General features: G+C 42.0%; 1 protein-coding gene and 1 long non-coding RNA gene across 2 annotated transcripts; one reads left to right on the plus strand and one right to left on the minus strand.

Annotated features, from left to right (window-relative positions):
• The first annotated feature begins 5,692 nt into the window (after positions 1-5,692).
• LOC109414782 (uncharacterized) lies at positions 5,693-9,548 on the plus strand. Its single transcript, XM_019688608.3, has 2 exons — positions 5,693-8,576; positions 8,642-9,548. Exons 1-2 carry the CDS (start codon positions 7,551-7,553, stop codon positions 8,879-8,881), a joined length of 1,266 nt encoding a protein of 421 aa, XP_019544153.2. The 5' UTR covers positions 5,693-7,550; the 3' UTR covers positions 8,882-9,548.
• An 18,609-nt stretch (positions 9,549-28,157) lies between these two features.
• Positions 28,158-29,280, minus strand: LOC134284026 (uncharacterized). The gene is made up of 2 exons (XR_009995579.1): positions 28,730-29,280; positions 28,158-28,672 (listed from the first exon to the last, which is right to left on the minus strand). It is a non-coding gene; the product is annotated as an uncharacterized LOC134284026 (long non-coding RNA).
• Between the last annotated feature and the right edge of the window lie 42,809 nt (positions 29,281-72,089).

Here is a 72,089-nt window from a genome sequence, read left to right on the forward strand (position 1 = left end):
CGAAGGGTCCGCAGATCGTCCTCCACTTGCTCGACCCACCTAGCTCGCTGCGCACCACGTCTTCTTGTACCCGTCGGATGACTCTCGAGAACCATTTCAGTCGGGTTGCTATCCGGCATCCTGATGACGTGATCCACTCACCGTAGCCTCCCAGTTTTCGCGGTGTGGATGATGGTTGGTTCTCTCAGCAGCTGTTGCAGTTCGTGGTTCATTCGCCTTCTCCAAGTCCCGTCTTCCATCTGCACTCCGTTGTAGATGGTACGCTGGTACGCAGCACCCTCCGTTCAAAAACTCCAAGGTCCTCTGCATGCTTTGTGCCCATAGAGGACTACCGATCTAATCAGCGTTTTGTAGATTGTTAACTTCGTGTGACGGGGAGCTTTGTTCGATCGTAGAGTTCTGCTGAGTCCAAAGTAAGCTCAATTTCCTGAAGTCCTGAAGTCCTGAAGTCACCAGAGAGTCCAAGTACACGAATTCTACAAACGCCTCGATTTAATCACCATCCATAGAAATTTGGGGTGGTGGGCGCGGTGATTCTTCCCTGGGGCCATTTGCCATCATGTACTTTGTCACACATTAACCGTTATGTGTCCGACAAACTTTTTGCTTTTTTCTACACCGTGTATTTTAAATTGGTGCAGAATACCCGGGTACCCTGTCGGCCACATAAGGGTTAATGACTAATCCGATTCGCCTGAAGTCGGATGTACGTTTCTGCTATTGTCTCAAATTTGCGAGCAATCAATATCATCAGCGAAATTAAGTAGCTGAACGGACTTCGCGCAAATCGTTTTATCGTGTTTATCCCCGCTCTCCTTTTTACACCCTCTAAAGCAATGTTGAACAGCAAGCACAAAAGACCGTCACCTTGCCGTAACCCTCTGCGAGATTCGAAGGGACTCGAGAGTGTCCCTGATACTTGAACTATGCACATCACTCGATCCATAGCCGCCTTGATCAATCGTATCAGTTTATCCGAGAATCCGTATTCGTGCATAATCATCCATAGCTGTTCTCGATCGATTATATCATACGCCGATTTAAATTCGATGAACAAGTGATATGTGGGCACATTGTATTCGCGGCATTTCTGCAACACCTGGAGGATGGTGAACATCTGCTCCGTTGTAGTGCGTTCATCCAGCCTGATATTTCCCCACGAACTCTCTTGCAATCGGTTATAGACGATGGCATAAAATTTGAGAGAGTATCATGTAGGCAGCGCTCAGTAGTGTGATCGCGCGGTAGCTCCCGCAATCCAACTTGTCACCCTTTTTGTAGATGCGACACACGATCTTTCCGTCCACTCCTCCGGTAAAACTTCTTCCTCCCAAATCTTGGTAATGACCCAGTGTAGTGCTCTCACCAGTGCTTCTCCGCCGTATTTTAGAAGCTCGTTTGGTAGTTGGTCTGCTCCAGCAACTTCGCTGTTTCTCAACCAACTAACTTCCTCCTCAATCTCTTGGAGGTTAGGGGCTGGAAATCTTTCGTCCTGTGCACGCACTCCTAGATCTGTTACGATGCCACCTTCTGTACTTGCAACGTCGCCATTGAGGTGCTAATCGCAATGCTGTCACCATCTCTCAACCGCCACCTCCAACATTCTACTAGTGCTTAAATATACCCCATCTATAGGCGGGGTTTGGTGTTAGAGTTAGAGGGTTAAGTGATTAATTAACATGAATGTCGAAGAATTTCAACACGAATAATAAAATTTCGTTGAAACCGTTAAACATCCTTCAATTTTCCCAGTTGAAAGATTGTAGCTTCCCCTAGCGTTGGAATTGGGTCAATTTCGTTATCGGCTTTGCAGAATTAATTGTTTCATTCGTTGCCTCTCGTACTCATGTTTACCGCTTCGGTTAAGTGCTCGTCGAAGTGCTGCTTACATCTTTCAAACACATCAAGGGTCAAGAGATGGGATTACTCTATTTCGTCCCTGCATACTTCGGCTTCAGGAGAGCGTTGATGTTCTGGTAGAACCGCAGAGCTTACTGATTTTTTAACAACGTTATAATGTTTTTCTCCTGAATTATTGAGGTCTGATGTATCTGCTTTATTTTCAATTCAAATTTTTCCACTGGACAACTTTGTATGCACATACAGTTACCATTTTAAATGAAATGCAACATCCCTCAATGAGGATAGGTATTGTACCATTTGGGCAGGTGTACTTATATTGGGCACTTGCCGCTAAATCTAAGTCAGTTTCATATCAATTGCGTTGAATTTTTATGTAGGGTTAGATACTGTACGTATCTCACCGTCAGCCAACAATTAAGTTATTAGGTCTGAAATTGACTTAGATATAGTGGCAAGTGCCTAAAATAGGTACACCAGTGCTGTAATGGTAAAATCAGAGCTGGTTACATCTCTATTTAGGTAACAAAACAAGTCGGGACTGCCTAAATAGATTTTTTACCTTAATGGATTCAGTTCACTAAGTAAATGGATTTTAAAGTCGCAAAGAAGTTTGAGAAGGGCAAGTGGCTTGCAGATGCAAAGGAGAGGGAGTCAAGGCTTTCAGATGTAAATGGAGGATGGTCAGAGAGATTTCAAGGTAGTTTTCAAGGAGGGGGTTTGAGGCGTTTCTAGACGTTTCAGGACGTTTCAGGAGGATTCAGAGAGCTTTTAGGGGGCTGAACATGCTTTCAGGTGTACTTCACGGGAGTTGCAGAGGTGTTCCAAAACGTTTCTAGGCGTTTCAGGGCGTTTCAGGAGGTTTCAGAGGTCTTTTAGGGGGCTTCAGAGGCTTTCAGGCGTGTTTCACATGGATTACATTTGTGTTAAGAGCTGTTGCAAGGCATTTCAGAGGTTTTGTGGGGCATCTGAAACTCTCAGGTGAGTATCATGGGGGTTTCACGGGGGTATGGGGGTTTCAAAGGCGTTTCAAAGCGTTTCAAGGTATTTCAATGCGTTTCAGGGAGTTTCATGGCCTTTCAGGAAGTTTAAGGGTGTCTTCAGTGGGTCACAGAAGAATTTGACGCAGATTTGATAGGAGTTTAAGAGGCGTTTCAAAGGGTTTGAAGCGTTTCAAGGCGGTAGTTTCAAGACATGGTGTTTTAATGCGTTTCAGAATGTTTAGGGGGCTTCAGCGGCTTGCAGGTGAATTTCATGATGGTTTCATAAGGATTTTAGAGGCGTTTCAAAGCATTTCAGGGCGTTTCAGGTATATCAGAAGGTTTCCGATGAATTTAAGGAGGCTTTAGGACAAGGTATTTGGAGTACATAGCTCTAACTTTCTCGAGCATAAATCTAGAGAACCGTTAAACGTATCTTGTTGAAAATATAACTTGACCCTTGCTTCCGCACACTAAATATTGAGATACATTTTCAGCCTGATCCGCTTGACGGTTCTCTAGATTTGTTCTCGAGACAATTTGAGCTTTGTACTCCAAATACCTTGTCCTTAAGAGGCTCGTAGGTGAATTTCACGGAAGTTTCATGAAGGTTTCAGAGGCGTTTCAAAGCGAGGTTTCAAATGGATTTTAGAGGCATTTCAAAGCATTTCAAGGCGTTTTAGAGTGTTTTAATGCGTTTCAGGGCGTTTAAGGAAGTTAAGGAGGCCTTCAGAGATTAAAAGTTTCTCAAAAAACCTCCAAAAAAATCATCTTGAAACTAGTTCATGAGTTTATTGAGACATTCGCTCAAAAATTTCTCCTGGGATTGCTTTAGCGGTTATATAGAAAATACCTAAAAGGATTGCTACGAAAGTTTATTTCTTCACACATCGCACAGTGGAAAAAAATATGCATAAAACGCGAATAAATTCAATATCTCTGCTCGGAGTGTATGGATTCAAATGAATTTTTGACACAAACTGCAAAAATCTCTACAGTTTCAGATAAAGAGCGTGTCATTCACCGCACGATGCTGGAAATCAGTGAATTTAGCTCGTTTTACCCCACACTCTCTATCATACACCTTTTTGAGAAAATCCTCACCAGTCGGGAATAGGCGCGCAAAATAAATATTTAACTCGTATTTGTGTAAAAATTTCCATAGTATCGGCAATTTAACATAGGTTTGGTCCTGCTCTTATCGATTGCGTTCCACTCCGGGCGGAGATACATGTGAAATTTCAAAGAAATAGGGGATATCGGGGTTATTTGAAGATATTTCAATTTTTAAAGCCGTGCGGTGAATCAAATCAGCTCCATTCGATACTACGAAAGTTTTTGCACAATCACGACTTAAAAAAAAACATTTATTTTGCACTTCAGAAATTTTTGAAAAAGGTGAAAAAGAGAGAGAGTGGGGTAAAACGATTTAAATACATTGACTTCCAGCATCGTGCGGCGAATGACACGTTCCTTATCTGAAACTATAGAAAATTTTACAGTTTGTGTCAAAAATGTATTCAAATCCATTCACTCGGAGCAGAGATATTAAATTTATTCGCGTTTTATACCTATTTTTCCCATTGTGCATCGCTGAGGGAATTTCTCCCTAGGAATATTATCAGCATTTTTCTATGATTTTCTCTGAGGGTTTGTGAAGGCGTTTTCTAAAAGATATCTTCAAAAGACGCAATTACAGGAAAAAAAATTGGCAGAGATTCTAAGATTATTTTAGAGATTCATTCGAAAATTCCTCTAGGAGGGGTTTAGAGTTTATTCAGACATTACTTCATGGTTTCTTTCATAGTGTTTTCCAGTGAAACTTCAGAAATTACTCCAAAAATTCTCTTAGCAATTTATGCATTAACTACTTCAGAATTTATAGCTTAGCATTTTTCAACGAATTAATCAAGAAATTCTTCTATGAATACCAGCAGAGACTTCTTTTGTTTTTGCAAGTACTCATTCAAAGATTCTTCCAAAAAAATCATTTTTTTCAGAAATTTGTTCATAAAATTTTCTACAAAATGTTTCTAGGGTGTTCTTTTTGTTTCGGTAGTATTTTCTCCTTCAGGATATTTTTTCAGGGATTTTTATGTAGCCATCCCTGATGAATGTTCGTAAGAAATTATTCTATGAATTCCTTCAAATATATCTCCAGGAGTTCTTCTAGGGATTTCAGGATTTCAGAAATTTATGAAGAATTTATACAAAAATTCAATAAATACCTTTGTTTGCAGTTTCTGCAGAAATTTTGGCAAACAGTTTTGAGAGATACCTCCAGAAATATCTCTACGGATATCTGCAGAAATCCTTCCTGAAAAATCTCAAGAAATTTTTCCCTTGAAACTATTTCAGAGTTCCTCAAGAAGTTTCTCCAGATTTTTCATAGGAATAAAGAGTAATCATAAGAAGTTTCATCTTCATCAAGTACTTTTGTTCAGAAATTGCTCCAAAAATTCAAGAATATCTTCTTGGAATCTCCAACGTTAAAACAAGGAGTTTTTTTTTCAGAAGAAATTCCTTCGGACAATCGGAGATTTCTTCAGAATTTCCTCCAGAGATTCTTTCAATAATTTTGCCAGGCTTTTTTGTACAATTTCTGGAAAAAATCTGAAAAAAATCCTTTGAATATCTGAAGCAATTCCTGCATGAATTTTTGAAGGAACCCCGGGAGATATTTCTGACGGAGTCACTGGATCAACTAACAATAATGGGTAGAAATTGCTGCAGATATCCCAGAACGAATTTCCCCTGGAAATTTTGGTGGAACCCTTAGTTGAATTTTCCAAAGAATCTCTGTAAGACATTCTTAAAGCAATTTTACGATGAATTTCTGTAAATTTCCATAAAAAATCTGTTGAAGGAACCCCACACTAAAATTCTTGAAGAGATCCCTTCAGTTCCCTGATTGAAGAAGTCTCTGCAGATATTTTTGAAAGAATCTTTGACGGAATATCAGAAAAAAATCTGAACGGGAACTTCTGAAAGAATCTCTGAAGGTTTTTTTTACGAAATCTCCAGTAAAATTTCTGTAAACATGTAGACAGGAAGTACTTTCGAATGAAACTCTGGAGGAATATCTAAAAAAAACTCTAGGAAATTTCTAGATGAATCCCAGCAGGAAGTTTTGAAAAACTTAAAAGAGAAATACTTAGAGAAAATCTTTGGAACAGCCTTGGGCAGAATTCCTGGAAAAAAAATCCTAGCAATCTTGACCTTCCGTAACTCGCGCCGTTGGTTCAACCACCAAAACCACGCTAATTCTGAAAACAAATAGCAAGATTTTTCAACGTGTTGTATAAAGAACACTCGAGAGTTAAAGAAAATACCTGAAGAAATGCTTTAATAAAATCCCTAAAATATTATGTGGGAGGTTTTCTAAAGATATCCGGGAAGACATTTCTGAAGAAATTCTGATCGTTTGGTTTTCTGAAGGATTCGCTGATAGTATTTCTGAAAATACTGTTAAGATCCCTTTATACGAAAAAAACTTTTGAATTTCTGTAAAAATTCTTAGGCAACATCTGAATGAATCCGCAGGGAAATTCTTAGAGTTATCCTTAAAAGAAATGCTGGAGAAACTTCTGGGGAAAGACATGGAGAAATATCTTAAGCAAATCCTTAAGGAATCTCTGCTGGGAATTTTCAATGAAATTCCTGAACACATTTCTGCTGGACTGCTGAAGAAGAAATATGTGTATGAATTTCTAAACAAACCACTGGAAGATTTTTTGAAGAAACCACTAGATGAGTTTTTACCAGCAAAGAAAAAAAACTACTAGATGAGTTTATGAAAGAATCTTTAGAATAATTTTTGACTTCCTGTAGCAATTTGTGAAGCAATCCGAGGTGAAATATTTTTTTCTCAAACGAATCCCTAAGAGAATTTCTGAAGTAATCCCTGGCGGAACTTCAGGAGAAGATATCCCAGGCGGAGTTTCCTTTAAAAACTCCTGAAAAGTCTGCGGAAGATTTTCTAAAGAAATCCATGGACCAATTGCGAAAGGAATCCATGGAAGGTTTATAAAGTATTTTTAAAATTAATTTATGGTGTAGTATCTAAAAACTTTGGAGTAAATTCTAAAGTAAGAAGTATCTGAAGATATCCATTATCCATTGTTTTTCAAATGCAAGTCTTGATAAATGTATTCTCAAAGATTTTTTGAAGGAAACACTAAAATTTTTCTGAAGGAAATCATTGAACAATTTCTGAAACAATCCCTGTAAGACTTATATAACCTTTAGTGAAACTTTGGAGAAATCCCTGTAATAATTTCTGAAAATTTTCAAAGAAAATTTTCGTTTGAAGTTTTTATAGGTCTTTTAAAGATCCGGTGGAGTTATTTCCAGGAATTTTTTGGGTATTTTTTTATTTCAAGAGCTGGTTACTCATCGAGTAACTTGGAGTAACCTCGATGACACCACTGAAGTACACCTGCCCAAACAGAAAAAGACCTTATTACAATATTCTATAAAATCGCAGAAAGTTCCAGCACAAGTATGAATTAAAATATTCCTTTGCCATATGCAAACAAAATCAAAATCGTGAGAACTTGCAGGAGCGATTGACAACTACTAATTTGCCCTAACTAGTAATTAATTCCCTTTGGCTCATCAAAGGATTCCTTTGGCAATCATTCAGAAGAAAAATCGAATTTCATCAGTCCACGTTCGACGTTGGAATTCTCAAGACTTTCCTCGAACACCATGGAGAGAATTCGTTTGCTGGTGAACCGATTTCAGACCTCGGTAGAGGACGATGAAAGTGACTATTTTCGCCCGATGGACTATTTTTTAATCCTGGGAGGCATCCGGCTGTTGTCGAAAAATCCCATCCACCGGGTGCTGTTTCTCTGCTATCGAACGCTGATGGCAGCCCAGTTCTCCGTCTGGTTCGACCGCGTCTATGTGGCTTACTCCGAGTGGAATTCCACGAGTGAGCTGATCGGTGTAATCAGCTTCTTGATGGGATTGATAATGATCGTGCTAAGAGCGATTATAATTTGGGCATACCTGGAGGACATTCAAACAGCGAGAAAATACCTGGGTGCTCAACTGAATAAATTGAAGCAGTCCGAAAGCCGAGTTCGATCGTATCGTTTGTTGAGACGCATCGGTCTGGTACTGGAGTACACTTTCTTCGCCGATCAGATCTTGTTCTACGCTTTCGGGATCTATCAGGACAAGCAGTACACCGTCCCGGATAACCTAATTCGAATTGGTTGGCAAATGAAAATGCTTTTCAACGTGATCATTTCCACAAACCACTTTGTGTTTTCGTCGGTTTATGCGACTATTTTGACGGTTCAGAACACATTGCTGATGGGCATTGGGTCCGAACTGGAGGGCATTCTGGCACAGTGTGATGGAATCATGGAACGGGTGAACGTCCAGGTAAAGGATGCCATAGATCGTGGTGAAGGTGAAAAACTGATGATTAATTTGCAAGGAAGTGGCGCGGAGTATTTGTTCTGGAAAATTCTGAAGAAGGAGCTGAACACAACAGTTGCTCGTCATGCAAGGTTGCTGGAACAAATTGACATCCTGGGTGGCTTCTTCAAGATGACTTTCCTGGTGATGTTCTATATGGCGATCTTGATCGTCGGCTGTGCCTCATTCTACGTTAATCTTTTGGGTTTGACAGTGAATACTGTGATCATCCTCAGTTACGTAGGAGCGATCCTACTGGAGTGCTATTGGTTTTGCAAAATTGCTGACAATCTGAACGATATGGTGCGGATTTCTCTGCGGCTGTTGAACACTCATACACTTATCCAAGTATAATGTCTATGTTTCAGAATAACCAGATCGGAGCATCCTTGTACAATTTAGGTTGGTTCGAGCGGCTGCCGGATGTGCCTGAAGCGCGAAAAGACTACCATGAAGTCCGGGAGACGCTGTTGATTGTAATGACCAAAGTGCAGCAAGAGCTGGGAATAAACTGCGGAGGAATGTTCGGTCTGTCCATGCAGGCATTCCACGAACTGCTCAAGATGATTTATTCGTTTTTAACGTTTCTACTGAACACAACAACATAAACATATGTGACTTATGAAACAAGATCATTTTAAAAATTCTGCAGAAACCTTGAGGTGAAGGTACTTATATATCTATAAAAATATATTGTCATTATCAAACATTTATAACTGTCAACAGTTGAGATATATCAAACATATGTAGCACTAATTGAATTGAAATGCTTATAAAAATTATGGATTTTATGTTAAACTGTTTAAGTCATCCAATATATTCTAGCCGGTGGCGATGAAGGCGTTCTTGATGGGGCTCCATTGATCTTCTACGCTTCCACCTTCTGAAATATTCGCAGCACGGTTCTCCAGATCCCCGACGAAGAACCTGTTCACCGCAGTGTCTTCTAGTCAGCGTGTGTTGAACCGGCGCCCGTTTTTCTCCTCCTGTCGATGGATCCCAGCAATGCGCAGCCAGATCTCACCGAATAGGTGATAATGATCAGACCCAATTGCGGCGCAACGTTTGTTCCACACATTAAGAAGGCTCCGTCTCCATTTTCGGCTGATGCAGACGTGGTCGATTTGATATTCCGTGATGCCATCACGAGAAACCCATGTAACTTTGTGCACTGGTCGATGAGGAAATAGCGATCCCCCAATCGCCGTGTCATTGTTACCACAAAACTCTGCAAACAGCTCTCCGTTTTCGCTCATTTCTCCGAGGCCATGGCGTCCCATCCATGACGTGCTCATAGTCCGAGTTGTCGGAACCAACCTTCGCGGTTGAGAATCTGAAATATGAGATAATATTAACATAGACGTCGAATAAGCAACATATTAGTGATACGTTCGCCACAGTTACAATATTATGGGTATCATACAATACATTTACCTGAAACCTGCTGAAATAAAATGTTGATTAGCAGCAAAATTAAAACAAAAATATTGCATAAGCCTCAAAAAAGTACATCAAACTTTGATCTTGGAGTATTTGGAAACTACTGCCTAGTTACTTCAGGCAGGAAAATATTAAGATCAAAATTTGATTTGGTAGATCTTACGCCGCAACGCACCATTCTAAAGTGATCTACCCAGGTTACGGGGCGCCGCACACTCGGCTTCGAGACAGCACAACAAACCAGAAGGAGACGGGTACGTGCAATCGGTTGTGTGTTGCTCGCTTACTTTGCCGCACCCTTAAATGAAACAACACAGCACACGACCGAAAAGACAAAAGAATTTTCACGCAGATTTGTGTAACACCGGATCAGCACATTTTTTGTGTTGATCCAGTGTTACACAAATCTGCGTGAAAATTCTTTTGTCTTTTCGGTCGCTGCGTGAAAGTTACTCGTTGCGCTGTGTACATCGAGTTCTGCGTGCGCGCGCTGGAGGTCTCCTGTCTCTCACGCTTTGTCGTATGCACTCTCTCGGTGCTTGTCTCTGTGCTTTGCACTTAGCTTGATACTACGCATGATTGAGAAAATTTCGTATCAAACGAACCATCACTTGTCAACCCTTGACAAGCTTAACAATTTTGCCGAAAACACAAACTCTTCAATGAATTTATTAAGTGATTTTTTATGTTTGGTGACAAGCACAGTCCCAAGCACCGTGCATTACTCTCTGCGTCGTAGAGCTAGTGCTGCGATTTATCTCTCGTACAATTACGAAAGCTCTCACTCATACGTCTCTGGCTCTCGGCAAAACAGGAGACAAGCACTGGAGATAATGTGAAGCACACGCTTTTTTCTCACCGCACGGTGCATGCCGCCAATCCCTTTTTTTTTCCTTCTAAACCATAGGGGGATAATCTGCTCAACAGACACCCTAACAGAAGGTTAGGGTAGTGTAGGTCTGAGGCCGTCTTCTACAACACTAGTAAAAGCCAGGACTACTCTCTCTCCTCGTACCCACTAAACCATTCCTATGGTCGCCAAACCCTACGTCTCTCCGGAACCACCAAGAAGGTATTGCTTCAGAGAGGGGCTAGTGCACATCGCACCCTCAAGGTTAGCTGCGTAGCCTAGCAGCAACGAACATCGATGACTCGCTCTGGAGAGTCCATCACGGTAACATGCTGGCGCTTAGCCAGTTTCCCGAGTGGTCCTCGCTACTCCCTTTGTCCTCGGAAGGCGGGCAAGGTCAACTCCGCCCGCGCCCAACTGCTTTGCAGACATCAAGAACTGATGCCCACGTGCAACCCGATGCGATCTGACCTGCTGAAGGCAAGGGTATCACTACCCTTCAGGCCCTATCAGCTGCACCAGAAGGTTGCTGACAGCAGGGTCTCCACCTGCCCCGACCCTTGCCGGGAGCCCCTTTACAACCGCGGGCTCGGATCCAACCCAGTAGACCGACGCCACGACAGCACCGCTACCGGGACTTTCTCTCCGCGGCCACTTAATCGCTGTAAGGGTCGATCTCGACCGCAGGGCACCGGTATGACCTACGAAGCCGACTCCGAACCCCTGGACCACCTCTTGTACTGCATCTGAATCTGCCTCTAGCCATTCTCCGAGTCCACGTTCCACCTTCTCTGTAGTTCCCAGACGATATGGGTGATAGCCGTTGAAACGGCGTTCCAGCCAAACTCATCCCTACACATCCTCTGGACCAAGTTGTCCGGGTTCGTGTCCTCCCCGCATGTGGCAAGCATGCGGTCACGCATTGTGCGAAAACGCGGGCACACGAACAAAACGTGTTCCGCCGTTTCCTCTAAACCATTGCACACTGGGCATTCGGGAGAATCCGCATGCCCGAAACGGTGTAGATACTGTCGGAAGCAACCATGACCTGTAAGGACCTGTGTCAGGTGAAATGTAACTTCCCCATGGCGTCTATTAATCCAACTATCTACCCTCGGTATCAACCTATGGGTCCACCTTCCTTTGGTGGAACTGTCCCACGCGCGCTGCCATTTGACCATAGAGGCCATCCTGGCAGTCCTGCGTATGCCTCTTGTGCCGCTCATTTCGAAGCACTCCATGTCCTCACTGATAAGAATGCTGATAGGCACCATACCAGTAATGACGCAGAGAGCGTCGTGTGACACGGTACGGTACGCGCTCGCAACCCTCCGGCACATAAGCCTGTAAGTACTTTCCAGCTTCCGTCGGTAGCATTTAGTACTTAGCGCGGTGCCCCACGCCGGGCCGCCATACCTAAGTATGGACGTAGCAACACTAGCCAGAAGCTTGCGCTTACTGGCGTACACCGCAAAGAGCTATTGGACATCATCCGGGATAGTGCCGCAATAGCTGTGGAGGCTCTTTTACAGGCATAATCGACGTGGCTACCGAAGGTAAGCTTATCGTCGATCATCACGCCCAAGTGTTTGACGGAGCGCTTTGACAGGATAGTACACTCTCCTACACTAATCTCCGTGTGCTGCTCCGACTTCAGGTTGTTAACAACCGTCACCTCTGTCTTGTGGTGAGCTAGCTCCAGTTTCCTGGACCGCATCCACGTCTCCACAACCTTGATCGAGGTGTTGGTAGTCAACTTTACCTCCTCGATCGTTTCACCGTAGACTTCGAGCGTAATGTCGTCGGCAAATCCGACAATCACCACTCCCACTGGGTACTCTAACCTCAACACCTCGTCGTACATGACATTCCATAATACCGGACCCAGGATGGAACCTTGCGGGACTCCTGAGGTTATGTGAAAGCACTTCCGACCCACCTCCGTGTCGTAGACTAGTACACGATTCTGAAAGTAGCTTCCGAGAATCTTGTACAGGTACTCCGGTATCCCCAGACGCAAGAGCGCATCGGCAATAGCAGCCCATCTGGCGCTATTAAACGCATTCCTTACATCCAGAGTCACTACCGCACAAAAGCGAATTCCCCTCCTCTTAGGCTCGAGTGCTTTCTCGGCGGTTTTTGTAACCGACAAGATAGCGTCCACGGTGGACCTCCCCTTCCGGAAGCCATACTGATTACTCGAAAGACCATTTTCGCCCTCGGTGAACCTCAACATTCTATTGAGGATGATCTTTTCGAGCACCTTCCCCGCCGTGTCAAGCAAGCATATTGGTCAATATGCCGACGGGTCTCCGGGTGGTTTCCCCGCCTTTGGCAACAGTACTAGGCTCTGCCTCTTCCAAGCTTCTGGGAAAACTCCCTCGTCTAGGCATTTCTGCATAGCAGACCTGAACATCTCGGGAGCCTCTGCAATATCTACTTTCCGGAACTCCGTCCGGACCTGGGGCCTTACCTACGCTAAGGGACTTAGCTATCCCCGCAAGTTCCACATCGGTGACCCTCTCCTCATCGCCAGCCCCAGTCCCCGCCTGTTCTACGAAAGGAGGCCAAGGATTAGGATCATGACGCGGAAAAAGTCCTCCAATGATCCCCTCCAACATCTCTGGAGATTGCTCTGTAGGAGCCATCACACCTCTCGTCTTGGCCATAACGATCCTGTAGGCGTCACCCCACGGGTTCGTATTGGCACTCTGACAGAGACCCTCGAAGCAGGTCTTTTTGCTTGCTCTTATGTCGGTCTTGAGCGCGGCTTTTGCAACGGCGAACACAACCCGCCGTTCGTTTCGCTCTTCCTCTGATCGTGCTCGCTGCATCCGCCGCCTAGCCCGCAGGCAGGCGCGGCTCAGGTCCGCAATCGCGTCGGTCCACCAGTAAGCCGGTGGCCTCCCATTTCTAGGGTGGACTCGCCTAGGCATGGTCGCATCACACGCACGTTCCCGCCAATCCCTGCTGTCATGTATGCTGCTTAGCATTGCGATAGAGAGTATATTGGGGGAGAGCCAATTGCATCAGCCGGACTACGAATTACAACCGAACCTTCCATTTTTTTTTTGTTTCGCTAACGATATGCATATCAATGGCAGAACAACTAAATACCTAAATTGCCTGAAATGAATTTTGAATTAAGTTAATAGACATCCGAGAATGAATTCATCCTTGGTCGAAAATAGAATGGGAAACCTGACGAGGCCGTAATTTTCCCTGAATAACACTGTCATCACTCTCGCAATTCCGACGTGGATAAATATTGTTGTTTTTCTCTGCAAAAGTTCCGCAATTAAACGACGACAGTAAGGTTATGGCTCACTAGCTGCTCAGCAACAAACATCACCAATCATCATGCTCGTTCATAGCTCACCTACTTATAGGCAGAAGGCAAATATGTCGGGAAGAAGAAGTTTCTAAAGTGGCACTCCATAAACCACCTTTCCGCATTCCACACACACTTCCCCATGAAGTTCAACGAATTTACTAGAACTTGGCCAGACTACTTCACGAGCTATAGACGTATGTCGCTCGACGAAAGCTCTACACCGACGATTGTTTGCGAACTAGCTGTATGTGTAGCTGCCGTGCTGCTCCTGGTAGTGGTGCTGGTGTGCAAAGAAGTATGCGCAAAAAAAAAGTGAGTGCACCAAGGATCTCAGAGAAACAATTCAATTAAAACTAAATTATGGGAAAAGTTGGACCAGTTTCGTTTGCCGGTGGCACGGCGATGGCAGCTCAGTGCACAAGCCTTCCTCCGATATTACAAACCTCTCTCAAGCAGCATTGAGCAGGAGGGCCTGTGGCTTCTACAGCAGCCGTGGTGGTCGGATGTGGAGTAAGAGGAGCCCACTTGGAGCCGAGATGAATGGGTATTTTTCGGAGCGACCAAATGTGTGTGCATTTGACTTTCGGTGCTGTAATTCTATTATGGAACTGTTAACTCTCGTTATGGTGAACATGACGTGTCAGAAGTTTCCGATTGTTTACAATGGCAATCCGTATAAAGTTGGGCGTCGACGGCGAGATGTGTTTTCTCATTTTGAGAAAACAGTATTTTAGCACTCATTGGAATGTTTTCGTCTTCAGTTTTAGATGTATGGTTTGCTAACTGATTAAGACATTTTGTATCAAATAACATTTTGAATGGGTTAAACAAAGAGAGCATAAATAAAATCAGTGTCACTCATGGTGAATATCAATCGGCCTTTTTCGAAGGTAGTCCGTGACATTCACCTTAGGTATTCGAAAATTAGCATTTTTTTTCGTGAGTTTCTTGTAGAACTCGTCTAGCCCGACAAGTTTTTCATAAACAGGTCGGACTCAATTATCCGGAGACTCGATTATCCGGGGTTCGATTATCCGGAGTTTTAGACTCGATTATCCGGAGTATCTTTTATTGAGATTTTTTTTAATATTTTAATGCAGAAATTCGAAATTGTTTAATATTACAATACTTTGCTGACCCGGTTTTGGGAGGCCTCGATTGCGTTTTCTCCAGATACACACAATGGTCGGAAAAAGATAAAGTTCGGCCAAAACTCTTTAATCGAAGTTGTAGGTTACCTAGATATGTTATATAGTATTCTAAGTGTTTAAAAAGGGGTATTCAAAAATTACGTAATTTCGATAATTTCAAAAACGGTGAAAATCAGTAAACCCCATATTTTTTGCGTTTTTTGTTAAAAAATCAATTCGAATTTAAATAAATGATCATCTTTCGATCAAATCCAATCAAGTTTGTTCAAAACGTGTGAAAAATGTGGAAAGATAAATTTTATTTTAGTAAAAAATGGAAAAATAACGTAAAATATATGAAAAAACATGACTTTTTTAAATAGCTCTAATTTGAAAAACTGCAAATTTCTGCAAAATATTTAAACGTTTTTAGGCAGCTCTAAGCATGATGTTTAAGATGTACTATTCGAAATTGCGGCGGCACGTGACGACACGAACCGTTTTTTAACTTAAAAATTACCAAAATTTCTAAGGTACAATATATGAAAATTTGAAAAGTTTTGTGACACATTAATTTTGCACCATACGTGCATTCAAACAGTCTAATAATAAGCTTTCATATGCTGGATAACTTAAAACATATATTCCATTCTCAAAATATTATTATTGTACTTTTTTCGAATAATTCATTTTTCAATTTTATGACTTAGGCCACTTTGGCAGTGAAAATGTTATTGAAATACAAAAGCTGGTATGCTTTTTATTAAGAATCATAAAAGTACAATACATTAACTTTGTTATAAGGTGAAATAAAGTTTAAAAATATCAATTTCGATTTTTGAGAGTTTTGGCCGCCCCTTTGTATGGAGCCCGACCAATGTGCAGTGTATCAAATAATTCCGTACAGCAATTTTTACGTCAAAACAATTTTGCATTCAAATGTTCATAATTTTTTCATAAGTCAATCAAAAACGCTGAAATTAAGACAAACCATAAACCACATATTGAAGCTCCATTGGTAAAATTTTGAGCGTGATTGAATAAGTTTTCCGAAGGTTATTGAACTTTTAATAATGCTTGATGGTTTATTAAACAAAATTTCAATGTTCTATATCTCAATGAATATTGAATGGAATATTTTCAAATTTTTTCGAGGGAACACTAACACATGAACATTTAATACGCAGTCTTGTTAGGGTTAATTTGTTCACTACAAAAATATGAAAAATTTGCTTATGTAGTTGACGATGTTTATAAATTTCCATATAATTTGCCAAACGTTTTCCACTAATAAAAGTGAATTAATTGGACGAAAGATGCATAGGACCTACTCTGCATATGTAGTTTAGTAAAAATATTACATTCAGAAATTTGCAAGAAGTTTAAAACACTTGGCACTTTTATTGATCAAAATACGTTGAATTTTCAAATAATACTCTGAACATATACAGATTTTCTATATTTTTTTGTAGTTAATATAAAACCTCAAACAAAGCAGCATATGTAAGATTTATATATAAGCTGTAACTTAACAAAAAATGAAAAAGTTTCATAAAGTACATATTAGGATATAAAGTTTTAAAAAATTGTTCAAAAATCTATTAAGTTTTATAACTTTCAGAAAACTCGCTTAAAATTCTACTAATGGAGCTTCAATATAGTGTTTATGATTGTTTGAAACTTTAGCATTTTTGATCGACCTATAAAAAAGTTATGAACATTTGAATGAAAAATTATTTTGACGAAAAAATTGCTGTATGGACAATTGTTTGATACACTGTATTGTCAGTTTTCTGACCTGATTTTGTTAGCTTTTTTATAACAAAAAAGAATGTTTTACATTCTGCATAATATTTTACAATCAATCTTAATATCAGTTGACATATTTAGGAATCATACACAAATTACGTAACAAACGAATCTAAAAGGGCCAAACAATTTAAAATTTCGTTTCAGCGAAAAAAATGCTAAATTTGCGTCTGTTTTCAAAATATAATTTACGGTATCCTTTAAAAACAGACGCTAATCCAGGAATTTCTCAAACAATGCCTGCAGAGATTCCTTCGGATATTCCTCTCGAATTTCCAAGGAAAAATCCTCCAGAGATTTTTCAATGATGAATTCCCGGTACAGACTTCGAGCAGTTGTATGCATCCAAAAAAGATGAATTACTCTTGGTATCAATTGGTATTTCTTCAAGAATTACGTATGGAATGCTTCAGTCCGCCTGGGATTTCTTCAGGAATTTACCTACAATACCACCAGGGTTTCCTCTATAAATTTCCCAAGAATCATTCTTGCGATTTTTGGAAAGATTTCTGGATTTCTCTAAACTTTCCTCAAGAATTTAATGTTGGTGGAGCAAAAGAAGTCCTTCAGGGAAGAAGTCCCTAAAGTACTGCTGGAATTTCACCAAGGATTATATCAGAAGCTCCATTTCCTTGAATTTCTGCAGAAACTGCTTGGATTTCTTCAGAGTTTCTTCTAGATATTCCTCAGGATATTTTTAGGGATTTCTCCAGGAACTCCCAGATACCCGAGCAGGAGAGAATAGGTGTAGAATATTAAACTGAGGTATGCAAAATCTTAAACAATAACACTAGTTTACAGCATTTTTGAACTCGGTAAGCTGATGATCATTTTTGGTGTAGAATCATGCCCTCAGTTCGAAAACGCGAAGGAAAAAAATTACAGTAGAGCGGAAAATTCTTCGACTTTCTATACAAGGTTGATGATTTGAAATCGATTTTTGTTCTATTTTTAAGCAACGTCGCTCACTTCACACACCTCATTCTCCGTAATCAATGCTCCGATTGAGCTGAATTTTTTACTGTAACTCGCCTACATATAATATGTCAAATAAACGTCGAGAAAGAATTTTTAAGTTGGTTTTTTCTTATTGAAAAAAATACATTTCTTCAAAAAAAATAGGGAATTTTGCTAAAATTTAAGAAGATCGTCCCTAAAACTCGCCAATATCTTGAATTTCATCAATCTGACGCAAAACCTGTATTCAGATGACCGAATGGTATTGTATTCAGCTTTTAATTTATGGAAAAAGATTTAAAATTGGTTGAACAAAACGCAATATATTTGAATTTTAGTAAATTACATATTTTGAAAAGTTGCAAAACTCGATATTGAGCTAAATCTTAAAAACTGTTCTACTTTAAATTTTTTGAAGGTCGGTTTCGAAATCAGCACTAAATTGTGCTTCAAAAATTTTGGTCGTTGACAGAAGTTCACGACTTTCGTTTTATTTTGTAAACTTGTGTAAATGGTGCGTGTTCTATAATTCAATGATACCTCTGGCAGTCCTCAATACCAAACCAATAACTTATTGAGGTATCTTTGTCGATGATTCAATACCTTGTCTTGGTATGATATCTAATTCGTTCCTGCTCGAGTATAGACCTTCAGGATGTTGTCTATGGATTCCTCTGGGAATTTTTGAAGAAATTTTTACAGAAATCTTCTTTGAATTACAGTAATTTCCGGAGTGATTCAGAAACTTCTTTCAAACTTTTCCAGGGATTCCTCCAGTATTTTTTTCCAGGGACAAATCAAGGAATTCCTTTAGAGATTTCTACAAGGATTCCTCTAGCGAGATTGTAATCGTTTTCGTATTATGTGTGTTTTTGCGGAATTGACATTGCCGCTCTCAGTTTACGTGTGTATCATAGACTTAGCGCAGAAGCTCTTTCTGGGTTAGAATACTTTGTAATATAACCCGGCAGGCCCGTGCACAGAAGTAGCGCCAAAGGAGGGGTTTTTCCCAATTTCGGCAAAAAGCTCCTAGAAGACTGTGTTGCAGTAGGCATATCATGCCAACAAAAATTAGAAGATAAAATTGTTTCACTATAAAAATCAAAAGTACATTTCTAATACTACAGCCCTATTCATTACATTTTTTTTCTCGTTCATCAAAACTGACAAAAAATAACATAAACCATACACATTCACCATCCTTCTTTAACTGTATTGTTTCCTTTAACATAATCAGAACCTTTTTATGGAGTTCAAAATTCACAAAAAAAAACTATGTCGATTTTGTCAGCCTAAAATACAATCAAGGTCCCACTGTTTACAATATTCTAAAGGAAAGCCTATAACTTACGTCACGCTTCACGAGGAGAGGGGGAATTCAACATAGTGCGATGACCAATACAAAAACTTCAAGGGTCTTATTACAATAGTATGACTATTTATTTATTTGTCTAATCAACAGGCTATATGTAAGCCCCAATGATGTTACTTAATTCTAAGATTTAAAGTACAAAACTTATAGTCACATATAAAACTTACATGCTAACAATGGATAGTCAATTAATACAATACAAATTATAATCGAAACTACACATACAAAAACAAAAAGCAGCATACAGAATAAACACTAAGTAGACCTTGAAAAAAACAGACTGAATCTCCGACGAAGTATTTGACGAGACACGTTAAAATCAAACAGTGAAGAAACTCTGTTGAAATTACGCTGCAGCCCATTGACACTCCCGAACATGCTGTAGTTCGCCCGGTTCAAAGGCAGCCGCAGCATGTAGTTGTTGCGAAGAGCACGAGGTTGGACATTGATGTCTATTTGACCTAGGAGAGCGGGACATTCGATGCGTCCCTGCAGAATATCTGTTACCAGTAAAGCCCTGGCAGTATCTCTACGGGTCGACAGCGGTTCCAAGTGGATTAGCTGACAGCGGCTTTCGTAACTTGGTAAACGATATGGATTGTTCCAAGGCAAACGTCGAAGAGCGTACCTCAAAAACCGTCGTTGAACGGACTCGATCCTTCCGACCCCATTATTGTAGAACGGGTTCCAAACAACCGAGCAGTACTCTAGTATGGATCGAGATAGGGCACAGTACAAGGATTTAAGGCAATAGACGTCCGTGAACTCTTTAGCTGTTCTGAATATGAATCCCAGTACACTCGAAGCTTTCCCGACGACATAGCTGATATGCTTTTTAAAGGAGAGCTGTTCGTCCAATACTACACCAAGGTCTTTGATATGACTAACACGTTCAATTTGGGTACCTGATAAATTATAATTGAACAGTACAGGCCGTTTTTTGTTCGAGAACGAGATCGCCGAGCACTTAGATGGGTTGACTTCCATTCGATTTAAGGTACACCATTCAGCAAATGCATCCACCTGTCGTTGAAGGAAATAACAGTCTTCAATTGAGCGAACACGAAGGTACAGTTTTAGATCATCCGCAAAGGATAATCGCGGTCCTTCGATCACCATGTTTACATCGTTGAAATAGATCAAAAAGATCAGCGGTCCTAAGTGGCTGCCTTGTGGGATACCAGATGTTGCGGCAAACGAAGAGGACTGACAATCACCTATAACGACAGACAGGCGCCGACCAGTGAGGTAAGATTGAAACCATTGCAGCAGGGGGCCATGGATTCCCAACCGATCTAGTTTAGCTACAGCAATACGATGGTGCAATTTGTCAAATGCTGCAGTCAGGTCGGTGTAAATAGCGTCTGTTTGAACGCGCTTCGACATGCTCTCGATGATATGGGAGGTAAGGCACAGCAGATTGGTGGCCGTAGAGCGACCCGGCATGAATCCATGTTGGTCGGAGCTAATATACGGTTTGCAGTGAGCGAATAGCGGGTCCATGATGACGATTTCAAACAGTTTGGCGATGGCACAGAGCGAAGTAATGCCGCGATAATTGCCAACCTCTTGTCTGCTCCCCTTTTTGTGGACTGGAAACATGTGTGCAAACTTCCAGAACGTTGGAAATAGGCCAGTGGTTGCAGAGAGTCGGAAAACGTGAAGCAATGGTGACAGAAGGTTGTTGATTTGCATCTTAAGGAACGCCGACGGAATACCATCGGGACCCGGATTGTACGACGTTTTGAGTTTTAAGGCAGCTCTGGCAATCATATTCTCGTCAATGTCAACGCTGCTCAACGATTGCCCAAACTGTGGAACTGTGCTAGCGGCACGTGCGACGTGATTATCATCCAGCTCCTCGTCGACGAAAACACTAGCGAATTTGTCGGCGAAAAGGTTACATATATCTTGCGGAGAGGAAGCAACTTTGTCATTGAGTGCCATAGAAGCTGGCAAACCAGATTCGCGACGCTGTTCATTCACGAATTTCCAAAACTGTTTTGGATGGGATTTGAGCTTTCTCTGAATGCCGCGTTGGTAACGTAGGAAGCATCGCTTCGCAACTCGTTTATACTCGTAATTGATCCTCACATAGTAGTTCCGGAGTAACAGTGTGCGGTGTCTGGTAAATTTCCTCAGGGCGGCCCTCTTACCAGATTTCAACGAACGGAGCTCACTTGTTTCCCATGGAGGACGCGATGTATGACGGTGTAGCTTCTTAGGAACGTGTCTGTCAATAACGTACGTCAGCACATTGGACAGAGTGCGAGCAGCAGCTTCGATGTCCTCGGTATCTAAGATATCGCCCCAATTAAGACCAGCGATGATCAGCCTTGCGAAAATCGTAGGAAACGGCAATCGGAGAAACAACGAATTCAATTGGCAACTTTGAATTGATGGCTAACAGCAAAGGAGGATGGTGGCGTGTTAATTTCACTAGAGGAGTCGGAGCTTCGCATATGAGTGGGGCGATGTCCTGTGCACTAACGGAGCAGAGATCCAAGCTGCGGTTGTTTTGGTTGAAAACGTGGTTGATTTGAGAGAGCGCTGCAGCACTGTAGTTGTCCAAAAGGCAAGACGCGGAAGAGTGAATGACGGAGCGGTCTACGTCAGGATAGAGAAAGCCATTGCATGTTCTGCTCCACGTGATTTCAGAGAGATTGAAATCACCCATCACAACAATTTCATCCCTGGGTCTAGCGTTTTCCAGAATAGAGAAAAATGACTGGCAATGTGATTCCATAAGTGATACTTCACGTTTGCGATCAGGTGGAATATACAGCGCACAGAGAAACAAGGTGCGATCACCCAGCTTGATCGATGCCCACACTTGCTCTAAACCAATCCAAGAGGGGTTATCAACTCTTCTCGCTTTGAGCCTACAATTAACAGCTATTAAGACACCCCCGCCTGTTAGTTTTTTGCTGTTCTCAATGCTCCTATCACACCGGAAAACCTCGTATTCGTCACCAAAAATTTGGTGGGAAAGCGTTCGTGCATCCAACCAAGTCTCGGTGAGAACGATGATGTCGTAGCAACCACCGGAGATAGCAACACGGAAATCCGTGACACTACTGTTCATACCGCCAACGTTCTGATAGTAAACGGTTGTCTCTTGATATCTGCTGGGCGAGGGAGCTCTAGATGACGACGGAGTTGATGCGACGGTTGGACCATCAGTTGGACAACTGGAAACAACACGTATTTCAGTGCATGAGTTGCTCAAAGGGACGTTGTACTTGCCTGCACAAGAGTTTCGGAAGACCTCTTCACCGACACCACACACAGGACCGGGACGGCTGCAGGTCGCTGGCGGAAGGGGCTCGACTGTGGTGGGCGGATTCAAGGCTTCCAAGGTACTGGGGGCAGGCGTGCGTCCCGGTGGCTGGAGCGAGAAGAGATGACGGACGTTGCGCGATGCGGGTGGGTTGGAAACATCATACACTTGAGAGCACGAATAGTTCGTTATAGCGTTGTACTTGCCTGCGTATGAATTTCGGAAGACCTCATCGCCGACACCACACACAGGACCGGGACGGCTGTAGGTCGCTGGCGGGAGGGGCTCGACTGTGGCGGGCGGGTCTGAGGCTTCCAAAAGGCTGAGGGCAGGCATGCGTCCCGGTGTCTGGATCAAGGAGATGCTGATGGAATCACGTTTTGCGGATGGTCTGGAAGCTACAGAGATTTCAGGGCACGAGTGGTTGTTCAAGTAAGCGTAGTACTTGCCTGCATATAGATTTCGGAAGACCTCATCGCCGACTAGGAGGAAAGGAAATAAAAAAAAAATGTGTTACATAATTTATGGACGTCCCCCAATTCAAATTTCTGGCTACGTCACTGCTTCATGCACATAAAATAACAAAAACATTACTTTTCCATAGGTTTTTAAATGCCAAATTAATTTTTTTTTTTCGTGATTCGACCTGTACCATATACTCAGGTTTGGCTTCTAAAATGAGCTGTAGGTGGTTGAATTTGGATACATATGTCGAAATGACATGATGCAGACATTTTATAGGCATTATTTACATATGGGACCGGACCTGGTGAAATGGTTGAAGCCCGCGACTATCACGCCGAGGACCTGGGATCCAATCCCACTCCCGGCATACGCACAAAATGCGAGTTCTTCCTTCGGAAGGGAAGTAAAGTCGTGCGGGTCCCGAGATGAACTTAGCTCTATGTTAAAATCTCGTTGATACAGATAAAAATAAATATAACGCTGCATATGTGATGACCTTCTCGGTTCACCCTTGTGAGTAGGAATAGTATGAGTGTTCGAGGTCGTAGCCTAGTACATGGAAATTTCTGTTCTTTCAGTAAACGCAGTTATTGCTATGTACCTAAAATCTCTACTGCAAAAATACGCTCAGTCATGTAAGATGTTGACAGCAGAGATTGTTCAGACAGCTTCAATTGTGGTTTAAAATAGCAGATTAGACAACTCATATTGTAGCCTGTAGCGAAACTGGACCTCTTCCTTGTATTTCAATGTTATTCTTCATTCTGTTCAAACCACTAGAATAACATGCAATTTTCTCACATGTTAACCACAAATCACAATCCACTCAACAAACATAGATCTAGCCCAACATCTCCATCATGTAAACAAGCGATGACTTTACGAGTTGCATTCCAATCATGGTCCCAAATTCCTCATGCTGGCCAAGTCCCCTGCCTAAACAACAGTTGAACAACTGTCCAACGAGGAGAGATACACAATTTCTAAGAGGCCCTGCGGGTTCGTCTAAATTGCCCTTTTATCAGAAACCTCGTTCACAATGCTCTCAAATTTTCACCCTGCTCTACTTCAGCCCAATGCTGCTGCTGCCTTGGATCGTCGTTGGATCCCGGTGGCGGCGGAAATTTGTCACCCTGGGGCCATTTTTCGAAACGAGACTTTCGCTCTTCTGCCCTTGTGCAAGGAGCCATCCCTTCGGCGGTGTCATCTTCGCTGTCGTCGTCGTCGTCGTCGCCGCCGTCATCATCGTCATGATAATTTGAAATTTGGAGTATGAAGGAAAAACGACAGAAGCCACACCACAGCCTCAGCCAATTTAAATTTAATCTTGTTGGAAATTTGTCGAAAATTAAATTCCGTTCGTCCTCCTTTCACTACTACTGGCGAGATGTGGGACAACCAACCGCAGAAGCAAACAAGAACAACGGGACCAACTGTGGATCTGGCTGGGCTGGATGAGCCGAGCATGCATTTTGGGTTGCGGGTTGTGGGTGTGTGCGGCAAGGGAAGGATTGTGGTTGATGTTGAAAAGTGTCCTAGTTACAAGGGGTTACAAGCACATGTCCCACACGGGGATTGCAAGATCAGCGTAAGGAAACGTGTTTTTTTCGGTTTCATAAATCGTGTAATGAAATCAGGAGCTAATAGACGGTATTTGTCGAATCCTGTCGTGTTGGATCCTAGACGAACCCTGTCGTGCATGTTTTTGACGCATTTACCACCAGTCCAACCTTTACTTCTTCGCGTTTCAAACGAGTGTACAGTTATTTCATCATTCCAAATACGCTAATTTTTTTTCACACGGTTTTATTTTACACGATTGTTTTACACGATTTTCTCGAACTTACGCGATGTGCTTTTTGAAAGCTTCCCCTCTTCTGGTCGCTTTTTTTTCCGAATGGGCTCAAATTTCTACCAGATACCTAGATTTTATCCTTGATATCCTGTCAAAATCTGAAGCCGATCCAATAAAAAGCTTTGAAAACTCTTTTACACGATTTTCACGCGTAAAAAACAATACGGACCACCTGTTCCTGTGGTAAAGGGTAAACAGGTGGCCCGTAGTTCATGGTGTAATGCGGCTTTTGGCTTACCGTGCCAAGTAATGAATGGTTAGGGGGGTCTAATAGAAACCTAACCACAAATGGAGCCTGTGGGAGTTAGCGCTAACCGGAACAATGGTGCAGTGGACCTTGCGTTTCTCCGAGATATTCAGTTGCCCTTCTTAATTCTCAAATTTGAGGCTAAATAAAGGCGGGATTATTCAAATGTTGTTAATTAGCTTACATTACCACCTATATGGTTTTGCTTGACGCGTTTTCGTCATTGGCGTTTTTCAATTGACACCGATTGGATTTGTCGTTAATGTTTCCTTTCTGGGCTGTGATTGTGAAGATATTATCCCGTTGGGTTTGGGTAGTGGCTGGCTACGGCAAGGAAACCTCAGATCAATTTTCAGCGTAAAGAACGTGTGCAGCAGAAGCGGCCTTACTTCAAAAAGGCGTTTTCATAGGGTAACATCAGTATAGGTTACCTTGTGGACCCAGTTTTGCTTCTTTCATTATAAATGAAGTGTCGTGCTTCGAGCATTCTATATTTTAGAATAACGCCAGCCGTATATCCAACTTTTCCTTATGGATGCGTTCAAGCGAGCTGTTGTTTTCAGCATTTTTCGCTGTTATTTATTAGGCAGTGTTGCTACGATAATTACATCATGTGGATTGCTTTAATATCTCGCTTCCAGTGGCACTCCAAGAAAGTTTCATTATGGTTTTGTTACTACAACGCCCTCCATTGTGGTATACCATAACTATTTAAAAGAAGCTTGCCCTCTGCAGTCTATGTGGACCGCAAGGAATATTCCTGAATGGAACTCTGATCGGTTCAAGTTCAAAGTATCTTTGCAGCTACAGCTCTCCGGCGTCGGTCACGCCCAACGCTCGCCAGATCACGCTCCACCTGGTCCGCCCATCGCGCTCTCTGCGCTCCACGCCTTCTTGTACCAACCGGATGGTTATCTAACACCAACTTTGCAGGGTTCTTGTCCGGCATTCTTGCAACATGCCCTGTCCACCGTATCTGTCCAGCTTTAGCCACATTCAGGATGTTGGGTTCACCGTAGAGTGCAGTGAGCTCGTGGTTCAGCCTTCTCCGTCCCACACCGTTCTCCTGCACGCCGCCGAAGATCGTCCTTAGTACGCGTCGCTCGAAAACTCCGAGTGCTTGAAGATCCTCCTCGAGCATCGTCCGTGTCTCGTGTCTGTAGAGAAGCACCGGTCTTATTAGCGCCTTGTACATGGTACATTTGGTGCATTTGGTGAATCTTTTTTGACCACAGTTTCTTCTAGAGCCCATAGTAGGCACGACTTCCACTGATGATGCACCTTCGTATTTCACGGCTCACGTTATTGCCAGCCGTTTGCAATGAACCGAGGTAGACGAATTCTTCTACCACCTCGAAGGTATCCCCGTCTATCGTAACATTGCTGCCAAGGTTTGTCCTGTCTCGCTCAGTCCCACCTACCAGCATGTACTTTGTCTTAGCCGCATTCACACCAGTCCACAGTGGTACCGCCATAGGCCAAAAATCGAAAAATTGATTGTCTAATTTATGAGTTTGTATAATTTTTATAAATCAATAATGTTCCCAAGAATGCAGAAAATCCATTTTTATGTAAGTTTCTGTTGCATATTTTGCATGAGAGCGTGGGTACTGTTATGCAATTTTACATTCTTTAAATTTGTCGAAAAATCACATGACTTTTGAGTTGTACTCCGCGTCTTCGTAAAACAAAAGCAAGTAGATTTTCAATCGGTTTTCAACGCAGAGAATCAGAATAGATGATTATCATTACAATTCGAAGCGCTAAAAACCGGATCTGGATGTTTTTGGACCAATGGGGATGTGAGTTATAGGTACATAATTTTACTAATAGAATATATACATAATAAAAATTCATGTTACATTTCAAACATGTTCTTAACCACATTTAATCAATCGTCCGCCAGCAAATGAACAGATTTGAGTAGGAGAATCAATCTGTGAAGGTTGTAGCTGCAAATATCTGCATACAAGCTTGCAGGATGTATTGGAAGTTACCCGTTATTTTTATAAAAAATATGTATTAAAATAACTACAAAATTATATATATACTAGATTTTCTGGAATTGTCTTAAATGCGTACCAAAATGACTGAAATTTTTACAGGAGATATTTCAAAGCTTTTTACAATAATTGAGGGTTATTTTATTTGAAAACAATCTTTGGAAATGTTTTTTTTATTATGAACAAAAAATACACTTCTGGAGGTATTGAGGTATTCATACCTCAATAGTTGCATAACAAACATTCGTATTTGGCCTCGTCAAAACTTACCTCTGTAATTGTGGAATTTGATAAGAAGTTTTGCATTTGCTGCCAACATTTGAAAAATTTCCTCAAAATCCATTCAGTACCTAATACTGTAGTGCTGGGAGAAGAAGGAGTAAATACACTCTTTTAGTAATACTTACTAAAAGAGCGTATTTACTCCTCATATTCCCTTCCCAAATCGGAATATTTGATAAATTCATTAACGTTAAATCTTAGTGTACAAATTGATTTCTTTTGAAATAGCAGGCGCTGATTAAATTGCAATGACGAGGGGTATTTGTATACATTTCTTTTATTGGGTTAGAGCTATACATGATTAAAGTTCCATGCACTATATTACTGGATAGCAGTTGCAATGCAATTGTAAGAAACAAATACGACTGCCCGCATAATCACGAACTGTTAATGTATCGTATCTCATACTGTGGATGACCATAAGCAATTGTCTTTTAACCAATTCTCAGACTGTCCGAGATAACAGTAAGATAACCATTCTATGTATAGATTTGCCAGTTTGAGAAATGGTAAGCCGGCAATTTACAGTATGTAGAATAGGCGGTTAAGATTGGTTACCATAAAAAATCGCTCGTTTTCTCGAACAAATTTTTCGCAATACAGTAAAGGATACGGTCAATATATTATCCAGTTTTTCGTACAATTCACTGCATAGCATATGTTTAGAGAACAGTTGAACCATAAATTTGGAAGAAAAGTGAATAATGTATGTTATACTGGTGATTTATGGTTATTCACTGTAGAATACCTGTAAACCGTATTGTACATATTTAGTTATGTACACTATTTTGTACTGTTCTTTTGTATTAATAGTAACAAAAAAGGGAGCAAATTAAATAAGAATCAATGAAACAAGTGAATACGTCTAGAAATATTTTAATTCAAGTACAATAACTCTAAAAAAATCCATGGCATATTTTAATTTCCCGACTCCACCACCTCTCATCATTTAGAACCCCTCTCTCTCCGTCAGAGTGTGTCGTACTGGATGGATATTTCACCTGATTGCAGTCATTAAACACATTCTAATGTAATTTAAAAACACCTCCGACTTCCGCTGAATAAATCGTTCCTGGATCCAGATGTATGGGCTGGCTGCTGCTACTTGAGCCGATCAGTTTTTCAAATCGCGGTACTGATATGCACTTCGCCCGTTTACCTCATTCATGGATCCCTCTTCGGAGCTTGATAGCCAGTTCTTCTTGATTGTTTCCGTATACTCCAGCAGCATTCTTCCGGAGGCCGCCCCAGCAATATCTCAATAAAACTCGCTAGCCTTTGCTTTCCCCTATGGATGGAAGTGCTGGAATCGTTTGGCGTTTTCCTCAAGCGGCTGCAGGGAACGAGATGATATTAAGTTTTTGCGACCTGAAACCTGTAAAGAACACGGGAAATTAGTTCAAAATCATTCAGTTGAGAAACGAAAACTTACCTTCGATTCTACTCCAGGTCAAGGCAGCATTGTAGATCGACTCCGCTTCCGAGAAAGTGCTGTTATGGCGGAATATGTCCCCTTTTCAGCCGGATTAGCCAACCGGTTACCGGTCATGGTTGCGAAATCTGTTTTTTTTTTTGCTTTTTTTTTTCATTAGTAGTTTGGCACTTTGCAAAGAAAAACAAACATTGGTGCCTCTCATCAATACAAATATGTACAACTGTTTGCCAAAGTGTTGAGAAAAAGTAATGAATAGTGAGATGTATAGATGTAAGTGTATTGCGCTAATAGAGTAGCTAACCATTTGACAGACTGTGGTGATATATTGCTACCATTGTGTAGGAATGTGTACCTTTATATAATTCGACAATGCCTGAATAGTATGATATAGTGTTACTGCTTGACATGGATTACACAAACTGTCATTTATAGTGTCTGGTAATCTGTTCCTTATTGTTCAACATACAATTAGCTGTTTGAGATAAAGTTACCTTGACGGATGAAATGAACTTACTGTTTGGACATTATGACAAAGGGTATTTTGCTATTCGGGTGGACAGATACTTGAATCTTTTTGCCTTTCTCGTACACCAAGGTGTACCGAAAGGCTATATGTTCACTCTAAAAACGAAAATTTGATAGAGCCTCCGGAGGGGTCAAGTCTTATATACCAATCGACTCAGCTCGACGAATTGAGGTGATGTCTGTGTGTGTGTATGTGTGTGTGTGTGTATGTGTGTGTGTGTATGTGTGTGTACAAAAAAAACTCACATCACTTTTTGGCAGTAAACCTCAACCGATTTTATTGACCGATGGTTCATTCGACGCGGAATCTGGTCCCATTGTTTCCTATTGAAAATGGTTCAGATCGGTCCAGCCGTTCCGGAGTTATGGCCATTTAGGTGTTCCGGACCGGTACCCCAGGAAGGGGCCAGATATGAAAACGCTACAAACCCATCCACGCGGCACATCAAACTACGGCATTTTCGATAACTTGATGAATGGTAAGCAGAAAAATAGTCTCAGACCATATCTGAACCGGTAGTGTCCCGGAACCGGTTCCGGGTGTCCAGCCGGAAGTGACCAAACATAAAAGTGAACTAAACCCATGCATGCGACATATCAAACCGCGGCTTTTCCGATAACGTGGTGAACAGTAAGCAGGAAAACATTCTCAGACCATATCGGAACCGGTAGTGTTCCGGAACCGGTTGCAAATGCCCCGCCGAAAGTTTCCAAGTATTAAAGTTAACCAAACCCATGCATGCGATATATCAAATAGTGTCTTTTTTGATATCCTGATGAACAGTAAGCAGGATAATATTCTTAGACCATATCTGAACCGGTTGTGTCCCGGAACCGGTTCCGGGTGTCTTGTCGGAAGTGGCCAAATATTAAATTAAAATAAAACCATGCATGTGACATATCAAACCACAGCTTTTTCGATGACCTGATGAACAGTTAGCAGGAAAGCATTCTCAGACCATATCGGAACCGGTTCCAGATGTTCCGCCGGAGGTGGCATAGTATAAAAGTTAACTGAACCCATGCAAGGGACGTATCAAATCCTGGCTTTTTTGATATCCTGATGAACAGTAAGCAGGAAAATATTTTCAGAACATATCTGAATCGGTTGTGATCCAGAACCGGTTCCGGGTGTCCCGGAAATGGCCAAATATAAAAGGGAACCAAACCCATCCCGAGCAGAAAAGAATAACAGCTTAATAACATATCAAGGTATTACATCTTAATACTATCATACCTTGGTATGCCCTTCGTTAGGTGGTAATAAGAGGCAAAATACTAAAACCGGATACCATAATTTTGTATGAATAACACCTAGAAAATAACAAGTCATGGTATTTCAATAATGAATGAACACCTAAAATTAAAAACAAACTGCCAAGAGCTGAATTAGTTATCCAAAAGGTATTCAATAACAAATAAATAACAACTCTTACTATTTAATTACATATTTGTTCGATAGATCAATTTGTTATCGAACCGGTATTCAATAACAAAGAAATAACAGCTCTTATTATCAAATCGTACTTTCTCTAGATAGTAAATTTTGCTATCGAGCAGGTATCCGATATTAAAAAAAAATAACTGGTAAATCTATTTGTTCGATACCTCAATTTGTTATGTTAAGTAACTAGCAACGTTTAAAATCATGTGATTTTTGGAGCCTTTGACAATTCTCCTATGAAAGTTACAGTTCAGCGTTTGCGTCTTTATTCGGTAATTGTGAACAGTGGCATACACGGATCTGTCAACTGAAAAGGCCTATTGTGGAATGTTGGTTTAATGAATACAATGAAGATAAAGATAATCGTGTATATTTAATTAAAGTTATCCTTGAATTCAATATTACGTATAATTCTTTAGATTCTTTTACGTTCTTGGATGACAGCTTAGTCAACCAAATGATTTTGGAGAGCTATAATAGCTATAATTATCAACACTTAACTTAACTTAACACTTAAAAGACGTTTCGCTTAATGTTTTGGTGCGTGAAAATGCTTACGTAGTCAATTTAGTAAACATTGAGAACAGTATAGAGACTCACCGGTTGATCTTGCTTACGCCGCAGAAATTCCGCTCGCTGAAAGGTTTCCGGCTGCGCTGCCCGGCTAAGCTCATTTGGCACTGCAGCGAACCGATTCAATGCTTCGATCCAGGACAGTGGAAGTTGAATGGCTGAATCCAACTCGCAGTCGTGTGGCCCGGTATATGAAGCGTAATGGTTCACGCGGGCTAGGAGATCATCCGAACCCGTAAGATTCAGGTACATTCCTAGCATTTTAGAACTCCATCGGCGTTTATCCAGCCGCGTAATTTCTTTCTGATTCAATTCCGGTATTCAGGTACAGTCGGTAAACCTGTAAATTTAGCGTTTATGTTAAAACATAAAAATTATACGATATTTTTTTCGCATCCTTACAATGGCAAGGGAAGAGTAGGAATGTTAGTTTAACATCTATTAAAGGCACCCAAACTATCTTCGCAGACGACACAAGGAAAAAGCGTTGGGAATTATCACCCATTCTCATAAAAAATGAATTCTTCCTCACACCAATTTCCAGCGAAAATCTAGCTTGCGACATCTCTCGTACGGAAAGAAGAGCGAAAATGTAATTCAACTCCCATAGCTACAATAACTTCGTTCGCTCTTCGTCGACTTATCATGCTTTCCTTGACTTCTATGACGCCGTCGATGATTGGTTTTATGCAGCACATTTTCTCCTCGATCTGCTCAGTGTAGTTTTCTTAGTGGTGCGGCTAGAATGCGGGTAGCGCGGTTGTTGCAATGTTCTAGATTTAAATCCCGTTGCGGGCACAATTTTTGTTGGTTAACTTAAAAAAATGTGAGAATTTTTCAAGTGAAAATTTAACGGAATGAAATAGTAGTTTACGCAGAATGAAGATTTTTACAGCACGAGTCGTACAGTTACTACTAGTGTCACCCAATGAAAACTATGGGAAAATGCTCCAAATTTGGTCATAACAGTTTTATCATATTATCTTTTTTGTTTCAGTTTTCTCGTCAAAGTAGTCTAAGAACCATTTTTAGAGCTTCCAAAGACGCGCATTTTCGTGCGCTGAGAATGTTGCTATGTCATTCTGTTCAAAAGATATTGATGGTTTTCTAGACAAAATAGTCACTTTTCAAGTATTTTTTACTTGAGTTACAAAAATAATACCCCTTTAATTTTTTGATATGTTTTCTTTTGAATGCTGGCAAAAGATTGTTTTTGTTTGCCCCAACCCGTCATATCACCATTTCTAAAAACTATGATTTTTTAAGAAAAACATCTGTAACTATTGAACCAAAAGAGATAACGACCATATCAGTGCACGAAATGACGCGTCTTTAAATGCTTACAAGTGTTTCTCGGGCGACTTTGATGAAAACTCGAAACTGTAAAAGTTAATGCCAGAAAACCGTTTTTTCTTGAATCACCCAAAGCTAATTCAGAAAAATATCTCTAGATCGGTCAATTTTAAAGCTACATAAAAACTGTCTTCAGCAAACATGCTCTAAATTGATAGATCTACAATTTTTCCGAAGAATGTTTATAGTTATTCTTGCAAATAAAAAAGTTTAGTTTCCAATTTCTTTGAAAATATGGCCTACCCTAATTTTCATGCACATTGGAAAGACGGCCAACTTTGTAGAAGACCATATTTTTCTAAAAACTCATTTGAAGGCGCTGAATGCATCTTTCATCGTAAATCTGGTTCGTGGACCACTGTTCATTGCTAAAAAGAATGTTTGTTATCATTCATTGTTACTCTCTGGAAAAGTAGTTTTTCACGCATAATAACGAACATAAATACTCCCGCCTGCTGGTATGTATCACAATGAAAATAATGAACTAACTTGTAGTTTGTATGACAGGGTTGGTTTGAGTAGCTATCGTCAGTTCAGGGTGTTAGCAATGCATAGGTTAAAAATTTAGTATTTGTACGATTAAAATAACAAAAGGAATTTTTAGCAACTTATGTTGAATAAATTATAAGTGACATTTTTAAGTCTAAGATCAAGTTTAAAAAAACATGATAAAGGCGTTAGGCGGAGCACAAATTGATTGTGATTTGTTATCAACCAGAAACGAAAAAGTTCTAGACGACAGGTGCCACTCCTTTGAATTATTTTAGCCGTCCAAAAAACATCCGGAACAACTTCCAGTAGAAAACGTGCCGTAGTCGAACCCGTGACCAGGTAGTTCCTTTTGTGATTGAACGCCACCATAACCACCTCACGGAAACCTGCTGGCTCGAGGACCAGAGTCGTGCCGTCGTGTCTCGAGATACTGTGATCGGACTCAGACCGCCGCGCTCCAATTGGGATCACTGTGACCACGGATTAATTTCTAGATTTCTAAACCAAACCAATCTACAATCTTCTGATTGAATCGAATACTCACTACACTTCCGGCTCATAAGCGCTTTGATCTATCGCATGCGGTAAACCAAAAGTAGATTGTTTAGTCGGAATACCTTCGCCTAGATTAGCACCGGAAGAAATTCCTCACTCTTTCACCCATTCACCCACGCCCTGATCACCCTGCTCATCAGCATCGCTTCTTTTCCATCATCGCTTATACTCACCTTCCAGCAGCCCTTCCTCTCCCACAGTCCGTCGTACGGCTTCCGTCAGAGCAGGGTACTCCGGTTGACTTACTAGAGGACCACGGAAGCATCCTCAAAGCTGGTCGTAAGGAAGCTGTCCTCGTCAATGGGAACCGGCGTCAGCCGAGCTTCCACGCTTTCCAATTTGGTAGCTGCACAGTGGAGTTTGGGAGCGGTTCGGCTTTTCCGTTCACTCCCGCAGCTTCCGTAGCCGTTCGCCGGGAATGATCCACCGGGACATTTTGGAATGGTCATCCGGGAGCTGCTGCTGATGTGGATCACTACTTCACTACAAATTTCATAACTAATTTTCACAATAACTTGCGGCAAAACAATTTTAATTTGCGTTCAAAACATCTCACACACGGCTCACACGATGCACTTTGTTTTGTTTTGACAGTTTTACACGCAAGAACGAAAGCACTCAAAAGCGAGTTTAATTATATGTGCTTAATTAAATTTTGAGTTGAGTACAGTAGACGTTCGATAACTGCAACATGTTTACGTTTCACTTACCGAATGAAATTCGATAACTGCAACAACTGACAGGCGTCAAAGAGCTGTCAGTTACTGCAGAATGCAGCGAAAGTGCATTCGGGAAACATCGCACTGCATCGAAAGTGCATGCGTAAAACATCGCATCGCTGTTGACATTTCATTTTGACGGATAGCGGTGCGATAACTGCAAAATTCTTGCACTTAGCGGAATTTCAGTTAAAAAGCATTGCAGTTAAAGCGTTTGCACCGAGCGAACGTCTACTGTATTCAAATCGATGTTCTTCACACTCGTTCAAATCTACTCAAAAATGAGTCGTTTTCGACTCACTTTGGCAAAAAGTGGAACAGCTCAAAATAGAGTACTCAGAGCGTTACTCATTTTATCGAGCGTTATCAATTTTATCAAAATTAGAGTAACTCTAACTCACTTTTATTAAATTTGAAATTAACAAAGTGAGTAGTTTTTTACTCAGTCTTACAAATTTGTTTTGATTGTTTTGCCTTTCTCGTACACCAAGTGTACTGGAAAGGCTATATGTTCACTCCAAAAATGACTTTTTGATAGGAGGCTCGGAGGGTCGAGTCACATATACCAATCAACTCAGCTCGACGAATTGAGGTGATGTCTGTATGTGTGTATGTATGTATGTGTGTGTGTATGTGTGTGTGTACAAAAAACTCACATCACTTTTTGGCAGTAAACTTCAACCGATTTTAATGACCGACGGTTTATTCGACGCGGAATCTGGTCCCATTGTTTCCTATTGAAAATGGTTCGGATCGGTCCAGCCGTTCCGGAGTTATGGCCATTTAGGTGTTCCGGAACGGTACCCCAGGAAGGGACCAGATATGAAAATGCATCAAACCTATGCATGCGACACATCAAACCACGGCATTTTCGATAACCTGATGAGCGAATAGCAGAAAAATAGTCTAAGACCATATCTGAACCGGTAGTGTCCCGGAACCGTTTCCGGGTGTCCCGCCGGAAGTGGCAAATATCAAAGTGAACCAAACCCATGCATGAGACACATAAAACCACGGCATTTTCGATAACCTGATGAGCGGTAAGCAGGAAAATAGTCTCAGACCATATCTGAACCGGTAGTGTTCCCGAACCGGTTCTGGGCGTCCCGCTGGAAGTGGCCAAATATACAATTGTACCAAACCCATGTAAGCGACACATCAAACCACGGCATTTTAGATGACCTGATGGACAATGAGCAGGAAAATCATCTCAGACCATATCTGAACCGGTAGTGTTCCGGAACCGGTTCTAGGCGTTCCACTGGAAGTGGTCAAAAACACAATTGAACCAAACCCATGCATGCGACACATCAAACCACGGCATTTTCGATGACCTGATGGACAATGAGCAGGAAAACCATCTCAGACCATATCTGAACCAGTAGTGTTCCGGAACCCGTTCCGAGGTTCCCGCCGAAGTGGTTAAATCTGAAAGAGAAACAAACTCGTACATGCGTCACATCAAATAGCGGCTTTTTAGATTACCTAATGATGAACGGCCAGCAAGTGTTTCGGAATCGGTTTTGAGTGGCCGGAAGAGGCCAAATGTAAAAGTAAACCAAAGCCAGGCATGTGACACATCAAATCGTGGCTTTTGCGATAACCTGATGAACAGTTAGCTAGAAAATAGCCTTACGTCACACTAAAGACAACTGGTAGTGTTCCGGAATTAGTTCTGAGAGTCCCATCGAAATTGTCAAACCCTGCATGTGACACCTTCAATTTGCAGCGTTTTTGGTTAACCGATGAGCAGTTGACAAGATAATAATGTTAGGCCATATTTGGTTCAGCCGGTAGTTACCCGGAATCAGATCCGGGTAGTAAAATGTAAAATTTAACCAAACCCATGGATGCGGTACATCAAATCACGACCAGTCTTGTAAACATTCGACACTTTTCACTACCTTCATTCCGTTGCCGCAGTCGGGTGTCAGTCGGCTTTGTTACATTCGTGCGCTATCGTTACCTCTTACCTACACACAACACGAGCAGTAGAACGAAGATCAATAAACATAAGAAAGGGTCAAATCAATGTCATCTGACACGATGACATGTGTCTAATTCTAGCTTCACGCAAAGATTTTCAGCCAACTCCGATTATGAATGTTAATATTAGTTTATTATTGCATGTTGCATTGAATACGACACACAGATGGGCAACATAGCTCTTATTATGGAAGAAGACAGGAATAACAAAAGCCGAACCGTCTCCCGAAGCCGCTATCGTGGTGAAGTGTATTCGTTTGACATTTTTGTTACGAACAGTAGTTTGATTGCTTGTGTTGCAAATGTCGGAGATAAAGGAGGCCGAATATCAACGAAAAGGTTCAAATGACTGTGATCTCTAACAAGACTGATCACGACTTATCGACAATCTGATGGACAAATAGGGGCGTTGTCTTATATTTTCTGAATATTGGATGTTATGCTAATATAAAATCTGGAGCTCGATTTGAATAGGTCGTATGTACATTTGTCGATATAAAATTCGATCAGTTTATTTTAGTAATTGTAGCAATAGGGAAGATATTTTGGAGACTTTTAATGATGGAACGGAAAGCCTGTTTTGTGATGATTCTGCTGTATGTATCAACTTTGTTCAATTTCAACGGTTTTTGCTATAATAAGCGAATCCAACTGATCGAATTTTTAATCGACAAAAGCACATACGACCTTTTCAAATCGAGCTCCAGAAATGTATCCATATTGAGTAGATTTAGCAAGTAGTTTTCATTTTGTATTTATGTCAATGTCATCAACATGTCGCTCGAGTTTTGTTGAAAGGATATTTTGAAGCACGAGAAAGGCACCATCACCGCTAGGTGGATTAATTAGGGTTTTTATTGTGCAAAACGCAGGCCCATGAATTATATGACATATAACTGTGTAAAGCAATATTTGTATGGTTGAAAAATTTCCTTTACGTACGTTTTGTGAATTAATCCTGAATATTTGTTTGAAATAATTTCCACAGGTAATTGACTCTGTAATTGCACTATTGTTACTATTGTTTCAGAATTATCGCTTTTGGGCATTAGGTACTGTAGTTATACATACTAATTCGATATGTGATGATTTTTTCTGTGTTTCGACAATGCAAACTACCTTATTTCTGAAAAAATATTCAGTTTCATATATTTATTTTATTGCAGTAGAAATGAACTTACTAATAAAATCACAATTATAATGCTAATACTGATTCTATTCACAAGAATCTATTATGATACAGTCGTGCTATACATGTTTTAACGTGCAATACTTAGCAGAAATTCCTCAAAATTCGACCCAATCTTCATAATAATTAAAAATATTTGATTACTGATTTCTGTGCAAAATAAAGGTTTTTTTAAATGATATTTTCATTTATCATAAAAAAGGCCAAAGTTCATATTTTTCAAGTGATGATCATGAAAATGAACTGAAATATCCTTTTTTAGTCATAACATGCTATTTCTGGTCACTTATAATGATTCTGCCCTTCACAAAACGAAGAAAATTATTTATGACCGCTTCCCTGAACAAATGGAACCACTGTGCAGTCCGACCATTGCTGCTCCACGTTTCAGGCGGGTGTTCAGCTCTGCCACCGTTCCAAATGTTCTAGCAATAATATCCATGTCATCCGCAAAACAGACAAATTGGCCGGATTCGTGAAGATCGTACCCCGGCTGTTGAGCCCGGCTCGTCGCATAACACCTTCCAGGGCGATATTGAATAGGGTGCGTGTACCAATTATGGCACTACCTAAGGAAAGCTATTTATACAAAAATAACGACTAGACCAACGAATGTCATCAATAAGTTAAAAGACAGCTTAGTTTCCATACTTTACAGGAAAAATATAGAAACGGAGCCAAAACTACTTTTAGTATTTATTACAGCGTGTGCCAATGATAGGAACCCTGTAACATTTATGGTTACATTTTTTAACTTCGGTTCCTTTTCGCACTATTTGCATGCATTCCTTATGGGGATAGCCATAACTGGTACGCTATGGCGAAAAAGGGTGCAAGGAAGCCGACATTTTAAGGAAAATGATTTATTTCTACCATGATTTGATGAAAATGTGGAGTTTAAATGAGTGCGACTATATTTTGTGAGCGTGATCCGCTGTTCACAATTTTTTTTCTTGTTGATCTTCATCGTTAAAGGGTGAAAATTGCCTATGGCGAATAATTGGTACTATAGCCATAATTGGTACACTTACCCTAGTAGGCAGGAGAGTCCATCACCTTGTCGTAGTCCCCGTCGAGATTCAAATGAACTGGATAGTTCACCCGAAATCTTTACGCTGTTCTGCACACCGTCCATCGTTGCTCTTATCAGTCTGGTAAGCTTCCCGGGAAAGCTGTTCTCATCCATGATTTTCAATAGCTCTGTGCGGTCGATTCTGTCGTATGCCGCCTTGAAGTCGATGAACAGTCGGTGCGTTGGGACTTAATATTCACGGCATTTCTAGAGGATTCGCCGTACGGTGAAGATCTGGTCCGTTGTCGACCGGCCGTCGATGAAACCGGCTTGGTAACTTCCCAAGAACTCATTTACTTTAGGTGACAGACGACGGAAGATGATCTGGGATAACACCTTGTAGGCGGCATTCTAAATGGTGATAGCTCGAAAGTTTTCACGCATTTACTAGTCGCATTTCTTGTGGATTGGACAGATTCTCCATTCCTTCCACTCCTTCGGTAGCTGTTCAGTTTCCCAGATCTTGACTACTAACTGGTGCAGACAGGTGGCCAACTTTTGCGGGCCCATCTTGATGAGTTTAGCTGCGATACCGTCCTTACCGCTTTGTTGTTTTTGAGCTGGTGGATGGCACTTCCCTCAGCGTGGGAGTTGGTACGTTCTTGTCCACTGCTGCACCAACATAGTCATTTCTACCGCTGCCTTGGTTCCCTGTGCCTACATTCTCTTCGCCACCCAGGTGCTCGTCGAAGTGCTGCTTCCACCTTTCGATCACCTCACGTCCGTCCGTCAATGAGGCTTCCGTCCTTATCGCTGCATATTTCGGCTTGCGGCACGTAGCCTTTGCAAGATGCGTACAGCTTCTGGTAGAAATTACGTGTTTCTTGTGAACCGCACAGCAGTTCCATTTCCTCGCACTCCACTTCTTCCAGGCGGCGCCGCTTCTGTCTGTATCGCTCCACATTCTGTCGGGTTCCATGCTGCAGCATTACCGCCCGCGCTGCATCCTTCTCCTCCAGAACCGCTCTACACTCCTCGTCGAACCAATCGTTTCGTCAACTCCGTTCTACGTACACGATAGTGCTCTCGGCTGCGTTGTTGATGGCTGCTTTCACTGTACTCCAGCAGTCCTTTAGAGGGGCCACATCGAGCACCACCTCGTCCGGTAACGCTGCCTCGAGATTCTGTGCGTATGCGGTGGTGACATCTGGTTGCTTCAGTTGCCCTAGATCGTACCGGGGCGGCCGCCGGCACTATACATTGTTAATAACGGATTTTTTTGGGCGCAGTTTAACCATCACCAGGTAGTGGTCAGCGTGGAGATTAGCGCCACAATAGGTCCTGACGTCGATAATGTCGGAGAAGTGCCGTCCATCAATTTGAACGTGGTCGATTTGCGATTCCGTTTGTTGTGGTGATCTCCAGGTGTAACGATACGGGAAGCTGTGCTGGAAGAAGGTGCTACGAATGGCCATGATCTTAGAGGCGATGAAATCGATGAGGCGTAAGCCATTTTCGTTCGTCAGCTGGTGGGCGCTGAACTTTCCAATCGTCGGTCTGAATTCCTCCTCCTGGCCTACCTGAGCGTTTAGGTCCCGTATGATGATCTTGACGTCGTGGTTTGGACAGCGGTCGTACTCGCGTTCGAGCTGTGCGTAGAATGCGTCTTTGTCATCATCAGTGCTTCCGGAGTGAGGGCTGTGCACGTTTATTATGCTGATGTTGAAGAATCAGCCCTTTATCCTCAATCTGCTCATTCTTTCGTCGATCGGCCAACCGATCACGCGCCTCTGCATGTCGCTCATCACTATAAAAGCTGTTCTTAGCTCACGTGTGTTGCCGCAACTCTGGTAGATGGTATGATTACCTCTAAACGTTCGCATCATAGATCCTGTCCAACACACCTCCTGCAGCGCTACAATACCGAACCCGCGGTCCTTTAGTATATCGGCGAGTATGCGGGTGCTCCCGATGAAATTGAGAGATCTGCAGCTCGACGTATCGAGCTTCCAATCGCAAGTCCCTTTTCGTCACTGCGGTCGTCGCCATTGGTATCGGTTCGCATTCTTCTCTTGTTGATTTTTCGGTGCCATTCTTTTTTACGGCTGGCTCGCAGGGTCTGACACCAACCCACTAACCCAGGGAGCTGGGCTTACCTTCCCGGAAGCTACGGGGTTTTTTTTTTACTTATTCGTTTATTTGGAAGGCTCGGGCGCCACATGAGCATAACTGAGCCGAAATCTTTTGTTTTTTTACAATGATTTTACATTTTACAATTTATTACTGCCTTAAGCTATGTTAGTTTGGGAAGCCGAAGTACTCGCGGCTGTTTCGAGGTTAAGGATTGAGAAAAAAAATTAAAATTGGGAAGGAGGGATTTATGGGTTTAAAACTAAATTATTTGCTAACTTATACTAAAACATTGATGGGACAAATTGTCCATATCTGTAACGGAACCAAAAAGAAAGGACTTTATCGGTAGAAAACGACAAGAAGAGGACAAACAGAAGAGGAGTGACGACAGACAGGAGCGAACAACAAAACCAAAAGGCGGACAACGAAAACAAGGAACGTACTACATCAAACTCTGACATCAACACGTTTCAAAAACTGGTAAATCAGGTTCATGTATTCCAAATCAAGTCCTGCCAACACTTCTCTAACGGGTTTCTGTTGTTTTCATCGGACCCGGAGAATTTCATGTAGCTCAGATCTGACCTCACGATACTCATTGCATCCCCACACGACATGTTCGATATCCTGGTAAGCTACGCCACAGACACAGAGGTTGCTTTCTGAGAGCCCAATACGGAAGGTATGTGCATTCAACAAATAGTGGTCGGACATCAGCCGACACATTACACGAATGAAATCGCGGCCTAAATCCCACCCTTTGAACTATGGCTTCTTCGACACCTGTGGAATGATAGAGTGCAACCATCTACCCATCTCTCCATTTGTGTTGCCAGCTGATCAAGGTCTCCTGACGGGCCAATGCAAAAAATTCGTCGAAGGCGATTTGACGCTCGTAAATATCGCCTCCGCTAGCACCCACCTTAGCCAGAGGAGAGTCCGCTTTCTCATTGCCCGGAATTGAGCAATGTGAAGGGGCCCAAGCTATGGTGATGATGTATGAGCGTTTGGACAAAGCACTCAAGACTTGGCGTATTCCATTCAGGAAGTACGCTGAGTGCTTCATCGGTTTCATTGACCGAACAGCCTCCAGAGAGCTTAGACTGTCGGTAAAAATGAAGTAGTGCTCAGGTGGAAGAGTGCGAATGTACTCTAAGGTGTAGTATATAGCCGCTAGCTCAGCAATGTATACCGAACATGGCTTTTGAAGCATGTAGGTGGCGCTATGAAATTCGTTGTAGGCACCGAAACCAGTCGAATCAACGGTTTTCGAACCGTCTGTGAAGAACTGTCTGTCCCCGCTAACATGCCCGAACTTACTTGCAAAAATTTGTGGAATACACACGGAACGAAAAGATTCTGGTATTCCGGTGATCTCATCCTTCATGGACAGATCAAGATCTACAGAGCAACTGTCGAAGTTTGAGAAGTTGTCACGATTGGTGTTAACCGGAGATGGGCTTACCTCCATCGTCATGTACCAGTAGTACACACTCATAAAACGAGTTTGAGGGTTCTGTTCGAGCAGCTTTTCGAAATTTTCTATGACCAATGGATTCACAACCTCGCATCGGATGAGGAACCAGAACGATAATTCCGCAAAGCGGTCTGTCAGAGGCTGTACACCAGCGAGTACCTCTAAACTCATAGTGTGAGTCGAGTTCATGCAACCTAACGCGATCCGAAGACAACGGTACTGAACCCGTTGAAGCTTCAGCAAGTGTGTTTTCGCCGCGGATTGAAAACAGAAGCTACCGTATTCTAAAACCGACAGAATGGTTGTTTGGTACAGCCTGATCAGATCTTCCGGATGTGCTCCCCACCATGTTCCGGTAATAGTTCGCATAAAGTTGATTCGCTTTTGGCATTTCTGTATCAGATACACAATGTGCTTCCCCCAGGTGCATTTGGAGTCGAACCAGACGCCGAGATATTGAGAAGACATGCTATGAGTGATTGTCTTACCCATCGATGGAGCGGAAACTTTGCCGGTTTGTGTTTTTTAGAAAAGACAACCATCTCAGTTTTCTCCGGAGAGAATTCGATACCCAGCTTGAGAGCCCAAGTAGACAAATTGTCCAAAGTATCCTGTAGTGGTCCTTGCAGATCGACTGCTATTGATCCCGTTATAGAAACAACACAGTCATCCGCAAGCTGTCTTAACGTGCAATTTTCCATGAGACAATCATCTATGTCTCTAACATAAAAATTGTAAAGAAGGGGGCTTAGACATGAACCCTGGGGGAGACCCATGTAGCTAATTCGTGAAACTGTCAAGTCGCCATGAGTAAAACTCATCTGCTTCTCAAACAGCAAATTATACAAAAAGTTGTTCAAAATTGGTGAAAGGCCACTTCCGTGTAGTTTGTCGGAGAGAACATCGACACAAACTGAATCAAAAGCTCCCTTAATATCAAAAAACACTGAGCCCATTTGCTGCTTTTGAGCAAAGGCAAGTTGAATTTCTGAAGTAAGCAACGCAAGACAGTCGTTCGTTCCTTTGCCTCTGCGGAAACCAAATTGTGTATCAGACAACATGCCATTCGATTCAACCCATTTGTCCAGTCGAAAGAGAATCATCTTCTCTAACAACTTCCGTAGACAAGACAACATCGCGATTGGACGGTACGAATTATGATCCGACGCGGGTTTCCCGGGTTTTTGAATAGCTATCACTCTCACTTGCCTCCAATCATCCGGAATGATGTTGTTATCCAGGAACTGATTGAACAAGTTCATCAAGCGCCTCTTAGCGACGTCGGGGAGGTTTTTAAGCAAGTTGAACTTAATTCGATCCATTCCTGGAGCGGAATTGTTACATGAAAGAAGAGCAAGTGAGAATTCAACCATTGAAAAAGGCCTATCCATGTCGTCCCTATCCTCGGAAACATCCCGAATTATTCGCTCCACGGGTACGGAATCTGGATAAACTTTTTTTGCGAACTTGAGAATCCACCGAGGAGAGCTTTCTCGATCCTTGTTTACCGACGACGCGTTACGCATTCTTCTCCCGACGTTTCAAAGAGTTCTCATTGATGTCTCGCGCGATAAACCCTCGACGAACCGACGCCAGTAACCGCTTTTCTTCGCCTTGATCAAGTTCTTGAACTTGCTTTCAAGGGAAACGTACCGCTTAAAGTTTTCAACCGAACCGCGTTTCCGAAACTCTTTGAACGCAGCGGATTTCTCGCGATAGATTTCTGTACACTCGCTATCCCACCACGGATTGGGGGGTTTCCTGCGAGCCGAAGGACCTGGTACTGGTCGACGTTGTGCCTGAAGCGCGCTACTGATGATCAGCTCGGACAGAAACCGATACTCTTCCCGCGGTGAACGAACTTCTACCGATTGCTCACCGTCGATAGTTGCTTCCGCGTACTTCTCCCAGTCAATGTGCTTGGTGAGATCGTAGGCGATGTCGATCGATGGAGACTGATGCGACCCGTTGGAAATAGAAACAACAATCGGCAGATGATCACTACCATTAGGAACCTGGATAACCTTCCATGTACACTCCAGCGATAGTGAGCTCGAACAGATTGAGAGGTCTAATCGGCTGTCTCTAGGACTGCCATCTTTAGCTGGAGGTGCCACTCGCGTAACTTCTCCGGTGTTCAAAATTGTCATGTTGAAGTCGTCGCAGAGGTCATATATCAAAGTTGAACGGCTGTCATCGTACAGTTCCCCCCAGCCTGTACCATGGGAGTTGAAATCTCCCATGAGCATCCGTGGCTCAGGCATAACCGAGCAGATGTGGGCGAGATCCCTGCGAGATATCGCAGTTCTCGGTGGAAGATATATGGAGGCAACACTGAGGGTTTTACCTCGGATTGTTACCTCACATGCGACGGCTTCGATGCCTGTCATCGGTTGAAAATCGACTCTGTAAAATGAGTGCTGCTTTTTGATCCCTAAAAGCACCCCTCCGTACGAGTCGGACCGATCAAGACGGATAATGTTGAAATCGGAAAAAGGTAAGGTTACATCGGGTGTCAGCCATGTTTCGGATAGCGCAAAAACATCGCATTGTAAATTGTTAATTAAAAATTTGAAAGAGTCTAATTTTGGTACGATACTACGACAGTTCCAGTGTAGCACAGAAATCATATCTTCGACCTCGGTGGTTAAATTAGCCATCGAAAAATACGAATGTCGCAAGGAGGGGCATTTTAGAATCCAACTGCTTCAAAAGAGGAGACACACAAGGAAGAAGTGCTTTGACAATGCTCTTCACTGAGTCAGAAGCATTAAAGAAGTTAAGGACGATGTCTACGATGCCAGAAAGCGTAAACATCGGAGCACCAAGAGGTTGTTCCTGGTTCTCCGAATGCTGTCCCTCTGGCTGAGAAGTCGAAAAAATTGGGACATCTGGGATTTTTGATGTTCCCGGGAGCGAAGGAAAGTCTCGTTCATCTTGGATTTTGAATCCAGGAGGTGAACGTTTGTTACCTTTTTTAACACTCTTAGAATTTGTCACGGTGGGTTGGGGGTCACTACTAGGCAGATTCCGAGGTTTTTTGGTGGGTCTCTGGAGCCTCACCCGTTTCCTCGTTTCACCCTTAAAAACAAAGGGAACCCCGTCCCCGACCTTAGAGTCAGAGCCCTGATCATCGAGAGACAAAGACGAGTAGATGTTGCGTGATTCAACGACCGGAGCAGCTTTTCTCAGCATTTCGGCGTAGCTTCGCCTTGAACGCTGCTGCAACGATCGTTTTTGATGTTGTTTTTGCTGTATGTACTTCGGGCAAACATTGAGATCGTGTGGACGGTCGCTACCACAATAAACACACTTGGGCGGCGTTTTACACGCACCGTCCACATGTCTCTCCCCGCATGTTGTACAGCGAGGTTTATTGCTGCAGTACTGGGCGGTGTGGCCCAGCTGCTTGCAATTGATGCAATTCATTACCATCGGTACATACAGCCTCACAGGTAGCCGAAGTTTGCCAATCACCAGCAGATCTGGTAATGCAGATCCGGAGAAGGTCACAGAAAATTCTTCAGATGGTGTGTAAACCTTCTTCTCGCCTTCCTGGGATACCGAATGCAGTTGCCGGCAATCCAGTATCTGGACAGGAGGTAGAGAAGGGTTATGGAAACGACCACAGCCTTGCATGATAGTTTCGCAGGTCAAAGATGCATCGGCGACCTTCCCCGAAATCTCAATCGACGCGCTCGGAAGGTTGACAAAATACTCAAGAGTGTAGCAGTCAGGAAATTTGTATATATTTTTTGTGTATATTCTAATGTAAATGTTGTAAATATTATATCAATGCCTATTGAGAATAAGATTAAATCAATGTTCAGGGTAATTAAATTCAAATTATTGGAATTCCCTTAGAGTAGGCAATCATAGGTTGCGAACATTTTGCGAAATCTCTTCTGAGGCGAGCACACTTGTGTCTGCGAAAGGTTGGAAAGGGACAGCAGCACGACCATCGCTCCGAGTTATCCTTCGTGACTTGCGATCACGAAAGTGTACGGCGAGTTTTCGGGAAATGACGAGCTTCCGGTTCGTCCGAGAATGCACTGTCTTAATCTGAGGAGTCACAGTCTCGATCATTTCGTTCGTGACTACCCAGCAAACTAGAAGTGTGCGCGTTGGTTAATTTGTTCGTTGCCACATAAATGTATGGAGTTTTAGTGACGTTTAGTATATGTTAATCAATTAAATATCTTGTTCGTTCTCTAGTGTGTAGAAAGTGTGCGTAGTATAGCAATTCGTGTGCGATTTGATTAGAAGTAATAATCAAAAGGTAATTGTGCTCTAAATGTGCCATGTTCTGCCCGTGCTCAGTGTTCGTTCTAGCCGTAAGGCTGTTTTATTCGCAGCGAAGCTACCCGCACCCAACAGCGCAGACTCCCCCCAACGAACGGAAACCTTCCCGGTCATCCGTTAATCGATCGGAAGTCGGACGATCCGTCAACACATCGACCGAGTGAGGTGCAGGGGACCTCCTGGCCAACTTTCGCAGGTCAATCGGTCCGCCAAATTGCTTGCGAACACCAACCTCGTCGACCGCCATTGCATCACCAACCCCGAAGCAACAACGCCATTCAGCGTAGTGGCCATTGGTGATCACCATTCTACTCGCCCGTCTCGGACGGGGCACTGACCTGGGCCACAGGTCAACGACAGCGGTAACGTAAGCCAGCGAAGTCGGTGAGTCCAACCAAAACCTTTTTGTGGAGTGGGGCGTCCGTTGAGGGCGCCTCGGAGTGTTTTTTGCCAGTCACAAGACTGAAGACGATGCGCTGCTAAAGCCTCGTAAGAAGTTTGGAGATCGTCGTGCGTGCGTGACGAATTGCCGCCGCCGCCGCAGATCCGGTTGTCACACCAGGAGCGCAGACTAGCCCGCAGATGCGCCGCCGAAGGTCGTGACGTCACAGGAACACGTAGAGCACATGAGCACGTTAGGTAGATAGGAAGAGAAAGAGAAATCGCACACGAGATAGGAAGTAGATAGAGAGAACGAACACACACACCACCACCAATAGTCGAACTACATGCTAGCATGAAATGATGTAAGATAACATAAGCCAAATATATTCGTTTCGAACAAACTATGTAGTGTTAAGTCTAATAAAACGTCCCAATTATGTGTAATAATGTTCTCTAGTGTTTGATTAGTTGCATGTACCACCCGTCACTACGTCTCAGGTCACTACGCGTTTTGATGTCGTTCCCGTCCTCCGTCCACGGAGTTTGATTGATGGGGTTCTCAGTCCGTTTCCTCTTTGCTGTTGCGTATCGCGGCGAGTGTCTTGTCTGCCAGTGATGAGAATTGGTGAGCAGCCGCGAATGTTGCCTCACTTTGAGCATGCGTGATTCTCTCACCGGATTCTCTGAGTGCCTTCGCGATTAATGGTCATGATGCGATAATAGGGTGAACCCGTTCGGTCGTTTGGTTCGTAAGCCAGCTGGAACGATCCGTAAAATTCCTTTCGGAAATATTAAATGGACTCGCCCTCAGGAGAGTCTCATCCGGGCAAATTAAAATTGGGCATGTGGTCTCCCTTGTGGAGTGGCGCTTAAGCCACGTGTTTTGAGACGGATCGCCCGGGCTGGCTATAAGAGTAAACAACTCGCAGGCCACAATCTCATTAGCGTGTTTTCGGTCGCCTACTGTCACCCGAAGCTTAGCTGTACCGACCATGTCAATGGAGACAACGGAAGAATACCGCTTAGTCAGATCCTTGCTGATTTGAACGGTGTTCAAACGTTTGCCTTTGGGTCGGAAGAAAACAACATATGGCCCGCCAAAGTCGGGAGGGTAGGCCTTGAGGCGGGGGGACGTCGAAACAGATTTACTGTTGGTGTCCATTGGAGAAGCACCAGGGTGAAGGGGGGCAAAGGGGTTAGCATTTCAATCGCCTTGTTGGCTCGAGCAATCCGATGCTAATAACAAAGCTTCGTTGATGCGGTACGATGTACCCCCGCCATCATCATCATCGCCCATTGTGGCAGCTAACTACCACCACGGGGCACTCAAAAATCTTAAACTAACACTTATCACGGGGACGAAATAATCAAAAAAAAAAAACAAGGGACAAAATTAACTGTACAGTACTTACCTTACCGGTCAGGCTAAGGCCGGGGTGGCCTCTGCTGTACATAGTAGCCGCCTCCATTCCACTCGGTCCATGGCTGTTTGTCTCCAGTTCCGCACTCTGCGTAGGGTCCGCAGATCGTCCTCCACTTGGTCGACCCACCTAGCTCGCTGCGCTCCACGTCTTCTTGTACCGGTCGGATGACTCTCGAGAACCATTTTAGTCGGGTTGCTATCCGACATCCTGATGACGTGACCCGCCCACCGTAGCCTCCCGATTTTCGCGGTATGGACGATGGTTGGTTCTCCCAGCAGCTGATGCAGCTCGTGGTTCATTCGCCTTCTCCACGTCCCGTTTTCCATCTGCACTCCGCCGTAGATGGTACGCAACACCTTCCGTTCGAAAACTCCAAGGGCGCGTTGGTCCTCTGCACGTAGGGTCCATGTTTCGTGCCCATAGAGGACGACCGGTCTAATCAACGTTTTGTAGATGGTTAACTTCGTGTTACGGCGAACTTTATTCGATCGTAGAGTTCTGCGGAGTCCAAAGTAGGCGCGATTTCCTGCCACAATGCGCCTCTGAATTTCTCTGCTGGTGTCGTTGTCGTCGGTCACCAGTGAGCCCAAGTACACGAATTCTTCAACCGCCTCGATATCATCACCGTCGATATGAATTCGGGGTGGCGGGCGCGGTGATTCCTCCCTGGAGCCCTTTGCCATCATGTACTTTGTCTTCGACACATTAATGACTAATCCGATTCGCCTGGCTTCACTCTTTAGTCGGATGTACGTTTCCGCCATCATCTCAAATTTACGAGCAATAATATCAATATCATCGGCGAAACCAAGCAGCTGAACGGACTTCGTGAAAATCGTCCCACTCGTGTTTATCCCCGCTCTTCTTATTACACCCTCCAAAGCAATGTTGAACAGCAAGCACGAAAGACCATCACCTTGCCGTAACCCTCTGCGAGATTCGAAGGGGCTCGAGAGTGTCCCTGATACTCGAACTACGCACATCACTCGATCCATCGTCGCCTTGATCAACCGTATCAGTTTATCCAGGAATCCGTATTCGTGCATAATCTGCCATAGCTGTTCTCGATCGATTGTATCATACGCCGATTTGAAATCGATGAACAAGTGATGTGTGGGCACGTTGTATTCGCGGCATTTCTGCAACACCTGGCGGATGGCGAACATCTGGTCCGTTGTAGCGCGTTCACCCATGAATCCAGCCTGATATTGCCCCACGAACTCTCTTGCAATCGGTGATAGACGGCGGCATAAAATTTGAGAGAGTATCTTGTAGGCAGCGCTCAGTAGTGTGATCGCGCGGTAGTTCCCGCAATCCAACTTGTCGCCCTTTTTGTAGATGGGACAAACGATACCTTCCATCCATTCCTCCGGTAATACTTCCTCCTCCCAAATATTGGTAATGACCCAGTGTAGTGCTCTCACCAGTGCTTCTCCACCGTATTTTGGAAGCTCGCTTGGTAGTTGATCTGCTCCAGCGGCTTTGTTGTTTTTCAACCGGCCAACCTCCTCCTCAATCTCTTGAAGGTCAGGGGCCGGAAGTCTTTCGTCCTGTGCACATACTCCTAGATCTGTTACCACGCCACCTTCGGTACTTGCAACGTCGCCGTTAAGGTGCTCATCGTAGTGCTGCCGCCACCTCTCGACCACCTCACGCTCGCTCGTGAGAATATTCCCGTGATTATCTCGGCACATGTCGGCTTGTGGCACAAAGCCTCTGCGCGAGCGGTTCAGCTTCTCGTAGAACTTTCGTGTGTCCTTAGCGCGGTACAGCTCTTCCATCGCTTCGCGATCTCGTTCTTCCTGCTGGCGCTTCTTCATCCGGAAGACTGAGTTCTGCCTGTTCCGCGCCTGTTTGTAACGTGCCTCATTTGCTCTCGTACGGTGTTGCAGCATTCTCGCCCATGCTGCATTCTTCTCGTTTTTCAACTGTTCACATTCGCCGTCGTACCAGTCGTTTCTGTGATTCGGAGTCGCGAAGCCTAGTGCTGTAGCCGAGGTACTACCTATGGCGGATCGGATGTCCCTCCAGCCATCTTCAAGTGTAGCTGCGCCAAGCTGCTCTTCCGTTGGTAGGGCCACTGCTAACTGCTGCGCGTAGTCTTGAGCCACTTCTACGTTACGAAGTTGCTCGATGTTGAGCCGCGGCGTTCGACTTCGACGCGTGGTGATAACTGTCGAAAGTTTTGAGCGCATGCATACAGCGACTAAGTAGTGATCCGAATCTATATTCGCACTGCGGTATGTGCGGACGTTGGTTATATCTGAGAAGAATTTACCGTCGATTAGAACGTGGTCGATTTGGTTTTCTGTTTGATGGTCGGGTGATCTCCAGGTGGCTTTGTGGATATCTTTGCGGGGGAAGAAGGTGCTTCGGACTACCATCCCACGGGAGGCTGCAAAGTTTACGCATCGCTGGCCGTTATCATTCGATACGGCGTGCAGGCTGTTTCGCCCGATTACCGGTCTGTACATTTCCTCCCTTCCTACCTGCGCGTTCATGTCGCCGACAACGATTTTCACGTCACGCGGCGAGCAACCATCGTATGTTTGCTCTAACTGCGCGTAGAACGCTTCTTTCTCGTCATCGGGTCTCCCTTCGTGTGGGCAGTGGACGTTGATGATGCTGTAGTTGAAGAAACGGCCCTTAACTCTCAACATGCACATCCTTGCGTTGATCGGCTGCCACCCGATCACACGTTGTCGCATCTTGCCCAACACTATAAATCCTGTTCCCAGTTCATTGGTGGTGCCACAGCTTTGGTAGAAGGTAGCCGCTCGATGCCCGCTTTTCCACACTTTCTGTCCAGTCCAACAAAGTTCCTGCAACGCCACGATGTCGAAGTTGCGGGGATGTAGTTCGTCGTAGATTATCCTGTCACATCCTGCAAAACCTAGTGACTTGCAATTCCATGTTCCAAGTTTCCAATCGTAGTCCTTATTTCGTCGCGTGGGTCTTTGCCGATTGTATCGAGTCGTATTTTCTCCTATGTTATTCGCAATGGGGATTTTTACGGGTGGCTTATTGGGCCTACGCCAACACTCCTGTCTCGCCGGAGGGCCATCGTGCCAGTTCTGTTTAACGTCCCAACCAACACTGGGACGACCACGCTGATGGGGCTACCACCTTGGATCTAGCTGGGCGTGGTGCAGCGTTTCTTACTCAGCCGCTGGATGCCAGAACAGACGCTGTTTGAGCCGCACCTCCTTGGTGAACAGACACTCGGATCGTACCTCCTCAATCTAGCTGAAGTCAGAAGGACAACAGTGCCCAGGCTGCACTACCAGCTAAGCACACAACTCTTAGCTGGCGGTCTTTGTCATCGCTTGACCCGTGGAAGTATGAGGTAGGAACTTGTGAGGACCAGAGCTATATTGGACGCTCTCCTTATCGACTCACCGTTTTGCAGCCCTAACTGTACAGGGAAAGTGAGAAAAAAAACTGCTTATATACCAAATTAAATCTAATCAAAGAGTCAGTGGAGAGGGGGGAACAACGAGGGGTTACTTTGAATACTTAGCTTTGTGCTCTGTTTTGCCACAGGCTCGACGACGACAGGTCCAAGCGATGGGATCGCCCGCACTGGGAGGAGGCGAGCGGTGTGCGGCGGTTGAACGCTCTCTGCTCTTCTCTTGGTGGGCTGCTGCTGTCGACGACGATGAGCTTGGGTAGGGTCAAGTGGGGTAAAATGCCATTTTTCAAACTTTCATCGTTTTCAATGATAATTAGCCTCATTTGATAGACTTTCAAAGTAGTAACAGCAACTAGACAATATTTGCTCGATACTTCAGCAAAACTATTCACAAAACTATTGCATTTTCATCGATTTTTAGCGATTTTAAAAACTGATTCGTAAAACGGAAGTGGTGCAAAACGACTATATGCCATGGGGTAAGATGCCACTTCATGAAAACATTCAAAAATTACGTCCATCAGTTTTTGGGCATTTCCGACTACTTCCCCCCATCTGTCCCGCTTTTTCGTATATTCAATAAATGGAGTGTTACCCCCTTCCCCGCAAAACGATGATCGCAATATTTGAATGACCCTCAACATGGAAAGCGTAGACATCAACGACCATGCGTCTCCATGTGTGCCTCAATCTCGTTGGAAACACTTGGCTGGTAATAAAATCACCAGAAAACCTTAATTGCAAGCACGAAAAACCGGAAGTTGCCAATTTTCATTGGGAAATCAAAAGATTTTTCGTGGGTTTGGTGGCCTAGCTTCTAGAAGAATGTTTGATGCAAACATATATTGACACCATTCACCTATAGTAATGATCAAGTCCCATTCAGGAATGATTTTATGAGTTGGGCCATTTTACCCCATCTTGGCATTTTGGGCTTTGTTCCCCTACTCACTGGAAGAAGCCGATCACGGCCGCGCGAGCGGCGTGGTATGCGGGGGGTGCTGCACTGATGTGCTCGATAATCGGTCAATGCGCCACGTGATATAATGAAAACGTGAACTTTACTCAAACTAAACGAACTTTTGCGGCAAAAATTGTGGCCTAGCCAACCGCACGCGTCCCACTAGGGATAATTACTTAATAAACTTAATCACTCGGAAACACTAGCACGAAAATAGCCACCGAACTGGAGACAAACCGGACGAACGAAAAGTTGCGACTGTCTCGAACGAACGCTCGCCAAAGAGTGGAAGCTACGGGTTCTGCATTGGCATTTTCTTCAACTACAGTGCTAAATAGCTAGGCTCAATCGCCAGTCTTCGCCGGGGGTGATGTTTTTAATGGGCGCCCAGGAGATAGTATTTTACCTGAGATTCCACCCCTTCGGATAAATCAGTATTTCGTATAGTAATGAATCTCTAGCTTCCGCCCCGAGATTTATAGCATAACAATTAATTTGAAAAAGCGCTGCTTATTGCAAATCTCCAGGAGCAAATGGGGTTTTGTCCTATTTTCTCCAGAGGGATTTGAGTATTTCAAACATGTTTTGAACTCTTGTAGTTTTCTATCGGGTATTTTCATGGCGTGAAATTATTCTATAGTTTTATCCGGAAAGGGTGGCGTTCGTTGTATAAAGAAGGAATGAGTTTAAATTTATCAGGTTTTTGTTCTTTCTAAAAGGCTTGAAACGCATTGTCGATTATCACATCTGTGATGTTTGTCTGGCCAGCATGCCTATTCATGTGAACTCATATGCCTCCCAATTTTGGATGTCCACAATGATTCTTTTACACAAAGTTGTATACGTTTTCAAGAAAGAAACTTAGTTCTAACGTATTATTTGCTTGGGCGATTTCAAGATACTTCCGATGACGTGCCTTTCAATGTCATATTGAAAGTCGCATGACGTCACAAGTCACTTCCAATGAGCTGTAAGCTCTCGTTGCGTTTATGCGTTCATACTCACTTCTAGGGCACCCTTCCTATTTTATCACCTTTCCCTTTCCTAATTCCCATACCTTGTCCCACTCTTCCTTAGGTAAATGATGAAATAGGTTTTAATATGTGATGATGCCTCAAATGTCCCAAATGGAGGATAACGTGCCTCTGGAGCCGGCCTTCTGATACCTGATACCTAATACCTGGAATACAATCACATATTAATACTAGGAATCCTTCAGGAATCCATGATAAAATTTCTCCAGAATTTCTGGCTAAGAAAGACAAACATCCTGTAGGATTTCTGCCAAAACCGGCTGGAGGAATCTTATAAAGCAGTCCTAGAGCAATTTCAGCAGGAGTTTCTGAATAAATATCAGGTCCCAATAGAAATACTAAATAGAATTGCTGAAGAAATCCCTGGACAAAAATCGCTTGATGAATTTCTGAAGAAATCCGTAGAAAAAAATTACAGCACAAATTGCTGGAAGAATCCCAGCACCAAGACCTTTGTGCGGCAATCCGAGAGGAATGCTTTGATGAACCCTTGGAGAAATTCCTAAAAAAAATCCCAAAGAGGAGTTATTGGTCAATTTTTTTGAAAACACCTAAATAAACCACAGAAAGCACTTCTGTAGGAACCCCAGAAATCCACGGGCAAATGTCAAGAGAGATTTCTGAAACAATTCCAGCTGGCATTCCTGGACGAAATCCGAGAACAGTTTCTGAAGGAATCGTCGAGAAATTGTATCGGTAAATTTCTGAAAACCCTTGAAGGAATTCTTGAAGAAACACATGCAAAAATTGCTGGGTGAATCGCTAAAGGCACTTCAAGTGAACTCCGTGGAAGATTCTCTGAAGGAACTTTATCAGCAATCTCAGCTGGTAGGTTACTAAAAAACCATCAGCCATACTGGAGAATTCCAAGGGAAATTACTGGAAATTACTCTTTGAATTCCATCTGGAGTACATGATTAGATTCCTATAGAAGAAATTCTTGATAAGTTTGCTCCAGAGGTTTCTCTAAGGATTCCCTCACAAAAACTTTCTGTGATTCCTCAAATTTTCTAAAGATTTCCTGAAAATTCCTCTTATGATTCCTACAGAGATGTCCCCCAAAATTATTTAGAAGTTTCTCTTGGTTTACTAGCAGAAATTCATGGTAGATAATTGCTTCGAGGATTCTTATTCTTGCTGGTATCTCTCAAGCATTTTCATCTGGGATCTCTCCAGTAAATGCTCTTGGCAGTTCTCAAAGGATTCCTGGAGGAACCCCATCTTGATATCCTACTGGATTCCATCAGAAATGTCTGTTGGAGACCACCCTACTGTCGATGCAGCAACAGTCGCAAATGCATGTTTTTCCATGAAGTCTTCAACCAGTTCCGGTCCTGACGGTGTCCCAGCGATTGTTCTGAAGAAATGCTCCAGTAGTCTTTCCATACCTCTTTCTCGTCTCTTCAACATATCTCTACAAGCCGGGATTTTCCCAAGTCACTGGAAGAAATCGTATGTCTTTCCTGTCTATAAGAAGGGAAACAAACAGGAAGTCAGCAATTACCGTGGTATAGCTGCTCTATGTGCCGTTTCAAAGCTGTTCGAAAAAATAGTCTTTGATTTTCTATTTTACAACTGCTATCAAGTCATCTCTGAATGCCAGCATGGTTTTATGCCAAAGCGATCAACGAATAGCAACTTGATTCTCTACACATCATTTATAGCTCGTGCTTTACAGAACAGACAGCAAGTAGACTCGATTTATACTGATTTTTCGGCAGCCTTCGATAAAATCAATCATAGGATTGCTGTCGCTAAATTCGAACGCCTTGGTTTCTCTTCGATTACAGGATCGGATCTACTATTCTCAAGCGAGACATCGTAGTCAAAGACTATTATTAGATTAGATTAGATTAGATTCCAAGTTCACTATTAAGGATCAGGTCGCATACGTTACCTCTAAAGCTTCCAAGATGTTAGGCTTCATCTTCCGCGTAGCTAAAAGTTTTAAAAATGTACAGTGTCTAAAATCTCTCTATTGCTCACTAGTTAGGTCAGTTATAGAATATTCTGCTGTTGTTTGGGCACCGTACTACCAAAATAGTATTTGTCGTCTCGAGACAATTCAACGTAAATTTGTGCGCTTCGCCTTACGTCATCTCCCGTGGAGGGACTCTCAGAACTTACCAAACTACGAAGATCGTTGTAGACTTATTGGGTTAGAACTCCTCCATGTACGGCGCGAAGTTTCAAAATCACTGTTTATTTCGGATCTTCTACAATCAAAAATTGATTGCCCTCCGTTGCTTTCGCAGTTGCCTTTGAGTATTCCATACCGTCGACTTCGGAATAATTCTTTTCTTTTTCTTCGAGGTGCTCGTACAAATTATGGGCATAACGAACCGTTCCTGGCAATGTGTCGCACCTTTAATCGCTGCTTTTCCGAGTTCGATTTTCATCTCTCTCGGGGTACTCTCCGAAAAAAATACTACCAGGTACTTGCCTCTCCTTCGCCTTAAAAACAGCCTCTAGTTTCATTAGATAGGATAGTTTAAGTAATTATAAGCTTTCTGTAATGTTAGATTTAAGCAACAATTGTATCATTGGGAATCCATGTATTATTCTGTTGGTACAAAAAGACGAGGTTTTGCGCCCATTTGAGAAAGGACTACATGTTGTTCTACTCAAACGGGCTTTTCCCTGCTCCAAATAAAGATAAAGATAAAGATAAGTCCCAGCAGCATTTCTGAAGCATTCCCAACAAAATCTTCTAAAGCAAAGCCGGGTGGCTAACTTCTCCTCGCCCATTTAGGTGCGTTCTGCTGCGATACCATCATACCACGTGATTTGTTGTTTTTGAAGTCGTGTATGGCATATTTAACTACTTCCCGCTTCCTATAAAAAAAAGTTAAATTTTTACGAAAAAACACACTATTGTATACTATCAGTGCAAAAGCCTAAATGTGAACAACTTTGAGCTAAAAAAGCTGCAAAGGCATTTGAATAGAAAAACAGTACAAGAGCACCTACACATAAAAATTCCTCACCGGAAGGTTTCCCTTCAGGAAGCATAGTTCGTCCCGTCGAAAGAAATGCTTTGTGGTTGGATACATAGTCAACGTCAGCGAACAAAAAAAAATAAAAAAATAAAACAAACGCGAACGAGAACCGGGCATGAAATTGATTAAATCTAAACTGCATAATTTACACCTGCTGCAACCGCAGCAGCTTTGCACTTTCCTGCGAGAGAGGGAGTAAAACTCCCAGTACATGAGTGAAGTATGTGTGACATAACGCTCCTGCCTGGCTGCCGGTGGAAATTAAGCTCTTTGGACTGCGGATAACCATTATGCACAAAAGGTGCTGAATTATGCATCCCTTCAAGACGTCGTCGCGGGTTGGTTGGTCGCAAGCCGTTTGCCATCGTGGTAACAGAATTCCGGCCGCTTCCGGCGGATGACGTGCAGTGGTTGACGGCTTTATGGCCCAATGTGTAAGAATTAAAATGCAATTAAACATGATGATTAAGCATGGCCGCTTGGCCTGAGCTGGGTCTGCCCTGGAGTATTTCCAGCCCAAAATACGAAAAAAACACAGGATTTTTGACTCGATATTTTGACAAATTGAATGAGCTGAAAATGAGTGTAATCAGTTGTGTACCTTTTAATTCCGCCCTATGTTGCTTATCCTTTGACAGATACGCGTATTTCGACTACAACTTGTAATCTTCCTCAGTGTCAGTTATCCAATTTGTAGTAATAGAGACAGAGAGGAGAATGATTGAAGCGAAAAATATGCGCCTTCTGATTGGCCGACCCAGTGGAAAGCTAGAATGAACAACAAAAGCGAACATACAAAAAGAGCTGCGCATCGTGGATTCAATTCAGTTGATAGACGATAGTGGATACGAACGGACGCACCAAAAGGCAGCAGCAATGGCATTTGCAGTACACAGCAGTCCACCACAGGGAGGTTTTAAAGAGTTTCCTCTCTGCGGTCGGTGTTGTGGCTGTAAGAATAGCCGCAGCGGTCACGACACAGTTATTCAGAGAAAGATTACAAGTGGCAGTCGAAATACGCGTATCTGTCAAAGGATAAGCAACATAGGGCGGAATTAAAGGGTGCAAAACTGATTACACTCATTCGAAGAGAGTATTCTGCTTAGGGGGTTCGAAAAGTCCGTACAAAATTGAATGAAATTTTGTTCATGCGCTGGTTGTCGTGAATCGTCAGCTTTTATATTCATTCGTGACCAATTTTCTTCAACTAGTCCACCTGATTCTCCTACGCTCTTTTAGTATGAAGAAAAATCAGTTTTCTTCTTCGAAAAATTATAACTCGATAACGATTTGTTGTATAGAAATGTTGTGTTCGAAGATGATTCAGGATATTTTGAGGGCTTATTTAAAAAAAATACACCGGAAGAAAAAGTTATTGTGCTTCTATGTTAGATGTCATATGATTTCAAATTCTTAATTTTTTGAAAGTTATTAAGTTTTTTTTATATCCGCTCTTCTAAAGTTAGTTGAAGAACAGTGCAAAACAAGAACTATGTATATAAAACCATTTTAATCAAAAAGCTCAGACATGAGAAAAATTCTATTTAAGTTAAAAAAGGTCGCGTCTACCCGATTCATGTGTTGAGCTGGAATTGCTTTGTAGCACAATGTACCTGAGAGCTGCTCCACCAATAGGATGTAGATTCAGCGGAAGTTGATGCAAATGGATGAATAATTTGTTCGGGTGGAGCAACGTGTTTTTTTTCCTCTCTTGTTCCATGGAGGGCTGTTATATTTAGCTCTCCGACACAATGAATGCGAAATATGTACAGCGTCGACTGACTGCGCTGCACCGGCTTCGTAGGAAAGATGGGCGTGTGTAGCATGGCAACAGTAATTAAAGTTTGTATGCAATTTAGATTCAATCAGGGTTATATTCACCACGAAAGGAAATAACTTCAAAAGGTTTCAACGAATGGACCTCTGCCAAGGTTCGTTTTTTATTACTCCCTGAGGTAGTGAAACTAATGTTTAACGTTTAGAATTTGAAATATTCAAAGGAAACCTAAATATAGAAACCTTTCCAAGCTCTATTGAATAAGATGTTATTCAATAGTTGAATGAGTGAAGCGTTTGGATGCCGTGAAAAAGCGTAATGTAATTTCCTTAACCTTCTTGGGTCCTCGTGTCCTTGACCTATATATAGGTTCCCTTCGTTGCGGTAGTACCTATTGTTGCAATTCGAGCACTTTTCCGATTGAAATGTTACCAAGAGGCATTTTTAATAGATGTATTATGCTTCAATTATGGGATTGCACCATTTGTGTGCTAAAGATTTGTGCAAAAACTTACTTAAAAAAATATTTTCCTCAATATTTTTACTGCCGTTTTCATATTGTTGCGGTAGTGTTCCTATCCTCCAAAATTCCATATGAATTCAATGGGATACCGCAACATTAGGAACGCAATGTTCCTTCAGATAAAAACGAATGAAATGCTCATAACAACGTCATAGTGGCAATATTTCGTTATTTTCCCGTGAATAAAGGATCGATTATTATTTTCAATTCAATCCATGTAAAAAGTTCGCTTAGACCAAGCCCACTCATGGGCTCAATCAAGCGTTTTAACGTTAAGTAGAGCCCCAAACAAAGAAGCGAACCGCACCGGTCGCTGCTAAGTAGGGCTCGAAAGCGAAAAGTTTACGTACGGTTCGTAGCAGGGCTTAGAATATAGAGACACGCAAAGTACGGTCTCTATCCGTAGGCTCGTGCGCTCTCTCGCGTTAAGCTCTCTGGGTAGCGTAAAGAGGAGACGAAAGAACATGAGTATGGATTTGTTGCCAGGTGTATAGTTTCTAGAGAATGATGTTCTTGTTTTGTATAGGTAGGAATTTATTTTAGTTTGCATCAAATATTTGAAATTTTCAACCAATCAATATCATAGATCGTTACACGAATAACACAACAAATTGTCTGACATAGAATTGTGATAGAGTGATAATACAAACGCAGAAAAATAATAGGTTTAAATTGACAAGCTTTGCGTAAGTATGTTATGAATAAAGTTTTCGCTTCTTCGCCAATTTTAGGATCATGCATATCGAAAATGTATTGATTTTCTCTTAAAAATAGTTACGATTGCTCATAATCGCACCTTTAGTTTTTGATTCGGCCGATCGTTTCGAAACTAATATTTGAAGAAATGTATAGTGATTCAGTGAGTTTTGCTGTTTTTTTAACACGTACATGTTTGAGCCGGGTTTTCTACGCAGCAAGTAAAGCTTAGTTTCGCACATTTAGAAAAATGTCCAAATAAATAACTCGCGAAGTTCGACAAGTTTCAAAATTATCGTCATCCGACGCAGATTCCGGTGAGAAGATGTGCGTATTTTCTAACCCAAAAAGAAACTATTTGACGGTAATAAGTGACCACAAGGTTTTCTTTCTTCACTTTCCGGGCTGAGATCCTTCGCTTTGAAGGAGCTGTGCCTCGCGTTTCGTTTTGTCGTGTATATTTCAAAAAGGTAAAAGAGTTTTGGTATGATTGCTGTTTTTGAAAATGGTGGTCGTCAGTGGGTGGTTTATTATAAAAATATAAATTAAATAAACGAGACATTAGGAAGAAAGTGTGCGAAATGGGTAACTTCACCGTCCACACATCCTTCCTCCCCTGTAAATTCGAGAAGTACCTTGCCGAAATAAAATATTCTGTACTCCAATATTTCGAAGAATCATCTTTGCGCGTAAATACAACGCAGTAGACCAGGCCGCTTTGATGCATGTGTCATATCTCTGATATGCTGCAAGCATCAGTATTGACAAGAAAAGTAACACGATTGCTTTCCAGGGTGATTCCGCGTATGTATGAGATAAGATAAGAGTAGTTACGATTTTTCAAAGATGCATTGACTGTACCTAACTCAACTCAGATATCATAGAAACACTACAGTTATTTCTTTTTGTAAAAACTAAATCATACCGATAAAAATCTTAAAAAATGTAGTCGAGCTGCCAAGTTCCACCAATTAAAATAGGCGGTGTGCAGGACTGCCATATTGTAGGTTCCTCGTTATAGAAAAAGCAAGGCGTTGGATGTTAAAATAGAACAATTGTTGTAGGGTATTGGTTCCCTTCTTAAGCATGTGGCTCCCATTTTCATCCTACGAAAAACAAAGGATTGGAGCACTGTTTGTTTTGTTTCTTATTTTTTGTATTTTTGTTAGAAGTGAGCACTAATGAAAACAAAAAGAACGGAATCAATCGGTGCCGTAATCGCTTGTTTTCGAATAGGATGAATATGGGAGCATGAGATTAATGATGGCACACATACCCTATGAAGTGCCAAAAAGGAGAGTGGGCTCATTATGTACTTTGACAAATACGCAGTCTACTTCAAGCGCATAGAATCTGCTACCAACAAAATATGCATATACCAGCATCCAAAAGATCTCAATATATATTAAGATTTGCGAGTGATGCTTTGTAACTAAAAGGTTGTGACTGAGTATAGAATTAGCTGATGTTAAAATAAACGTTAATGAAAAAAGGTTGCGCAAACTTATCGCAGACTGTTAGAAGACAGCTTCTACTATGACCAGGATTCAAGAATCTTGACCTACGCGAAGTTGTAAAGGAGACAACTACGTAATAAATGTGTTGGAAATGCAAGGGATGTAATTATTCAATAAACCTAATTATTAAAAAAGATGCTCATAATCTCAAATTCAGATTAATTTCTTGCGAGAAAGGCAACATGAATATTGAAGAGATGGATATTATTTTAGATAAAAATTCAACCTACAAGTCATACAGTAAGCAACAAACATATAATTTAGAAAAATATTGCTTGAATTCCGGGATTAAATACAATCATAAATTATTGAGAAAATGATATCTTTAAACGCACCAAAACTGGTACAAATCTCCAAGGGAATTATTTATTTGAATTCAATTTTTATTAACAGTTTTCAGTCTTATCCAAAACCCCATCTTTCATAATATGAGCACAAATTATTATACTGAATAAAATTTGCAATAACCCCATAGAAATACACAAAATATTGCGATGATTTTCAGAAGTGCAAAAAATCGATGGTACGGAGAGAATAGAGACCACCGGTGCGCAAAGGCGACCGATCATTATTTTACTCACATGAAATCGAACGACCGGTGCGAAAATGGGTTAATAACGAAATTAAAAATCGTTAACGACGTGCTGTTGCGTGTGTAGTATTAAGCCCACGGGTGGGCTTGGTCTTAGTGCGATACAATTGTGGTTTAAATATGAACCCAGTGCTTAACTCCTCCATGATCGGATCAATTACCCTAAATGCATCAACAATGCTTTTAGAAAATCCTCCACAAATTTATTCAAGAACTTCTTTATAAATCCCTTTAAAAATTTATCCTATGATTGTTTAAGAAAACCATGCATGGATTGTTCCAAAGATCTTTCAAAGACTCCTACAGAAATTACAGAAGAAATTCCTTCTTAAGTTTGTCCAAAGTTTCCTTCAGAAACTATGGCTCCAGCGACAATTCCTCAAGGAGCTTCTGCAAAAATTCACACAGAGATGCCCAATAGTGCATAATTAACATTAGGAATTTAAATATACACGTAAATAAAAACAAAAAAAAAACGAAAACAGAGATTACTAACATGTGTTTTTTAGGAAATTCCTCCAGAACTTCCACTGAAGATACGTATAGATAATTATCATCAGATTCTTTCAGGAATTCAGTCTAAAATTGCTCCAAAGATATTTTCCAGGAATTCCTTTTGAAATTTCTCAAGATTTTTTTAGGAATACTTGCAGAGGTTTATCCATTTGATTCACCAAATATTACTCAACAGTCTTCTTCAGAAACTGTATAAACGGATTTCACCAGGAGTACTCAAAAAAATATAGTAAGGACCCGATTTTGTCAGCCCCATTTTGCGACAAACTTTTTGCTCTCGTTATCTTACAGTCAAACTTTTACCAATGCATGCATGTTTATCATCAAACTACAGCTAAAGGGCAGAACATAGAGGGATAAAAAGTTTGAAAAATTGTTTAGGTTTTCGAGGAGAGCAAAAAATGTGTTCCGAAAAGGGGCTGACAAAATCGGGTCACTTATGTATATCTAAATAAAGGCCGTGCACAGAAAAGGTGACAAGGAAGGGGTTTTTCCTAATTTTAATTGAGAGTGGGGGACTCCTAGTGGATGAAATATCGATAGTGCCTCCTCGTTTGTGCATGGGCTTGTTCTCAATTTATTCTTTGTGGAATTCTACCATAGGGCCACGTGATTAGTGGCTTCCTACCACTGAAGCACTAATAAGGAAAAGAAGTTAATATTAATGATCAACTTCAAACGGACCCGAAAAGCCATCAGTTATGTACAGTCAGTCCAAGATAAGCCAAGCTAATCTTAATGTGATTGTCACTCATATTTACATATTAAGTATATTAGGTACATCGTTCAAAACGCTTATAAAATTAAGCATTTATTTTTATTCGTGTTTAACCCTCCCAGGATGTTAGGATTGCCGCACCACGCTGGCGTAGTGCACGCCCAGCGTGCCTGTCTGGGTTATATTGTCCCCAGTTGTTATTCATTTGATAACAGTTACCACCTAGGTTACCACACACTGTCTAGTGTCCACATAAATGGGTAACATGCTAAACGCAGAATGTCTTTTGCCAACGTCATCTGTTCAAAATGCATTCGCGGCTAAATACAGTGAAAAATTAATTGGAATCTCACACACCATATCAGCGATTCATTGCTCAGTTTACGTGCTAGTTACGAGCTAAGTAGCCGAATAGGATTACGTCACATTCCAACCGGCGATCAAACGCCATCGACACTAATTTGCATATTTCTACAGATACCTACCGGAATATCGTCATCCCATCGATCCGGAATGCTGTTCTCTGACGACAAGTGCCTATCATAATCTTGCATCACCGCTTCCGATGTCGTAACTTATCATAACTTTCCCCATCATGGATCGATGCACCAAACTATCCCGGAGTCTATAAGTAGTATTATGTGCCAACGAACCGCAAAATCCCACCCGTACCCACGGGGGCTTGAGAAAATCTATGCATCGAGTGCAGGTAGCAGTGGCAGTAATTTACACCTTCATTAATACTGCATCCCAAGTGGGTATCCACCCATCCACTTGACGGATCCCGATGATGGAATGGCCTGTGAAATTTCATCCATAAAGCCCAACGGATGGTTGTTAAGCCCCGCGACTCGGAATCGGATGTCGTCAATAGAAACTTACTCTTGATGCTTGCGGTTGAAGTTCAGGTGCTCTGCGATTCAGTGCGCGTATGTAGGACCCGTGTGAGTGGATGGGCGTTGAAATGAGAAATGCTAAACCGGATTACTCTCGACTTGAGTGTTGAGTACCTATCTTTACTAGTTGCTCGTGTTGGTTTTGAAAAGGCAGGTTTAGAAAAGAGCTCAACATGCAGTTTGATCATTACTAGACGCTGTATAGATACAGTTAGGTAATTCAAGTGATGCATGGAAATAAATCGAATTATCGATTCTTGGCCATCGTTTCTAGTGGAAAATTTTCTCGACTTTTTTAACATAAGTGTATTATTGTATGTACTTATCGCACAATATCCCTTGTCAAGGTTACAAAAAAAAGACTGTGCAGGTGAATCACCTACCTTTCAACACCCATTAAAGCGTAGCTACAAGCTTGTCCCGATAGGTTCCTAATCCTGTTATCGGTCGTACTGCTGCCGGGACATTCCTCGGTGTGCAACAAAGTTTACAGCTCCCGGCAGTGCCCCAAAGAAAGGGTGTTTTTCTTCCCGGAGCCAAAGAAGATTTCGAAGAGCGCAGTAAATCTAGCGCCGTAGGAAAACTTTCCACACGATTCGGCACTGTCTGTGCTCCACTCAGCGCGAAAGGTATTCACGCGGATAGTCCTGGCGCCAGGTTGTGTCCCTCGCCGCCACCGTCGTTATCTGTCGACCGGCCACCCGCCCCGATGCCGAATCCGGGGACAGAGATCCAAAGCACTAAATTTTCTTCGCATCGTTGGGATGGAACACCACTGGAGCACTACTACGGTCGGCAGCAGAGTAGAGCCGCCGAGCGCTAGCGTAAACACCGGCCACGAGAAGAGCAAAACGTATGACGAGGAAAAAAGTAGTCAAAATCACGATAAACACAATTTATCATAATAATTCAAGCGAAATTGCTGGTGATATATTTTGGCACAAGGAGAGATCGTGTCCTCCTGTTTTGCGGTTTGTATCTGTTTGGGTGCGGTTGGAAGCTAGAAGAGGAGTAGGAAGCAAAGCAGTATGTCACGCGCGTTTGGTCAACAATATTACCACTTATTATGAAATGGAATGGGTGAATGATTCGGATGTGATAAAAAAAAATGATCAGAACATTGTTTGTTAAGGTTTGATATTGACAATTATGTTTTAACCCTCTAATACCCAAATTTTTGATTTTGATCTAAATATCATTTTTCATCATCTAAAATCGATTTAAACATGTTTTGGAAGATGATTCTTTTAGATTCTCGATTTCGTGAATTTCAGTTTTTGATTTTTCTAATTTTTATTTTTGAACATCCCCACACTTTTAAATTTTTCCTGGAAGCCAATTTGGGGAACGGATTTTTTTAGATGAAAACATTTTGAGATTTTATGATTATATCCGATTCCGATTATATATGATTGTTGAAATATTATTACTTTAAAAATTTTTCACAGAAAATTTTATTTTCCGTGTAATTTTAAGGAAAATAATTTTAGAGTGTATTCGATTCCCTTAAATTATTAAACAAGGATAGAACGATTTAGGAAAAATTTTAAATATGTTAATTGTAGCGATTCAATACAAAATAAACATTGACTTCTAAAAGGTGACTAAAACATCAATTTTTCAATTATTTTTTAAAAATGTAAATACGCTTTAAAATACACCAAAAACCATTTTGAGATATACAAATAGGCCTGAATATCAGCCAAAAATATAAAAAAATTGATTTTCCACGAAACAAAAATTACAAAAATGCTCAAACTATACCCCGTCTAAAGGCGGGATTGCGTATTAGAGGGTTAATTAAGCAATATGCTGAAATTTACAGTGACTTGAGTCGTTCCAAGAAGATTTCATTGGCAACTAAGATCATTCTGAGTTTGCCATAAATTCCTCAAGAGACTCATTCGGGAATTTCTATATGGATTCCTTCAAAAATTCATCCAAAGATTCCTTCTAGTGCATTTATTGGTATAACTACAGTTTTTTCATAGATCCCTTCAGGAATTCTTTTTGGGATTCTTTCATCCCAGGAATCTCCTCCCGGAATTATCAGGAATTGTTCAAGAATTTTATTCAGGAATTTCGTCCGGGATTGCTTCAGTAATTCCACTTGGTACCTTTATTCCGGGGATTCTATCACAAATACCTTTGGGAAGAAATTTCTCCCAGGACTCTTCCAGGTATGTTTACCGGAAATGCTTCAGGAATTACTACTCAAGTGATTCCTTCAGAAGCTCCACCAGGGATTTCTTCAGGAATTCTTTGAGGAAGTCATCCAGAGATTCCTACAGAAAATTTCTGCTGGTATTCCTTTAGGAAGTTTTCTTGGGCTTACTTCTAGGAGTTTCCACTGATTTTTTTTTCTCCAAGAATTGTTTTTGAAATATTACAGTTTGTTGAACATCAGTATTTATTACCCGCAAAACATTGAGTCTAATAATTTGTATTAACACATATTTATATATATACATTAGGCCGTCCCTTGTTGATGATTTTGTTCTACCATCTATTGTAGCAAGGCAGCTGCCTATAGCACTGCACAATGGAGAAAAATAGGTATAAAACGCGAATAAATTCAAAATCTGTGCTCGGAGTGGATGGATTTGAATGAATTTTTGACACAGACTTCCAAAATCTCTACAGTTTCAGATAAAGAGGGTGTCATTCGCCGCATGTTGCTAGAAATCTGTGTACCGGGCCCGTTTTATCCCACACTCTCTCATTTTCACCTTTTTCGAAAAATCCTGGAGTGTAAAACGAATGATTTATTTAAATCGTGCTTGTGTTAAAACTTCCGTAGTATCAAATGGAGGTGGTTTGGCTCACCGCACGGTCTCAAAAATTGAAATATCTTCAAAAATCCCCGATGATCCCTATTTCTTCAAAATTTCACATGCATCTCCGCCCGGAGTGGAACGTAATTGATAAGAGCAGGACCAACCTTAAATTGCCGATACTATGGAAGTTTTTACACAAATACAAGCTAAATAAGTCATTTATTTTGCGCACCAGTCGGGAATAGATGAGAATTTTCTCAAAAAGGTGTGTGTGAGAGAGAGTGGAGTAAAACGAGCTCAATACACTGAATTCCAGCATCGTGCGGCGAATGACACCCTTCTTATCTGAAACTGTAGAGATTTTTGCAGTTTGTGTCAAAAATTCATTCAAATCCATCCACTCCGAGCAGAGATATTGAATTTATTCGCGTTTTATACCTATTTTTTCCCACTGTGCACTTTAATAATCTGAAAAGCGATTCGATCAAGATTGTGCTGTTGTTAGTGATCAGTCATTCTCCTGTATGAAGGGCCGAAAAGGATTGTGCGGACCCGCAATCAGAGACACTTGCGCGAAACCCGCGTCCGGGAAAAACAATCTCATTCCAAAAGAAAGTTTTCACGAACATACAGAAAAACTTGTAGTTAGAAAACACAGAATGTTGCTAATTGACAAATTGAGGGATGAATTTTTGAAAAAAATCGCGTTCTGGCGGGATTTGAACCCACGACCCCGTATTCGCTAGACCGGTGCTTTAACCAACTAAGCCACAGAACAGGTGATAATTCTGCGGAATAGAAAGCCAAACTGAACCCGAGTCCTCACCATGAACATTCACTTTTTCAAGAACCATCTCTCTTTCGGCTTAGATGTCAATCCACAACACAGCCTCGTTTGTGCCCAACAACTACAAGTGAGAGCGTATTATTTTTATTTGAAGCCGAGACTTACTCTCGCACTCCGCATACCTAGCCACCAAGCAGTCTTTACTGATTTGGTTGCGGCTCACTACCCATTGACACTCCAAGTGATTTAGACGATGCCGTTGATACTACAACGACCTTCATCATGGAAGCTTTTGAAGAAGCATGCCCTCTATGGTCTGTGAAGACCACAAGAGGAACCCCTTGGTGGAACTCTGATCTGGCGAAGCTCAGGAAACAATGTAGAAGGAGTTGTAACAGACGACGTTCGGTCGGGTCGAAGGCTTTCAGGTCGGCTCGCAAGGCCTACAGGAAAGCTCTCCAGTCTGCTGAACGATCAGGCTGAAAAACCTTTGTACAAATGTTTCCAGTTCGAGTGAAGTCGGTCGGATAAACAAAGTCCTTGCGATATCTAAGGATTTCCGAGTAAACGAACTTGGTTTGCCAAATGGCGATTTTTTTTTTACTTATTTGTTTATTTGAAAGGCTCGGGCGCCACATGGGCATAACGGAGCCGAAATCATTTGTAATTTTTTCACAATATGTATTATAATTACAAAGAAAAAAAAAAGAAATTATTGTACTTTCAATCATGATAAAAATCAATTTGCTCCACCGGAGTATTGCTGGCTGCAGCTATCCTCATTTTATCTTCCTCGATCAGCAATCGTCGTTCGTTTGCATCGGTGATCTACTCGTAGGTTGCGATCCTATGTTTCATTCTTTGAGAATTGTCGGGAACGGAGATCAAACTGCACTCACTTTCGCTCGATGACGGGTTGTTCGGTTGCTTCTTTTTTTTTGTATTCGCTTGCACGCATCAGTGTCTGATTCTCGATCAGAACCAAACGAGCGTTGTCGCTTTGCCTCCGTCTTCTTCTTTTTTTGCTGGTTCTCCACAATCACCTCATCTTCTCTGCCTGATTCTTCCTCGAAGCAGGCTGCGGTTACATTTTCTGCTGGCTTCTCCTGAACCATCGGCTTCGGTGGGGAACCTTTTCGACTATGTGAAATTGGACACGATTTTATCAGATGTTTATCCGACTTACAAATAAAACACCTGGGCTTTATTCCATGGTAAAATATTCTCCCTTTCCTATTACGGAAGTACAGGGCATCCGGGATGGCGCTCTCAATGTCCATATAGACACCGCGAACGCCCGTAAACATGTCGAGCTGGAACTCCGTTGGAAACCGCTCACGTACAGTACGTTGCACCTTTCCATACTTCTGCAGCACGAGTACCAAATCGGCGTCCTCAACTTCTGGCGGAAGATCAAAAATTCGCACGTACCGCGTGTTACCCGCAACCGACATGCGCACCATCGTTTTTGTCCCATTGTTGAAGTGGAACGGCAGATTTTCTGCATTGTTTGCTAGCACAAACTGCATTGCTTCAGCACTTCTGAACCGAATGAAAACAGATTTCTCGTCGGATATCTTATAGGCCGTCTCCATCATCGATCTGTCTCCGTTGAGCGCCTTCACAAACAGAACCATATCTTCTACCGCGGGCTGTGCCGCATCTCCAGGGAATCGCAAAGCCAAAGTATTTTTCACCGTAATCTCACTCGACATTTTGAACATATATTGTAACACAATGCCAAACAAAACAACCAGAGTTAAACAAACTTGACAGCGGTGAATGGCGATTTTGCATCCTCTGATGTGGAAGACCTTACTTGTAGTTATGATTCTCTGGCTTTGGCTCAGAGTATTGTAACTATAAAATCGATCGAGTGGGCACCAAATTGCTTTTTTTTTTTTTTTTATTAATTTATTTATTTATTTATTTATCTTTTCTTTGCTCTTTCAAAAGACATGGACACGTTTAATGCTTCCAGTGAGCTATTCATTTTTTGAAGAAAACACGACACCTTTCAAATCTTCTGGAGCACTTTTCTTCTGAAATTCATTGAACGCATTGTCAATCATCACATCCGTGATGTTCATCTGGCCAACGTGCCTCTTCATGTGAACCAACATGCATATTAGACTGGGTCAACAAAGTCGATTTTTTGGAACAAAGCTTTTTTCGATTCCTTTTAGCGTCCAAAACAATGCCAAAAAGTACGTTTTCCCATACTAACTTCCATACAAATTTCAATCGCAATGCGGAATACGGGGACGCAACCAATCGCTCCCAAATTTTGCACAGATGTTTTGGTCGCCAATATAGATTGAAAAAGCTTTGTTCCGGGTTGACACGATCAAATTTAAAGTTTCTCCATACAACGTTGATCCACTCTAATGCATATGAATCTGGTAAGTCCATTGTGACTCATTTACACAAGGTTGTTTACGATATAGAGAAAACATTCGCTCAAAAGCAATCTTGTTTGGGTGCTTTCTTAAATATCGAGGGTACCTTTAACAATGTGCCTTTCGATGCCATATTGGAAGCCGCGCGGAGTCATGGTATATCTCCAATTACAGTAAGGACCCGATTTTGTCAGCCCCATTTTGTGACAAACTTTTTGCTCTCATTGCCATACGGTCACTTTTTATGGAATTCATTATTTTTTATCATCAAACAACTGCTGAGATGCAGAACATAGAGGGATAAAAAGTTTGAAAAACTGTTACAGTTTTTGAAGAGAGCAAAAAATGTGTTCCGAAAAGGGGCTGACAAAATCGGGTCACTTATGTATTTCCAATTGTATTCATCAAATGCTCAAAAACCGACATCTCTTCTCGACATTGCGTCTAGCAGGGATTAGGAAATTAAGTGTTTGTGGAGGCCCCCAAGAGGGAGTCTTGCCACCGCTTTTATGGAATCTCGTAGCAGATACGCTATAGATCGACATTCCAAGCTAAATGTCACAGATGGCTCTTTTTTTGTGTGGTAGTAAAATCAAATTTTGTCGGTGAAAAAACTGTTCCGGAACAACTCACTCAACAGCGCTCGGAGTCTTCTTTGACATTGCCCCACTACACATACATCTCAAACAAGAAGCACTTTCTTGCACTTACCTTCTACGAGTACTCGGTCTACTAGAGGAAACTCCTGTGAACCGTAAATCAACACACACCCCGTTGTTTCCACTTTTGGTGTATTTGGACAAGATTGTCCTTGCCCCAAATGATCTATAGATAGTAGCACCTGCAACTTAATTAGAAATGATCGTCGTTGCAAACAAGTTGCAAATGAGTTTTCATGAAACAATGAGTTATTAAATAGTTATAATGTGATTCCGGATGTTTTCATTCGGATTCTGAAAATTAAAAAATGTGAAACTATATTAAAACATATTAAAAACCTGTCGTTAATGCCACACTCAGTTATAACATGTTTGTAACTGCTAATAAGATCAATATAAACGTCATCGATAGTCGAAACTTACGGAACCAATTTATAACTGAGATATATCTGCTTGTTGCAACCAATCTCAGTTACAACCAATTAAAAACCAAAACATTTATGTTGACTGTTATAATCTTGTTACACTTGGAACTAACTTAGAACATAACGAATACTTTTGACAGGAGGGGCGCAAACTGCGAAAAGTATGGTAAAATAAGTTTTGCGACCATAAATACTGCCAAAATAACCAAAACTGCTGCAGGTAAGTGCGAACAATCCATTATAGATCTCTAAATCAATCTATGTATTGAACTTTGTACTTTTTGCTTGCAGTGAAACACACAACGAATGTTGGTCATCCGGTGATAAGAAAGAGTTCCTCCAAGGAGCACCATATGCTGCATCTGGAAGCGGAGTAATCCGGTGGCCATCCTAGTGCTTATGTGACCCGGATGAAGCCGCTAGGTGACGTTCCATCCTCGATGACGATCATGAGATGTTGTATTTTCTGAACGCGTTAGGATGTACATCAGCAGCAGCAGGAATTGCATCATTAGAAGTACAATGCCAGCCAGAAGGCACCGCTAAGACCAACGGAGAATTGAGAACGGGTTCACCAGTTTATTTGGACATTCCATCATACGACAACTTTACCCACTATGAAGATGACGACGGCCTGGATGATGTGGCCAAGGCTGTGGCTTTGTTTGTATCGGTCAACTTTAATAACGCCGCCCAACAAGACGAAGCGGAACGACCGTAGCTTCGAGGCAAACGGTTTCAAAATCCTTTGAAATCATTGATCATCGGTTCATTGCAAACGGAACAATTTCCGAAGATTCGGCCGACCTGCGGTAATCGTTCCATTATTATTTCAATAAAATAATAAATTGCTTCTTTCATTGATTTGAGTGTTATAATTTTTCCTTTGTCATCTGCGAAACTGCTCAAGTAATGTTAATGCAGAATCATTACTTGACCATTATTACTTGTCCTATCTTTTTGCACAGTACGCAGTGGAAACTAGGCATACGGTGAACCAGAAAAAAATTACTTAGTTTCGTATTTATATTATTAGGTAGAATTTTTCTTAGAGTCTAAATACTATGTTGTCTAGGTTAACCTTAATGCACATGAAAATTT

The sequence above is a fragment of the Aedes albopictus genome, chromosome 3 (assembly GCF_035046485.1).
Source record: "Aedes albopictus strain Foshan chromosome 3, AalbF5, whole genome shotgun sequence".
In the NCBI taxonomy this organism is placed as follows: Eukaryota; Metazoa; Arthropoda; class Insecta; order Diptera; family Culicidae; genus Aedes; species Aedes albopictus.

Excerpts from the sequence above, each read along its gene's own strand:
- LOC109414782 (XM_019688608.3), top strand. The coding sequence starts at position 7,551 with ATGGAGAGAATTCGTTTGCTGGTGAACCGATTTCAGACCTCGGTAGAG. Across the intron at positions 8,577-8,641 it reads CTGACAATCTGAACGATATG|AATAACCAGATCGGAGCATC; the intron begins GTGCGGATTTCT and ends TCTATGTTTCAG.